Genomic DNA, 72,089 nt, shown 5'->3' on the forward strand with positions numbered 1-72,089 from the left:
TGTTGTTTGTCTATTTCTTCCAAAAATGAGGATGGAAAAAGTAGAAGACAGCCCGAATATTGTGATGAACCCTCGAGATGCACTGCTTAGATGGACATCCATTTGCTGAGGCTTAAGATCTGTGGCATCTCATTCGTACAGCCCTCAGGTAGCCGAGAGCTGCTGTAATCAGTCAGATTCCTTTCCATCCATTTGTGTAAATAACAGCAAGGGCCTTTCTTGAAGATCATAAAGAATGAAAAAATAGCTGCTTTTCAAAGCTTTGGGAAAATGATAGGAACGGGTCCTGAAAAAGGTAGGAAATGAAAGCTGCTTCCCATTCATTTCCTGCCTTTGACTCTGAAGCCATTAAAATGTAAATCAAACTTTGGAACACACGGTGAAACAGAAATGAGGAAACACAGAACAAAGAGTGCTTGAGAAAAGAGAAACAACTACAGTTTTAGGAGGGATGTGAGGTAAGGGTGGGGGTATTTCCCCCAGGAAACAATATCGCTTTCATCAAAGAGAGGGAGAGAGAGAGAGAGAGAGAGAGAGAGAGAGAGAGAGAGAGAGAGAGAGAGAGAGAGAGAGAGAGAAGCAAATATGAATTCTCTGGCTTCCGATGTCCCCGGGCTGAGTTTAATTATGGCAAGAATGGCATTGAGAAATGATAACTACAGCTGAGGCCAGATCTGTGAGATGCTGCCCTGGAGACCAGAGAGGCACTCAGGACTGGTGATCATCATTACATGAGGGATGAGGCACATCAAGGAGGGAGGATGTCATGTGGATAGTATAATGAAGCACCAGATGGGGGTGATAGCAACATCCAAACACCTCTTACAGGACTAGAATGACGATGCAGGAAGCATGCTTGAGCACAGGTTCTCTGAGGTTAGACAAAATAGATCTTTGATGTGTTCTTCTTTATTAGCTGGGGAATGGGGATAGAACAGGTGGTACCAAGGCAATGCCCTTGGCCAAGAGCTACTTAAGTTTCCCTGGGGAAGATGAATGGGGAACACTGAGTGAGGAAGTATTATTCATAGGCTAAAGACCATATTTTGGATGGTCTTGAGGCAAAGTACACATGGATAGAAATATAACTAGAGTAGTAAGAATTCTTGGGGCAGGGCAAGGGAGATGGTTCTGTGCTTGCTATTCAAGTATGAGAACTAAGTTTAGATCTATAGAATATCTGTGAAAAGCTGGATGGGTGTGGTGGCTTGCTTGTAATTCCTGTGTTTTGAGAGGTAGAGTCTGGATCTCAGGAAAAAGCTAGCTACGATGGTGTATGAGCTCTGGGTTCAGGGAGAGAGCCTGCCTTAGTGAATAAAATGGAGACTGGGGAGGGAAGAGATCAAACTTCAACATCTGGTCTATACACACACACACACACACACACACACACACGGGCACACACTCACAAAGTGCATGCATGGACACATATTCATGCACACCTGAACGTGTATGCATACACATGCAATGCCCCACGTGCATGCAAATATAAAAATGTCTGGAGCACATGGCAGGCCATAGAAGGTAAACTTGTTTGTCCTTTGGTGTCCGGAGGACTTTGGTGAATGGTCATAGCTTCTCTATTAGTCATAGGGCTACATCTAGATGAGTTATCATAGGAAGTACTTCAACATGACCTGGCAACCAGGCAATGAAATGTTTAAAAAATTAAAAACCTATTATTGAGCTGGGGAGAGGGTTTAGTGATTGAAAGTGCTTGCCATCAAAGCATAGGAATCCAAGTTCAAATCTCCAGCACCCATGTGCAAAGCCAGGAAGTACATGCATCTGTAACTTCAACTCTGTGGGTGGCAAGAGACTGGAGGATTTATGCAGCTTGATGGTCCTCAGGCTAGCCTCAGGTCCATGGAGAGGCCCCATCTCAAGAAAGGCCGACAATGATAGAGTAGGCTACCTGATATTGTTCCTCTGGCCTCACTGGACCTGAACACATATGGAAACATACCACATGTGCATAGGCACATAACACACCATATTGTGATGAAACATGTCTGCCTGATCCTGTCCTGCAACTGTCCTGGTCTCTCTCTCTTTTTCCTCCTCCTCCCCCTCTTTTTCTCTTGTTAACTTGATATAAATCAGTGTTTACTGGTAAGAGAGGACTTCCGTTAGATTGCCTTTAGGCATGTCTATAGGGCATTTTCTTAATTTGTGATTGATGTGGGAGGGCCCAGTTTATTCTGAGTGGTGCCATTTCTGGGTAGGTGGTCCTGGGTTGTATAAGAAAGCAGGTGATATAGCTTTAATGAACTTTTAAAATCTTGAGCTGAAAGTGCTCCCCCCAAGAGCCCAAGACCACCTTACAACAAACCAATTCCAGACATGAGAAGCCATTTTGTGAGTTGTTCGATAGGATTCCCAAGAGATGCCTGATGTTGCTCTGGGTTGCCACTGAGAGATGGAAGGTAAACCCCCATTGTTGAAGATATCCTGAACATAAAAAAGCAGCCCAGAGACCCCTTAGATGGAACTTACCAGAATGCTTTCTCCCTTGGGACTATTTTTCATGGTTCAAGAAGGCATCATGCAAACTTCCAAAGGAGGGAGGTAACAAATATTCTTACTCAGTGACAATATCTAGAAAAGATAGCAATGACCATCATGGCATGATAACCCCAAGGATATATAGTGACATGCATACTCGGACAGCTCCGGCTTTCTGATTGGACTTAAGGCCCACTTCAACAAGAGAGATATCATGCCTGGTACTAGAAACCTAGCTAACTATTCAGTCCTAGTGAAGTCATGATTTTTGAAAGAGAATCTATAACCTTTAATCTACTAAACCAGCATAAACCATAATAAAAGTCAATAAATATTTGTCTTTATATCCACAGGTCAGTGTAGTCTTCATTCCCAATCATGGAAAACTTCTTTTTTGCAACAGCCAGAAACCATTACAGAAAACCACAATCAATCAATATGCAGAATGGGGGGAACCTAGTCCCAGTAAACACATGTACACAATGCTTCTTTACCCAAGGAAAATGTTTTTGGAAAGAGGAAGGAAGACTGTAAGAACCAGAGGATCAGGGAGTCTGCTAAGAGAAACTGAACCTCTGAAGTCTCACTAACAGTGCCACAGAAGCCATTGTCAGATAAGCATGTCTGAAAAGGTGATACAGGACTCTGTGGCTAGATATCTTCAAGGCTGCAGCTTCTGGTTCCTTAAAGTGACAACTTCTGTAAGGTCTATAGCCTGTTTTGAATAAGGACGACCACTGTGGACAGGCCAAAGTGGATGTGAACAAACCTACAATGAATGCCTCAAGCCTCAACTCTGCATGAAGAAGTATAGGCAACTAAGGAAGGCTGAAAGTGGGAGAGGTGGTTTTTCCAGGGAAAAGCACACTAGTGCCAAATGGGCAGTCTCCAAAACATACATATGAGTAACATGAGGAAAGCAACCACAAAGGCTGAAGAAAATCTTACAGTAAGCATCCTGGCTTCATCAAGGGTTTGTAACTAAACAAAAACAAATGAAACAAAAGAGAAAAACCTTGCATTTGATAATAGAAGGAACTCAAGGTGGAATAAAGCAAGGGGTGTGGAGATGAGGGATGTCCTAAAGGTCCAGGATTATTGAATTAGAACAAGGAACAATCACTGTTATTCCATCTTTGTTGGTTTGAATAGCTTTAGCCCTAACAGACTTATGTGTTTGAATGCTTCGCCCATAGGTAGTGGCATTATTAGTAGGTATGGCCTTGTTAGAGTGGTGAACTTGTTGGAGGAAGTCTATCACTGTAGGGGTGGTCTTTGAGATCTCCTATGCTCAAGTGCTGTGCAATATAGACTCCAGTTTCCTTCTGCTGCCTGCAGATCAAGATGTACAACTCTCAGCTCCATGGTCCAGCACCATGTCTGCCTGGATGCTTCCCACCATGATGATAATGGACTAAATCTCTGAAACTGTAAACCAGCTCTAGTGAAATGTGTCCCGCGCAACCGTCTCGCCTGCAAGAACGACGCGGCACACGAAATAGAATCCTTCTGCGGTAAACTTTATTATCCTCGAGAACCAGTACTTGCTCCACGTGACGAAAAAGACGGAGAAAACCAAGAAATTCAAGAAGACGAACAAGACGAACAAGATCCACGAGACGGACGAAACCAATGAGAGAGGAAGAGACGGAATTATCTAGCCCGTCCCCTTATAAAGGGATCAGTCCTTGCCTTGGATGCGGAGCCCCCTGATTGGTTGAAACTCATCAGGCCCTATGACGCCACGGAAGAGGCAGAGCTCAAGAAGTGGAAAGTTACCCAGCACGTGCGCACATGGCTTGTTTACTGCTAACTCCAGCCGGATATCAGGGCAATCTTGTAATGGAGAATGTGTGGGAATGTGTGGGCGGCGCCCCACAGAAATGATTTCCTTTATAAGAGTTGTCATGGTCATAGTGTCTCTTCCCAACAATGAAACTCTTAACTAAGACACTGGCTTAGTTTGTCCTTCCTTCCATATAGTTACCCTTTACTTACCTGGGATGGTTAATATTGTCAATTTGACAGGATGAAGAATCACTTGGAGGAGGAACCTCTGGGCATGTCTCTGACTGAGTTTCTAGAGTATGTGCATTGAAGGGAGAAGATTCATGCATCCCGAATGTGGGTGGCATCACCTCATGGGCTGGGGTCCTAGACTAAATAAAAAGGAGAAGGTGTCATTGACGCACCTCTGCTTCCTGATTGTTGATTGGATGTGAGCAGCTGCCTCATACTATTGGCCTCATGCTTCTCCCTCCATGATGGACTGTGACCTCCAAACTGTGAGCCAAAACCAAGCCCTTCCTTTCTTAAGTGACATTTGCCAGGTGTTTTATCACAGAAGTGAGAAATGTAACAAATAGCGCATCTTCACAACAATTGCTGCCTGATTTTTGCTTGCTTGTAAGAGTAAGGACGTAATCAAGTGAGTTCAGGACACATCCGAGGACTCTGGTTGGTGCTGAAGAGTCTTAGCAGCACCAACCCCTCAGTTCTGAGATCTGACAGTTACTGAAGCAAGTTAGAGAAACTGGTTTAAAAGCTCTATCAGACCTTCTTTAGCATGCCCTATGGTTCTGTGTGAGCTTGAATATGCCCTGGGGAGAGGTGGAAGTGAACACTGACTGAGTCAAAAGGTCCAAGCTGTTGCAGAATGAACCTGAGAATGATGGGAGAGAGAACAAAGACAGATACCCAGAAGATGTAGGGCCAAGCTTTCCCTCTTGAGTACAACAAGAAGGGAAGTGTACAGTTTTGGCTTATTTTTAATTACTTTCTCGTCATCCATTCTGTGTGTGAGTATTTTGTTGCTTCTTGTGAGTTTTAATGGGTGTGGGATGCTATGACAACAACGTATAGCATGCTGCTGCTCTGGTAGGGAGCTGTGCATTTGTCTATGTGTGCCTGTGTATGCACATAAACGGGAATTTTACAAAAGCGTTCTTGGGCTGGGGAGATGGCTTAGTGTGTGAAAGAATTTACTTTATAAGCATGAGGAGCTGACTTTGAATCCAGCAACCAAAGCCGTAGGCACATCTCCAACCTAAGAACTGTTGGGGCTTGAAATGAGAAATTCTTGGGCTTCCTGGCTACTAGATTCTGGCTCAATAAGAGACCCTATGTCAAGTGAATAAGGAACAGACTGATGGGGCAGGACATCTGACATTCTCCCCGGCTCCCCCTGTATACGCATGGGTACATATACTAGCACATATATGTGTACATATGACATACATTTAATACAACACATGTATACAAACACACACACACACACACACACACACACACACACACACACACACACACAGGTCTCTAAAGTCAAATGTTGGTAAAATTCTTAGAGAGCCTCCTTCTGGGTTTCCATGGAAACAGCAGAGGCCAGCTCTGAAACAAATGGCAGGAAACTGAAGAAAAGGGCAGACCGACTCATTAAGTAGCATTTTATAATCTGGCCATTCTAGTACATCTGTGAGGACAAGCAGGCTAAGGACTGATCAAAACAATCACAATTACTTTACATTTTTAGTAAAAGGAGGAGGGTGGCCACTCTGGTTTTGTTTTATATGGCTTTTGCACACAATAGCGGTTGCTCCTATGATTTTTCCCTTTGATTTCTTACTTTGCTCTGGTCTGTGTACCAACCAGTTCTTGTTAAATATTTATGGATAAGATTAAAGACTTTATAAAACTTAGCAGCTGGCAGCTGTCCTCGCCTAAAGGATAAAGCAGAGAGTTTTCATTTTAATTGGATAACCGTGTGACCGAAATATCCAACCTCAAGGGAAACACAAGAATTAAAATATGTAAAGTAATTTTAAATAGAGAAAGTGGCCTTTTATGTCTTGTTGACTTGATTTCCTTTGGTGGTTTCGTGTGAAGGTGAAATGACGTGAAATGACGGCGCTGTGTTCTACAGCTTCTATCGCCTGAATGCCTCCTTATAGCGTGGCCGCGGAGAGCACACTGCGCAGGCGCCCATCGTGTTGCGCTCTGCATCCCATTTCACTTCTAGGAAGCTTCATCACAGCAAACTCAGGACCAAGTACACTCAAATGTGTAGGAAGTAAGGATGTGATCAAATCTTGCTATCAGCACCGAATAGAATAAAAAAGTTGGAAAAAGTTTTCTTTTTGTCTCATCTTTTCCCCTATGCATGTCCTTCTTTGCCTCTTCTCTTCTCCTTTCCTCCTCACTCTCTTTACCTCCATCCCTCCTTCATGCTTCCCTCCCTCCATTCCATTCCGTGTTGATTTGACTGAGCGTGGTCCCTGTAGGCTCATATACTTGAAAGCTTGTTCCAAAGTTGGATTTTTTTTTCTGGGAAGAATAGAAGGTGTGGACTCATTGGAGGAGGTGTATCACTGGGGTTGAGCTTAGAGGTTTAAAAAGTCCATGTTATTCCCAGTTACTGCCTCTCCCTCTGTCTGTGGCTATTGTCTTAACATGTTAGCTGTCGGCTCCTACTCCAGTGCCATGCCTGACTGCCTGCTGCCAAGCTCCCATCATGATGGTCATGGACTCATACTCTGGAAATGTAAGCAAGCATCCAATTAAAAATGTTTTTTTTAAATAAATTTCTTTGTCACAGCGATAGAAAGTAACTTGCTGAGGTTTGGTCTTTTGCTGTGTGCAATGTTAAATACTGGACCCCAAGTCTTGGTTGCCGCCAGGAATGAAAGAATGTGCACTAAGACCCCAAGTGACATAGACCTAAGTGACACTATGTAATTGTCACCTTGTCTCCCAAGATATTCATGGTTGCTGAATAATAATGCTTACAGCTAATAACTGGGCAGAAGTGAAATGGGCAGAGATTTTTGATTCCTGGGCTTGGGGTCAGAGGCAGAGATCACAAGGCGGGTGGGGGGAGAGGAAGGAGAGGGAGAGGAGGAGGAGGAGGAGGAGAAAGGAGAAGAAGGAGAAAGAGGAGGAAAGGAGAAAAGGAGGAAGGGAGGAAAGGAGGAAGGGAGGAAGGGAGGAAAGGAGAAAAGGAGGAAAGAAAGAAAGACGGAAAGGAAGAAGGAAGGAAGAAGGAAGGAAGAAGGAAGGAAAGAAGGAAGGAAAGAAGGAAGAAGGAAGGAAGAAAGAAGGAAGAAGGAAGGAAGGAGGAAGGAAGGAAGGAGGAAGGAAGAAGGAGGGAAGGAAGAAGGAAGGAAGGAAGAAGGAAGGAAGGAAGAAGGAGGGAAGGAAGGAAGAAGGAAGGAAGGAAGAAGGGAGGAAGGAAGAAGGAAGGAAGAAGGAAGAAGGAAGGAAAGAAGAAGGAAGAAAGAAGAAAGGAGGAAGGAGGACGGAAGAGAAAGCAGAAGAAGGAAGAGGAAGCAGAAAGAAGAAGAGAGGAGACATCCCAAAAGCTGACCAATTGGGATTAAGAGCAGCCCAGTTGGAACATATCAAGTTATAATTTGGGGTTATTGATTGGGAAATAAATTCTAATAGCATTGGGAATAAATATCCACCAAGCTCTAATGTGTAAGACTTATTTTAAATATAAAAATTATGTGTCTTTATCTGATAACTAAATGATCAAAGGTTGGGTAGAAACCCCTGCCTGAGATTAAATAATTTCTACAATAGTAACCAAGTAACTTCTTTCCCTCACTCTCTTATGATAAGTGAACTTTCCTTTTGTTAGGTGCATTCCCCACCAGGGCTAGACAAGATAAATCCTGAGATTCTGTTAAAGCCCATGACTAGGTCAGGGCCAGCAAACAAGACACCACATCCAATAAATACCTATTCTGTGTAACTATGAGAACCCAGATTGCATTCTGCAAGCTTTTAAATGTGTGTTAGGGGTTCTCTCAAGACAGTATTGTCTGACATGTGCATTGTACAAGAGCCAGATGCCAGTATGTTACATTGCAGCACAGGCTGCCCCTTTGTTTAGATCTTATTTTAAATGGTTTTCATACTATGATGACTAAGTTGAGTACCTTTGACAGATTGTGCTCATAAATACTGTGACAGCTACTATATGGTACTTCACAGAAGATTGCCAATCTCTAAACAATCAAAATTTGACTGAAAGGAGCCCATAAGCATAATTTTTATTGTTCACCAGAATGGCCCCCTTTTTAATAACTCTGTATTTGGACAAAGTGCTTATTAAATCTTGAACTATTATTTGTTTATTGATGTCTGTATGTATCTGTGTACATACATTTGTGTGTGTGTGTGTGGGTGTGTGTGTGTGTGTGTGTGTGTATGTGTGTGTGAGTGCACAAGAACATGTGCATATTTGTGTATGTGTTTGTGGAGGCCAGAGGTCAATCTTGGGTATCATTCCTCAGCTGCCCCCCCCCCCACTTCATTTTGGGATAGGGTCTCTCACTGGACCAAAACTTACTGATTTGACTAGATTGTCAGGCCAGCGAGGCTCAGGAATTCACTTGTTTCTGTTTCCCCAGAGCTGGGATCACAGATTTGTGTCATCACATGGGTTCTGGGGATAAAACTCAGATCTTTGTGCTTTTAAAGCAAGAACTACGTCACCTCCTCAGTCCCAATTTTTGCATTATTATTTAAAAAATGTGATCCCCTGCTCCCCCAAGTATACAAGACAGCTGCTTGGCCACTTTCTCTGGGTAATTTTTCTTCTCTTAGCTTAACATGCCTTGTTATCTACAGTTCTGGAGGAATGTGGTAGGTGGAGTAAATGGGTAGATCAAAGATTCCAGGTTTATTTCCTCTTCTTGAATTGGGCTATGATTTGAATGTATCGCTACAGTCTATGGTCTGGAAACTTAATTAGTCCTTAGAGCAAAGATGCTGAAGAGTGTGACACCTGAATGACAATTTACCCCTGAAAAGACCTCAGTGGCTTAGTTCTCTTAGCTCAGGACTGAGGCTATTGCCATGGGTACAGGTTCCTCTTCTTCTCTCTTCTGCACCCTCTGTTACCTCTTTCCTTCCATTTACAGGGTGATGATCAAGGAGGCCTTCACCGAAGACAGACCCTTGACTTCGGGCGGTCCATTCACCAAATCTATAATAGTAAATCTCTATTTTTTTTAAAAATAAAACTGCACCATCTCAGGCATTGTTTAAATAGCACAAAACAGACAGACATGTTGAGATGAGCTCTCAAATATTTATAGATCTCCAAACCAGGTATTGGGGGAAACTCTTGACTGTCTTGACATGCAAACAAAATTATTGGCAAAACAGTGGAAGAACTAAGAATTATTGATCCCTCTGTTGTTAGTCCCATGAAAATTTATATATTCCTTTTGAAAACTAGAGATTTTATATTTATATAAAATCTATATAGGTATAGATATAGATGATATAGATATAGATATAGATATAGATATACATTCATGCAGGTGCATGTGTAACGTGTGAACATGTATGAAGGGATCAGAGGTCAATCCTGGGTGTCATTCCTCAAGAATCAGCTTCCTTGTTGTTTAACACAGGGTTTCTCACTGGTACCTTGGATTCTCTAAGCAGGATAGGCTGGCTGGCCAGTGAGCTCCAGAGATCCATGTGCCTACCCACATCTGGGATTAGAAGCATGTACTATCATATCCAGATTTTTTGCATGGGCTCTTAAGTTCTTATGCTTGCTCCTCAAGCATTTCACTGGCTGACCAAAGCTCCCATTTTAACAAAGACAATTTAATAGTCACAAGGAAAACTCTCTTTTCCAAGTAAGAAAGTCATCCTTCCGAATTTCTTAGCAAGGTCCAAAAAGGCCTGCCAGGCCGCTTGGCTGTGTTCCTCAGAGCACAGCCTGGAAGGTGTTTGCTCCACTTCTTCTGAGATCTGTTTTCAGACCTGGAGGTCTCCTCTATGAGTTTCCATGTGTTTTTTAACCTGCTATTGCTTCTCCCCAAGCACACCCTCTCCTGTCACTGTGTTGTCAGTGTCCAGATATCTGCAAGGCTCTTGTGTTGCAGAGAGGAGTCTGGAGTCCTTAACATCCTTCTTGGCCAACCAGATTTAGGATCCACCCCCTCCCCACATTATATCCGCTTCCAGGCCCCAGTGTTCCCTTGGTGTCTACATCAGTCTCTATTCTTCCATGGAGTCTTGTGGATTGTGCTCTTCTTCTTGTTTCTTCCCCTCTCCCTCTCCCCCTTTCTCCATTTTCCATGTATTCATGAGAGTGTGTAGGTCAGTCTGTATGCATGTATGTGGCCGTCCAGAGGGCATCCTCAGGTGTCACTGTTTCAGTGCCTGTCCACCTTCATTTCTGTGACTATCTCTCAGTGGCCTCACATGCGTAGGCTCCTTTGCCTAGCTAGCAGCACAAGGACCCACCTGTCTGTCTCCTAGAACTAGATTGAAAATGCTTGCTATCACACCAGGCCTTTTTATTCTTTACATAATTTCTAGGACTAGATTCAGTTCCTCTTGTTTGCAGGTACCTTCTTGTTTGAATCATCTCCACAGCCATGCTTCATGGTTCCTGAGATCAAGGATGGAGTCTCAGACCTTTATACTCTTAAGCACTACGTGTGGCTCCCTGTGAACACAAGGAGCTTTAGTTGAAAAAGGAGTATCTGGAAGGTAATTTTGTTCTAGCGATTCATCTCATAACCTACTCTGATAGTTAATCTTGCTTGTCAACTTGATTGGATCTGGAACTACCTCAGGGTCTATCACTGCGGAAGTAATAAGAGAGAAGACCCTTCCTTAGTGTGTGTGACACATCCCTGTGTATGGCTTACTAATTAAAGAGGTCCCAGGCAAATGCAATGCTGTGTTGCCTCCCTGCCTTCCCATCTTGCTGTGAGTACATGTAGCCTGTTGTTGCAGCTGCCTCCACTGCCATCCATCCCTGATATTCAAACTTAGCTTTTTAGGCCTTACAGCAGGACTAGTGGTTCTCCAGGGTTTCCAGTATCTAAGTGACATTCTTGACATATCCACTCTTGTGGACCGAGCCTCTACCGGGCTCTCAGTCTCTTCTCTTTGCAGGCAGTCATTGTTGAACTACCCAGCCTTTACTGTGAAGCCACTACAACTATTCCCTTGTTTTTATATATACATATACTATTTCATATAAAACATCAGTATAATACAATTAATAAGTATATTATTTATTGCATATTAAATGTAAATATATTAATATTACCAAGTCTGTTCCTCTAGAGAACCATGACTAATGGGGATATTTTCTAAGTGCCAAATCTGGTACAGCCTGCAAAATTAAGGTGAGTGAATGCTCAGACACTTTTGTTTGTCTTAGCAGAAAGGGACAAGTTTGAGCTCACATATGTGAGCTACTCATAGTAATTTTAAAGGAGTGTTTTAGTTTACTGGGGGGACAATTTCTCTGTGTTCCCTGGGTGGATCTTCTTATACACTCTATCCCTCAGAGCTCTAAGCCTTCTTTCAGGAGGTACTATACCAGTGATTCTCAAACTTCCGGTGCTGCGACCCTTCAGTACAGCTCCTTATGTTGTGGTGATGTCCAGCCGTAAGATTATTTCACTGGTACTTCATAACTACAATTTCGATACCGTTATAACTTGTAATGGAAATATCAGATATATAGGATATCTCATACATGATGCTCAAAGAAGTTGTGACCTACAGGTTGAATCAGGGCATTAGAATATTATTGCTTTATTTGCATTGTTCCAGTGAGATAACTTCAAAATTGGCTGTGACTGGACTGCAGTTTATATAGCCCCAGCCTCCCAAACTGTCTTTCCTGATGTCCAGGGAGGCTGAGGACATGGGTTTCTGCAGTGAGGTACATGTACTTGATAGATTTGTATTTCAACTTCCAGTTCTTCCATGTATAAGACAAGCAATGCCATACATGAACTTAAGTGTCCTGGAGCCCACTTTCTTCATTTGGAAGACAAGAGTAAGTTACTCAGAGATCTTGAGTATTATTAGATAGTGCTCTTGTGTTGTTTCTACTGTTGTGATAAAAGCAACACAGGAGAAGAAAGTATTTATTTGGCTTATAAGTGTATCATTTTGGAGACGTCAAACAGTAACTTGAGGACCTTGAAATTATCAAATACCCAGCCAAGAACAGAGGCATTAAACACATGGTTGCTTGATTGCTTGTTTGATAGCACTCAGCTAGCTTTCTTCACTCTTAATCACTCCAAGGCCCAGATTGTGAAACACTAGCATCCACAATAATGGTGGGTCTCCCCCATCAACACACTCACAGACTGACCTCTCTAGATAGTTCCCCAGTAGAAATTCTCTTCCCAGGTGATTTTAGGCTATGGAAAATTGATAGTTAAAAATCAGCATATGGTTTTATATTCATGGAAAAACACATCCACATGCATACTCAAGTATGTATACATGCACGTACATTAACTGTGATTGAAATCATTATGGAATCTAGAAAACAAGAAAGCTATTCGAAGTTGTTGTAGTTGTTATTTTGTGTGTTTGTGTCTAACTATGTAGCTCAGGCTGGTTTTAACTTAAAATCTTTCCACATTGGCAAGTTTTCAATCAATTAAATTTATTTTTTGACATTTCCCCATATGTATAAAATTTATCTGAGTTGCTTTCACTTCTTTCCCCTGTCGACTCTTTCTTCTACAAACCACCAGTCACTGACACAGCAATGCTGGGTGGATAAATCATATGGTAATGAACCTATTGAGAAGCAACCTTCGATGCCTGCACATGTACAATGTGGGTCAAGGTTGGACTAGGATATTTCATCTGAGCTGGAGGTATAGACTAATGACTCAAACTCTGTTGAGTGTTAGCTAGGTGACAGACACTGTCCCAAGTACTTTAGAGGAATTATCTCATTGGATTCTTGCAACCTTGTCTAATTTTGGGATATGTAAATAGGTATAAAAAAGTTGCATGACCTGTCAAGATAACAAAACTAGCAGAGAAAAGAACCTGAAAGCCCTTTGACACTGAGTCCTACTGAGACCAAGTTAAATGCTGGATGATTTTTTGTTGTTGTTGTTTCCAAGAATTCTTTCCAAAAAAAAAAAAAAAAAAAGAAGTCCAGGTTTTAATTATTTATTTTGACTTAGGCATTATGCTTTAGATGCTCACCTTTCTTTTGTTTATTTGCATGTGGTATACAAATACATTGATGAAGGTATGCATACATATGTATGCAAGCATATGTAGTGGCTATATGCCACAAGGGGGTGTCTTCTTTGATCACTCTTCCATGTTCCTTGTGAGACAAGATTTTTTTCCACTGAAACTAAAGCTCATTGATTTGCTAGCCAATTCAAGTCACAGATGTCCCTGACTTGACTTCCCCACCACTGAAATTACGGATATACACTGCCATGTATGGCTTTCATGTGTGTGCTGATGAGTTGAACTCAGGTCCTCAAGCTTGTTTGGGAGATACTGAACCAACTGACCCATGTTCCCAGCTTCAGCTTAATTTTCTTAGGGAGACCCAATCCAATTCAAGAAAAGATTATAATTAAAGTTATTTAAACACTAACTCAAGAGCTGTATAATTGTCCCTCGGGATTAGAACCCAGTCTCACTTTGAATTGGATGAACCTTTATTTGCTAGTGGAAGGTAAAGGAGGAGGTGGGAGGTTCAAAGTGAGAGGCAGATGAGCTGTGAAAAGAAGTAAATTTTCTGTGATGTCTAATCCACTAATTATGTCAAACAAAGTTGGCTTATGTTTGTAATTCCATTTTTAGGTATTTGCATTGAGAAAATGCTGTTGGTGAAGTTGTGAACAGGAGGAAAGAGGGGCACATTGCAAACTATGACTACTGTGAGGCCTCTGAGGGGTAGTTTCATTTGTATGGGATGGATGATCATGGTGTAGCACTTGGACTGCTCAGGTCAGTCAGGGCAGCAGTGGTAGTAATAACAAACATGGAAGCTGAAGATATTAGGGACACCACTGTGGCAAGATGTTTGATACGGTGTCATAACAACTACTCCGTGTTTGCCAACAGGATCAGGAGCTCTCTTCCACTGAGTTCATAGGACGCTGACCTTCAGATTTGCTCTAGTAATAGAAGTGTCAGGAAAGGAGTAAAGTCATTCCACTCTGTCAATATGCACACATTTTGTTTATCTATCCATCTGCTGATAGACATTTAGAATGACTGTGCTCTTTTGCTCTTATGAGAGATGCTATGTAAATGTTTGTGTACAAGTCTTTGTGTCTTGTGTGAAATCATTCCTGGGAAGACATGAACAAGCATTTACTTACCCCAAATAGGGCATTTGACCTTGACAACAGGCCACAGAAATTGTTGCCCCAAAGTTCCACTTGGTGAACCAATGAGATTTTTGCATTACTTACAGGAAAACAGGTGGAGAGTTACCTACAGGGGATTGGGTGACTCAAAGGTTGATATAAGGCATCTCTCTTCACCTTGCCTTTGAGACAGGGTTTTTCACTGATCCTGGAGTTGTCAGTTATACTGGATGGCTAGCAAGCCCCCAGGATCTTCTACTGCCTCTTCCCCAATGCTGGGATTACAGGCATGAACCATACATTCTGGGGCTTGGACTCAGGTCCTTATGCTTGAGTGGGGAGCATTTTCCCAACTGCACTGGATCCTAGTCCCTTAGCTCCATGCTTCCAGATGGGACTAATTCTAGGATAAACTGAAGCTACCTCCATTGTTCTATGTCCCTGCACTTCTTTATTAAGGATATGTTTCCCACCTCTGGGACATGAATCCTGATCTTAGGCCCCAGCAAAGCAAAGTGCCCACACTCAAGACTTCCCTCTGCTTTCAGTTAGAAAGCAGTCCTCTTTAAGATTTCTACACTCTCCCTGCTGAAATGAATCATGTTAATAATTAATTATAAATAAATTCACTGAGTCTATTTGTAGGCTAATGTGTTGCTCTTTCCCAATCATAGAAGCCTTACGTTCACTAAGCATTTATTTTATTTTGGGGACTTGCTTAAGTAGCAACACTAACAGGAAAATGCCAGTGTGAGTCTATGAGTGTGTCTGGTATTATCTGCAAGGAAGAGTGGGAAGGGACCCTTAGGGGGCCCTCAGCATCTGCTGTGTGTTAATTGCCATCTGCCACCTCACGTTGGAGAGCAGTCTCTAATGTGTGGAATTAAGAGGATGCAGAATTATCCCAACTATAGAAGTGGGGTTGTTAGGAGATGATGAGGGTGCATAAAGTTGTCTGAGAGGTGTAGCCATATAAAAAGAGGGAGGGCTTATTTGGCTTATAGATGCTGCAGTGGCTTGGTACTCTTTCCGAGTGAAGGTTATCCACAGAGGCATCTCTTAGCCAGAACAAACCAATCAGAACTCCATTCTTCACAACTTACCCAGTCTGTGATGTTTTCTTATATACATCAGAAAATAGACTAACAAATACAACATCTTTTGAATCCCCTTTTTTCTTACCATCCTTACCTACTGGGAAGCCAATTTCTTCCTCGTTGATATCTCCAGTTAACACATATCACGTCTTTCCCTGGGGAGACGCGAACAAACACCTGCTCCCCCACATAAGGCACTGATGGCAGACCAAAGAAATGAGTCCACACAAGGCTAGCTTAGTGAACCAATGAGTTTTCTTGAGTTATTTACACAAGTATAGTAAAATTTTTTCAAAACATTATTTTTATATTTATTTATTTTTTTACAGAAGCCTGGGTGATTCAAAGACACAGTAGCAAAAACCCATGTAGCCTGGAAGATGATTCAGGAAAGTCAAGGCCCCGGAGCTCCTTCCATGACTTGCAGGTAGCTCAGCATGTTTAGGAATCTCTTCTCTCCAGCAGTCATTACTGTTTATATAACTATAGGGCAGGGGTCTATTTACTTTTACTAAGTTTTAGAAGCTTCCTGAGACTTTAAGTTGTTTTTATTTCCTAAGTCTCAACAGAATATTTCAATTTGAAAAAATATCTACACAACAATACAACTGACTAGTATCTCTTTATCACATTGACCACACTGCATTCTGACTATTTGGCTCCCTGGCTGTCTTCTCCTACTGGCTACAAGTGTATAGATTCTTATTCATCTCTAAATCTTCAATGCCAATCAGAGTGTTGTATCACTAAGAGGAACACAAATAACATATTTGATGAAAGCATTAAACCTAGCTAGCTCTTCTATCCCATTTCTTCTCATAAGAGGCAGATCTGTGAATAACATTTGTCAAATTTAAGGTGTGACACAATGTCTAGATTATTAATCATTTGGGTTTGTTTGCAATATTCAAAAATTAAAAAAAAACTTCAGCTGAGAAAAAGCAAGCAGTGAGGGCAGGGATAAGAACTACAAAATGGTCAGTATTTGGGAGAGGATAGATTTGGGGGTGAGGTCAAGACATACTTGAGATAAACTTGTGGGATTCAAGGGCAAAGAAGACTGGCTACTTTTCCCTGGTAGGTCTTCTAGCAGGAGGCAAAATCCATAGGGCAGGGATCATAGATGCTCAATAGGGAATATTACCTGGAGATGTAGGGAGTCCCAGGGAACTAGGCATGCCTGCAGGCAATAGATATTTTCTAAATATACACAAGGTATCCAAGAAGTAGGATAAGGCATGGCAGCACATCTGAGCTTGTAGATTGAAGACCGATCAATTGGAATCAACATCGTTCTTTCTTTCTTTTATTATTTTTATGCTTTATTTATTTCTTCTGTTATGCGTATGGATGTTTTCCTGAATGTGTTTCTATGTTCACCATATGCATGCTTGTGCCTGCAGAGGCTAGAAGAGAGTGCCAGATCTCCTGGAACTGGACTTATAGAAAGTTGTAGGCAGGTTCTGGTAACCAAACCTGGATCCTCTTTAAGGTTCTCTAGCCTAACTGGTAAGCCATCTCTCCTGAAAGAGGAAAAACTCAACAATAGACTTGTTCGTCTAATTTTGTAGCATGAGGAGTCAAAATTGTAAAACTGGATTATATTTAAAAATACTTCAAATTACATTTGAGTACACAGATCGACTTCAGGCTAGAATATTATGCTTGTCAAAAGTGAAAACACAGGGTGGGGTGATGGCTCCATCAGCCAAGTGCTTGCTGCCCAAATATGAGGACCTAAGACTGCATCTCCTATACTCACCTAAAGAGTTGGACATGGTAGCGTGCATCTGTAATCTGGTCTTGTGGAGGCAGGAGGATTCCTGGAGCTTGATAGGAGTCAGCTGATCAGATTAGTGTATGCTATAAGATCCCATCTTAAGGTATAAGGTGGAGCTCTGGTGCCTTCAGGCTGCTTGGCATTAGGCATAGCTGTTCCGAGGGAGCCAAGGCAATGGCTAGAGACCTTGGCACCAGTGATGCCTACATTTACATTGGCTTCAAACTCACCTGGACTCACTAATATCCTTTGACCTCAACCTCCTTAGTGCTGAGATTTTGGCTGGGTGCATATGCTCAACTTCTGAACACACTGGAGACAAAGCCATGCCCTCCCTCCCATTAATCTCACTTTTTTTTTCTTTTATTGAACTTTTAATTTCCTATCCCATTCCCCCCTCCCTTGCTTCTATGAGGGTGTTACCCAACCCACCTACTCCCTCCCATTTCTCCACCCTGGCATTCCCCTACATTGGGGCATCAAGCCTTAACAGGAAGAAGGACCTCTCCTCCCATTGATGCCCAACAAGGCCATTCTCTGCTACATATGCGGCTGGAGCCATAGGTCGCTCCATGTGTACTCTTTGGATGGTGGTTTAGTTCCTGGGAGCTCTGGTTGGATGATATAGTTGTTCTTATGGGGTGTAAACCCCTTTAGCTCCTTCAGTACTTTCTCTAACTCCTCCATTGGGGTCCTATGCACACACTTCTACCATCCAGTGACAACCCAGACCTCTGTTGTGTTCTTTTCTGTTATTGAGCATTATGTTTCATTCTGATTTCCTTCTCTTAGCAATACAATGTTTTGTTTGTTTGTTTGTTTTAAGAGGTGGAGAGCAACTAAGGAAGACACACTCTCTGCTCTCCACATAGACACCGAAGGGATACTGGCCAGCCTGAGTGGCAGGCATGGCTCTGGCAGGGCTGCCCTTCTCCCCTATTCCCTCTGCTCTGCTTTACATTCCTAAAGCTAGTCACCAAGTTCTGTCACCTTACTTGGCCAACCTCCTGTGGCTGACTGCCAAGGTCCAGCTATCACAGTATTGAAGTCCAGCAATCAAAACTCCCTTTGGTTCACTTAATTAACATGCCCAATTAAAATTAAACACCTCCTTCTAAAAGGGTGTTTTCCCTTTTAGCTTTATAAACCACTATTTGCCTATGAGCCATGTCTGTCTCCCCTCTATCCAGAGATAGTCCTTTGTGCCACTCTGGGACAAATACCCTTCCTGCCACTCCCTTGTGTCCCTGTCCTCTATGTCCTGTCTTTGTCTCTTATTCCCTGCCCTCTGTTCCTCTGGGGCAAATAAATCTCCTTTGTACTGAGAACTTGGTCTTGGGCATCCTGAGATGATACCTATTCCTTACAGACATGCATTCCTCCCCTTAGCACTGGGAAACCCATCAAATGAAACTAGAATCAGCACTAAGAAAGGTGTCAGAAACTTAGGCAAATGGCAGGGATCTAGTGCACTCCAGGACCCAGGAGAGTCAGAGTCTACCTTGGTATTCCCTGTGGTGTATACTGAAAGCCAGTAAAGGCACTGAAACTGAGTGTGGTAGATGAGTTTGCCACCTGAGGTTTTCCAACCTCCAAACACATCTCCTAGCATGTTATATGCACAACAGCATAGACACAGACATTTTCAAGAACAGCCATCACACCAACAAAAGGCCTAAGCTGGTGCTGCCTTGGTAGGGATATTGAAATTACTGTTGCTGTAAAAACAAAAAATGGTGTGAAGCACTCACTTGCTTCGAGTCACACAGGCAGCTGGAAAACTTTGCTTGATAAATCTAATCATTAACTCTCCCCTGGGTACTCTTGGGCAGATTCAAGACTGTTTGGAGAAATGAATGCCAACATATACAGATAAACTCCTGGATACAGGCATAAACACAGAGAAAGTAATAGTCATGTGCAGACTTATATAGATGCTGCCAATAACAGAGTCCTCTCTCATCTATTACTTATTATATCTATCCATCTGTCTGTATCTGTCTGTCTGTCTCTATAGTATATTTAATCTATATCTATCTATCTATCTATCTATCTATCTATCTATCTATCTATCTATCTATCTATCATCTATTTATCTATCATCTATCTATCTATCTATCTATCTATTTATCTATCTATATCATCTATCATCCATCTCTATCATCTCTCTCTCCCTCTCTATCTCCCAATCATCAGTATACTATTTATTTGTTATTTATATCTACCTATCATCTATTCTTGTGTATATTTGTGATGCTCTGAGGACAGCACCCAGGACCCGACTAGCCCAGTGCTTATCGAGTTGTGCTTTCACAAGGACGGTGATGCTCTATTATCTACATAAAGAGAACTGAAGAAGAGGGTGGTTTAACAATGTGGGCATAATGTCTAGGAAGAGGTCATATTTCTATACAAGTGTGCTTAACAACACCTGCTCTTCCTTCCACAGACACTTATGGGGTGGATATATTCATGTGTCTATTGCCACTAGAACTTGTTCAGCTCTGTTGTGTGTGTGTGTGTGTGTGTGTGTGTGTGTGAGTGTGTGAGTATGTGAGTGCGCTTGTGTGCATGCGCATCCTGAGGTCAGTGTTAACTGTCTTCTTCAGTTGCTTCTGCACCTTATATTTTAGAGTAACAGTCTGTGACACTGAACCTGGAGTTTACCCATCCAAACACACTAGCTGACCAGTAAGCCCTAGAATCCTCTTGTTTCTGCTTCTTGCAGTGCTGAAGTTATGGGTTCATACTGCAACCACTTGTATGTATGCATGTATGTATTGTGTATATAGTATGTATATATGTATGTATGTATGTATTTCTTGTATCATGAACACCTGGGAGCCAAGCTCAGATCTTCATGCTTTCACTGCAAATGCCACATTGACTAAGTCATCTCCTCAGTCCCTTTCAAGTCATTAGCTTCATTATTAGAAAGAACTATAGGGTCAGTTCTTAACATGATTTTTCTGAACCAGAGAGGCAACTGACCAGCAGAGAGCCTTGTGCACATGTATGTACAAACTGGGCACATCCCTGCTTTCATATGCAGGTGTTCCCCTGTTTTAGAGAGAATGAAGTTGTTCTGTCTGTTATCCTGACATCAAAGATGTGGAAGCAGCTACTTAGGAAAAAAAGTGACCTTCTCGAGGATCTCTTAGCTAGGTGTTGAAGGACCCTGGTGTTTGTTTCTGCCTGGGAGAGGTAACTTCTCTCAGTGGCCTAGCCTGGGGCTTCCTGGAGGAGTGGGCAGAAAACTGCAACTCAATAACTCTTCCCCAGTCAGCTCTAAATCTGGGATGTTGGCAGCAGCATGACTTCTAAGAGTTCCAGAACCCTGCCTTAAAGTGAGGGCATAGATGTATTTACCTAAGCCAAATTGAAATGGATTTTGGATTATCTCTCATTGTCTAGGAGGGTCCCCCTGTGTCACTTTCTTTGACCTCTCCCACTCTCTCAAAAGCCAAAGTCACCTCTGTGTGTGAGGATGCTTTTAAAGCCTTCCCTCCTTGACCAAACAAATTCATAATACACTGCACCAAACACCCATTTCTCTTGCCCTTTGTCTGGCCCCCAAGGTACAAGCAAGTTACCCTGCCATCAAAGGATGAAATCTATAGGCATTCATTATATGTTTTTATTTTGTAAAAATGGAAGAATTAAAGACATTACAAATTATACCTATTTACCTATGTCCAGATGATGATGCTGATTGTGAGTTTTGTTTTTTGAGACATAATCTCACCATGTTGTATTGTGGTATCTTGTTACCATTTCGTAACTACTTCACATTCCTTAATATCCAAATACACATAAAATGCAACATTGAAAGACAATAATTTATTATGTATGAGTTTAATGTAATATTTAGCATAAATGTGTTTATATTTTGTTTATATTAAAGTTTAAAATTACACATTACCTCCTCCATTGTTGGTGGAATTGCAAGCTGGAACAACCACTCTGGAAATCAGTCTGGAGGTTCCTCAGAAAATTGGACATAGTACTACCCGAGGACCCAACTATACCACTCCTGGGCATATACCCAAAAGAAGCTCCAACATATAACAAGAAAACACACTCCACTATGTTTATAGCAGTCTTATTTATAATAGTCAGAAGTTGGAAAGAACCCAGGTGTTCTTCAACAGAGGAATGGATACGGATAGTGTGGTACATTTACACAATGGAGAACTACTCAGCTATTAAAACAATGACTTCATGAAATTTTTAGGCAAATGGATAGAACTAGAAAATATCATCCTGAGTGAGGTAACCCAGTCACAAAAATGCACTCATGGTATGTGCTCACTGATAAGTAGATAATAGCCCAAAAGCTCAGATTGCCCAAGATACAATTCACAGACCATATAAAGCTCAAGCAGAAGCAAGACAAAAGGGTAGATGTTTCCAGTCCTTCTCAGATGGGGAAATAAAAATATTCTCAGGAAGAAATAAGGAGACAAAGTTTTAAGCAGAGACTGAAGCAAATGCCATCCAGATTCTGCCTCACTTGGAGATCCAGCCCATACACAGCCACCAACCCAAGCAATACTGCTGATGTCAAGAAATACATGCTGACAGGAGCCTGATATAGCTGTCTCCTGAGATGCTCTGCCAGATCATGACAAATATATAGGCGAATGCTCACAGCCAACCACTGAACTGAGAAAGGGGTCCCCAATGGAGAAAGGACTGAAGGAGCTGAAGAAGTTTGCAACCCATAAGAACAGCAATCACATCCAACAAGAGCTCTCAGAGATTAAACCACTATCAAAAGAGTACATGTGGACCCATGGCTCTAGCTGTACATGTAGCAGAGGACGACCTTGTTGGGCATCAATGGGAAGAGAAGTCCTTGGTCCTGCCAAAGCTCGATGCCCCATTATAGGGGAATGTCAGGGCTGGGAGGCAGGAGGTGGTGGTGGGGGACACCTTCATAGTAGCAGGGGGAGATGGGATGGGATAGGGGATTTATGGAGGGGAAACCTGGAAAAGGGATAACATTTGAAATGTAAATAAAATATATCCAAAAATAAATGAAAATAAATAGGTTAAAAATTAAAAAATAAAGATGTATGCATGAAATAACAGTTAATAAAAAATGAGGCCCATGAATTTGAAGGGGAGCAGGGGAGAATACATGCAGGGGTTTGAAGGGGGAAAGAATAGGGGGAGGAGAATGTTTAATTATATTACAAAAAATACCTTAAAAATAAAGAGTGGTGATCAAAGACATGTCCTAGTGGTTCCAAGCACTGGTTGATTTTTTAGAAATAAATAAACGTTACAGTTAACTTAATCAAAATTAAATGTTTATATAAATTTAAACCAACATTTCTATACTTGCAATATAAAAACACAATGCACACATATATTACAATTTGTGCCATATATAATGTGTACTCTTATTATCATGGTATAACTTTCCTTTGCTTTAATCTCATTGAATTAGGTTTGCTTAATGCTATGACAGAATATTGGATGAGAAGCAACTCAAGGAAGAAGGTTTGGCTTTGGCTCACAGTTTGAGGGTACTATTTGTAATTGGGGAAGACATAGTAGCAGAACCATGAGGCAGCTGTCACAGGTGACCACAGTAGGACACAGAGGGGAATGCTGGTGGTCATTTTATTTTCCTTTCCATTGAGTCCAGGACCCCCGCATCATTGAATGGTGCTATCTACAGTAAAGGAGGGCCTTCCCATCTAACCTAACCTAATCTACACAATCCCTCACCCTCACCCTCAGACTTGCCCGCAGGTCAATCTGATCTGGCTGATCTCTCAATGAGAATTCTTTCTCAGGTAACTCTGATCTGTCTTAAATGGGCAGTTAACGCTAAGACATGTCTCTTCAGTGATCCTAGATCCTGTCCATTTGACAGTCAACATTAACAGTCACAGTCACATCTTTTTTGTTCAGGTTTCTATTCACTCTGGTGCCTGGCGAATCTCTTCATTCATTTGAATTGCTCTGGGGTCTTCCATTGCAGGTATATAGCATCAGTTTATGACTCTCTGTGGCTTGCATAGGATAGATGTTAGAGAGTTCTCATAACTGCTGACAGAGCCGCCACATTTCTTCCTATGGAAGCCTCTCATGGTCACGTATGAAAGATTTTGGGATAGACACCTAGAGGTGGATATTTCTCTTCTAACCAAGGGCTGTCAAACGTTTCTCCAAGAGGCTCTGCTTGAATGCCCTGCAGACTGGCAGAGAGTGCAGCTTCTGTATTTCTGTGTCCCCGCTGGCACTGAATCTTGTCTATCTTTAAGTTCATTGCCAGCTGGGTGGATGTGAAATGTCATTGCACTGGTGGCTTGTCTTTCTTCCTGACTATTCATAAAGTCAACAATCTTTCATGTTTATTGGCCCTCTGGGTTTCCTTCTCTATGTGATGCATTTTTCTAACTTTTGTCTATGTTTCTTTTCCTTGGGTTATTTATCCTTTCCATATTAATTTGTGGTAGATTTTTACTACTTTGTTTTTAAGAACTCACAATGCCCCCCTGGTGTTACTTGTCTTTGAGATGGTTCATAATGCTTTACTTTGTAGATTTAAAAGACTTTTTTGAAAATGTCATATATGTATGCAATGAAATATGATGATGCACACTCTCCAATTCCTACCCCTCACTGCCCCTGGTCACCTTCTCACAAGTGTGAATCTCATTTCTTATGTGCCTGCTGCCCATAGAGGCCAAAAGAAGGTGGGAGATTCCCCAGAGGTGGATTCATAGGTGAACATCAGTGAACCATTCAGTGTGGGTACAGGAACTGAACTTGTATCCTCTGGAAGAGCAACAAGTGTACTTAATTGCTGATCTCTCCTTCTTCCACTTGTAAAATGACTTACCAAGTCCACTTAATTCTGCCATTTGTATGTGAGTATGTGGCTATATACTGGACACTGTACAATCTACTAGTAGCAAGCTACTAGCAATCTTTTAATTAATTAATTAATTAATGTATGTTTACATGCATGTGTGTTGTGACTCATGAATAGAGGTCAGAGGACAACCTGTGAAACTTGGTTCTTCCCTTCCAGTGCGTTGGTCCCAGGGATTGAACTCAGGCTAGGTGACATTTCCTACTGTGTTCTCTCCCTAGCCCTGTAGTTGGATTTCTGTGGTATCCTTATGTTATTTGCACTGTGTATTCTACTGAAGGAGTCTTCTACCTGCACATGCACAGGAGCCACATACATGAGCCACATACAGGAACCACATACATATGCTCCCCCACATCCCCAAGAACCATTCACTGTCATTCTGTTCTCAATGAACACAGGCTCTCTCTCTCTCTCTCTCTCTCTCTCTCTCTCTCTCTCTCTCTCTCTCTCTGTCTCATGTGTGTGTCAGAATCTGATGCAGGATCTATTTAAGAAGAAGAAGTTGCTTCCACCCTTATAAGAAATTTAGCATAGGGAATTGGGAGCCATTACAATTCTGGGAAGGGCGAGAGAACTGGTCATCAGGAAGGGTCCCTATAACAAGGTAGACACGAAAGCTTGATGCCAGCATTGGTACAGCCATAGCAAGGGACGGGAATTTCAAGAAGTACCAACCTCAGACCATATCACCTAACTGCTGTGACACAGCTGTCCTAAACCAGTAGTTCTCAGCCTTCCTAAAGATGCAACCCCCCAATACAGTTCCTCATGTTGTGGTGACCCCAACCATAAAATCATTTTGATTCTACTTCATAGCTGTACTTTTGCTACTGTGATGAATCATAATGTAAATACCTGATATGCAAGGTTCATGGTGTACAGGTTGAAAACTACTGTTCTAATCTTATATGTCAAGGGCTCTGTATACAATGAAAATCTCCTTAGCTGTCCATCTTTCTAATATCACACAAATTTCTAGCACAAATCACACACACACACACACACACACACACATACTCACACACATACACACATTTGTGTTTGGGTTGGGTGGTACAGATCTGTATGAGGACAGTCTTATACCTTCTGTTTTAGGTCAGATCACTCACTGGCATGGAATATCCCCATATAGACTAAGCTAGCAAGCTAATGAGCTTCCAGGGCCCTCCCTGTCTTGGCCTCACATCTCTAGGTGAGAACAACCAAGGCATTATTGGCATGTACTTGATGTTTTTATGTGGGCTGTAGGGATTTGAACTCAGGTGTTTATGCTTCTACGGTAAACAGTTCACCATCTGAGCCATCTTTCTAGCTTTGGAAATTTTCTTTAACTTATTAAGGTAGGACTTCGAGAGCAGAAGCGTGAAAAATGGATGTCTGTATTCTGGAGAAGGCAAAGGAAGCAGACTGATATGATTTGGAAATGCAAGCTTTGTGGATTTCACAACCCTTCCATTGTTCCAACTGGAAACTAGGTATGGGTTTCTCTGAGAAAAAGCTTTCAGTTAGACAGCAAGAGAACTGTCTTCACAGAACAAACAAGGAAGACTGAAAACTAGGATCTATAAATAAGAAATTAAAGCACTAAATATATGCATGCTCTTGAGAAATAACAAGCATGAGCATTCTACCCCCATCCCAGCTTTAATGCTAGCACTATACTTCAGCAGGTCCTCATGATATAATTACTTGATAAGTAAGGAATACCTGTGCATGTGAGGTACCAAGTGACATCCCTGGCCTTTGCCCACTGGATAGTAGGAGCATTCCTTCATCCTCCAAAAATGTTGTAAAAACCAGCATTGCCAGATAAGGTGTAGATGTGATCAGTCATGCATGAGAATAATTGATGTAGTCAATACACATGGATAATATTTCTTTATGTATAAGAATATTTTAATAGATATTTTTGGGTGCATTGATCTGTCTTCTAATTGTGTTCTGTGGGTCATGGTTCTGAGATAAGACCTCCTCGGGGTCTTACAACAATATGACATAAAGAGATATGTACCTATTTCATGTATCTACAAAAATCTAGGATTTATACGTTAGCAATTTAATCATATAGCATTTGATTCTCAGAGTCTGTCTTAGTCTACTTAATATGATGATTTCCTGTTAGTCATCTATATTATATATTCAAAATATATGACATAAACAGACATGTACCTATAATATGTATCTACAAAATCTAGGATCTATAAATAAGAAATTAAAGCAGACACCATTTGTCTTTCGGAGTCTCTCTTAGTCCACTTAGTATGGTGATTTCCCATTGTGTCTATTTCCCTGGTAACAGCATAATTTCATCCTTTTTGTAACTGGATAAAATTCTATTGTGTACATCTGCCACATTAAAAAATCTATTCTTGTGTTGATAGTCACCTAGGGTGGTTCCATCATGTAGCTACTGTCAATAGTGCAGCAATAAACATCGACGTTCAGGCATTTCTGTGCTATGTTGATTGAGTCTTGCAGATATATTTTCTTTCCATTCCCTGTTTCTCTGATAAAATAACCAGACAAGAGTGACATAAAGGAGACAGGGCTATTTGGCTCATGGTTCCAGGTTACAGTCCATCATTGAACGGAAGCCAAACCAGGAACTTAGAGAAACTGGCCACACCACATCCACAGTCAGAAGCAGAAAGCAATGCATGAGTACTTACAGATTCAAGCTGCCTTCTCCATTTTTAGAGTTTAGGATTCCCTGTCTAGGGAATGGGCCACTCACAGTAGCTGGATCCTCCTACTTCAATGACTATAATTAGAATAATCTCCCAGAAACACCCAAGGACTACCTGATCTAGACAGTTTCTCATTAAGACTTTCCCCAGGTCATTCTCCATTGTGTCAGGTCAACACTAACCATCATAAAGAATACACTCGGCAGATTAAATACACAAGCCCTTTGCCACCTGAACCAGCAGAGATCCAGGGACACAGGCCTGGTGAGATTGTGCTGTGAGTAACCAAAGCACAGAGAGGGCTTGGCAGTGCTTGTGGTAAATGGTCCCCCTCTGGCCCACAGTAAGGGCTAGGCCTCTGGCAGAGGGACTCAGGATCCACCAAAGAAAGGCACTGCTTAAAGATCAGCTCCACAGGCCCTCTTACACCTGGACACAGACATAATTCTACCTCTAACCGCAAAATAGCAGGATACAGCAATCACTATTAATATCTGTTAACATAAATGGACTCATTTCCTCAATAAAGAGACATAGACTATGAGACTAGATATATAAACAGAATCCAGCATTTTGCTGCATACAGGAAACTCACCTCAGAGACAAAGACAGACACTATCTCAGAGTAAAAGTTGGGGGAAAAACCTTCCAAGCAAATGGCCCCAAGAAACAAGCTGGAGTAGCCATTCTAATATTGAATGAAGTAGATTTTCAACCAAAAGTTATCAAAAAAGATAAGGAAGGACACTTTGTACTCATTACAGGGAAAATTTATCAGGAGGAATTCTCAATCCTTAACATATATGCTCCAAATACAAGAGCACCCATATTCATAAAAGAAACCCTATTAAAGCTCAAAACATATATTGCACCCCACACAATAATAACGGGAGACTTCAACACCCCACTCTCATCAATAGACAGATCATGGAAGCAGAAACTGAATAAGGACACAGTGAAACTAGCAGAGGTTATGAACCAATTAGAATTAACAGACATCTACAGAACATTTCATCCTAAAACAAAAGAATATATTTTTTTCTCAGTACCTCACGGCCCCTTTTCCAAAACTGACCATACAGTTGGTCACAAAACAAGCCTCAATAGATATAAGAAGATTGATATACTCCAATGCAGCCTATCAGATCACCATGGATTAAGGGTGGTCTTTAATAATAACAAAGACAACAGAAAGTCCACATACACATGGAAGCTGAACAATGCTCAAGCATGGTCAAAGAAGAAATAAAGAAAGTAGGGATTTTCTAGAATTCAGTGAAAATGAAAACATGACATACCCAAACCTATGGGATGCAATGAAAGCAGTACTGAGAGGAAAACTCATAGCTATGAGTGCCTTCACAAAGAAACTGGAGAGAGCACACACTAGCAACCTGACAGCACAGTTGAAAGCTCTAAAACAAAAAGAAGCAGATACAAACAAGAGAAGTAAATGGCAGGAAATAATCAAACTCAGAGCAGAAATTAACCATGTAGAAACAAAAAGATCCATTCAAAGAATCAACAAAACAAGAGCTGGTTCTTTGAGGAAATTAACAAAATTGATAAACCCTAAGCCAGACTAAGTAGAGGGCAAAGAGAGAGTATCTAAATTAACAAAATCAGAAATGAAAGTGGAGACATAACAACTGGAACTGAGGAAATTCAAGAAACAATCAGATTTTAGTATAAAAGACTATACTCAACAAAACTGGATACATTCCTAGAGAGATACCAGATAACAAAGTTGAACCAGGACCAGATATACCATCTAAATAATCCCATAACACCTAAAGAAATAGAAGCAGTCATCAAAAGCCTCCTAAAAAAAAGCCCAGGACTAGATGGGTCCAGTACAGAATTCTATCGGATATTTACTGATGACCTAATACCAATACTCTCCAAACTATTCCACAAAATAGAATCAGATGGAACACTACCCAACTCATTTTTTGATGACATAATAACGTTCATTTTTAAACCACACAAAGACCCCACAAGGAAGGAGAACTTCAGACCAATCTCACTTATGAACATTGATGCAAAAATACTCAACAAAATCCTTGCTAACCAAACCCAAGAACACATCAAAATGATCATTCACCATGAACAGGTAGGCTTCATCCCTGGGATAAAGAGATTGTTTAATGTACAGAAATCCATCAACTTAATCCACCATATAAACAAACTCAAAGAAAAAAACTACATGGTCATCTAACTAGATGCTGAGAAAGTATTTGACAAAATTAAATACACCTGCATGTTAAAAGTCTCGGAAAAAAACAGGACCCCAAGGCCCATACCTAAACATAATAAAACCAATATACAGTAAACCAATAGCCAACATCAAACTAAATGGTGGGCAACTTGAAGCAATCCCATTAAAATCAGGGACTAGACAAGGCTGCCTACTCTCCCCTACCTATTCAACATAGTACTGGAATCCTGACCAGAGCAATTACACAACAAAAGGAAATCAAAGGGATATAAAATTGGAAAGGAAGAAGTAAAAATATCACTATTAGCAGATGACATGATATTATACTTAAGTGACCCCAAAAATTTCACCAAAGAACTTTTACAGCTGATCAACAACTTCAGCAAAGTGACTGGATATAAAATTAACGTAAACAAATCAGTAGCCTTACTCTACTCAAAGGACAAACATGCTTAGAAAGAAATTAGGAAAAAGATACCCTTTATAATAGTCACAAAGAATATGAAATATCTTGTTGTGACTCTAACTAAGCAAGTGAAGGACCTGTATGGCAAGAACTTCAAATCTCTGAAGAAGGAAATTGAAGAAAATCTCAGAAGATAGAAAGACCTCCCATGCTCATGAACTGGAAGGATCAACATTATTAAAATGACCATCTTACCAAAAGCAATCTACAGATTCAATGCAATCTCCATCAAAATTCCAACTCAATTCTTCATAGAGTTTGAAAGAGCAATTTGCAAATCCATCTGGAATAACATATAAACCTAGAATATTGCAATCTATTCTCAACAATAAGAAAACATCTGCAGGAATCACCATCCCAGACTTCAAGCTTTATTACAAGGCAATTGTGTTAGAAACTGCATAGTACTGGTACACAGATAGGCAGGTAGATCACTGGAACAGAACAGATCAAACAATGAAGTCTCACAATATGGTCACTTTATTTTTGACAAAGGAGCTGAAAACATTCAATGTAAAAAGAACAGCCTCTTCAACAAATGGTGTTGGCTCAACTGGCAGTCAGCAAGCAGAAGAATGAAAATAGATCCTTTCTTATCTCCTTGTACAAAGCTTAAGTGCAAGTGGATCAACCAGGTACATTGAGACTATTAGAAGAGAAAGTGGGGAAAACCTTAGAACACATAGGCACAGGGGAAATTTTTCTGAACAGAACCCCAATGGCCTGTGCTCTAAGATCAAGAATCAATAAATGAGACTTAATGAGATTGCAAAGTTTCTGTAAGACTAAGGACACTGTCAAGAAAACAAAATAGCAGCCAACAGATTGGGAAGAGATCTTTACCAGTCCCACATCTGATAGAGATCTAATATCAAATATATACAAAGAACTCAAGAAGTTAGACTCCAGAGAATCGAACAATCCTATTAAAAATGGGGTACAGAGCTAAACAAAGAATTCTTAATTGAGGAATATTGAATGGCTGAGAAGCACCCAAGGAAGTGCTAAGGATGCTAAGCTCCTAAGGATGACATTCCTAGTTATCAGGGAAATGCAAATCAAAACAACCCTGAGATTCCACCTCACACCTGTCAGAATGGCTTGGATAAAATCTCATTGAGGGGTAATGGCTGAGCCAGGGGGAACGGATCACTTGGAAGCTTTGGTCAGAAGCAGGTTCCTGCCTGTGACATGGACAGATGTAGTGTGTCTCCAGGCCTGTTAAGACCACTGTTCCCTTTGGTCTGAAACAAGTCTTGGTGTCTGAGCAGATTCCTTCTCAGAACCTACAATCAGGTAGCAGTGGTCAGGTTCAGAGGGTCTTGTGTTTTTCCAACTCTCAGCATATCCCTCCACAAGCACAGAAATTCGTCACGCGTCAGAAGCCGGTGCTAAAGCAGTTGCCAGCTGCTAGTGTTCCTCAACCTGTGTCCCAGCTGAGTGACCCTCAGAAGAGTGAGCAACCACAGCCCGCAGCCTCAGGAAATAATTCTGAGAAGGAGCAGGCATCCATTCAGAAACCTGAAGACTGAAGAAAAAGGCAGTGGACTTAGGAAGATTTTTGACATTGGCCGCCAACTAGGAAAGGGGAAGTTTGTAAATGTCGATTTGGCAAGGCAGAAGCAAAGCAAGTTCATCCTGGCTCTAAAGGTGCTGTTTAAAATCCAGCTGGAGAAGGTGCGTGTAGAGCACCAGCTTCGGAGAGAAGTAGAGATCCAGTCTCACTTGAGGCACCCCAACATCCTCAGGCTGCATGGCTATTTCCACGACACCACCAGAGTTTATCTGATTCTAGAATATGTGCCCCTTGGAACAGTCTATAGAGAGCTTCAAAAACTCTCCAAGTTTGATGTGAAGAGAATGGCTACTTACTTCACTGAGCTGGCAAACGCTCTGTGTTACTGTCATTCAAAGAGAGTCATCCACAGAGACATTAAACCAGAGAATTGGTTGCTTGGGTCAAATGGGGAGTTGAAGATCGCAGACTCAGATAGTCTGTGCATGCTCCATCTTCCAGGAGAACCACACTGTGTGGCACCCTGGACTATCTGCCCCAGAGATGATTGAAGGTCGGATGTATGATGAGAAAGTGGACCTCTGGTGCCTAGGTGTTCTGTGCTATGAGTTTCTAGTGGGGATGCCTCCTTTCGAGGCACACACTTACCAGGAGACCTACAGAAGGATATCACAGGTTGAATTCACATTCCCTGACTTTGTGACGGAAGGAGCAAGGAACCTTATTTCAAGACTGTTAAAACACAAAGCAAGCCAAAGGCTAACACTAGCCAAAGTCCTTGATCACACTTGGATCAAAGCTAATTCCTCAAAATCTCCAACTGGCCACAGTGGCAAAGAACCAACTAGCAAATAATTTTAGGGAATCTGGAGCCGTGTGTGCTGTGCAACTGCGAGAAACACCCCATTGAGGCCACCTGGACCATCATCGCTGCCCTCAGGGGCCTTGCTGAGCAACGAGTTCTTGGCCTTGCAGCCTATTGCTCAGCCCCCAAGAACCATACTGCTTTTCCTGATTTAGTAATCTGGAGGGAAGGTTCCACTGCTGCTGTCCCCCAGCTGGTGCCCCAAGGTGTCCTTGTGGGGCTCTCACTGTGGGAAAGTTACCAGTGATCACTTCGTCATAGCTTTCAGGTGCCAGAGAGTGTGTGTAACTTACTAGGTCGCCAGGCCTGGGAAAACTGTTGGAATGAATATATCATCTTTTAACTGTCAAAATAAAGATTTGTATATATAAAGACTCAGATGGCAGCAGATGCTGGTGAGGATGTGGAGAAAGAGGAACACTTCTTTACTGTTGGTGGGGTTGTAAGTTGGTACAACCACTCTGGAAATCAGTCTGGTGGTTCCTCAGAAAATTGGACATAGTCCTACCTGAAGACCCAGTTATTCTACTTCTGGGCATATACCCCAAAGATGCTCCAACATACAGTAAAGACACATGCTCCACCATGTTCATAGCAGCTTTATTTATAATAGCCAGAAGCTGGAAAGAACCCAGATGTCCTTCAGTAGATGAATGGATACAAAAATTGTGGTGTATTTACACAATGCAGTATCACTCAGCTACTAGAAACAACAACTTTATGAAATTGCTAGGAAAATGGATTCATCTAGAGAATGTCATCCTGAGTGAGATAACCCAGCCACAAAAGACAGACATAATATGCAGTCACTGATAATTGGACACTAGCCCCAGAAAGCTCTGAATAACCAAGAAACAACTCATAGATCATATAAAGCTCAAAAGAAAAAAAAAAGAAAGACCAAAATGTGGAAGCCTCAGTTCTTCTTAGAAAAACAACAACAACACAACACAACAACAACAAGTGTATAGCACCCTCTCAGAGTGGGATACACCTAGACCTTAAATCATTAATAACTGAAGATCTAAGAAGATAGCCTTGTGGCAGGTTTTGGTATTTTAAAATCATTATGTTTAATCTATACACACCAAGAAAACTTTGACTATTTCCATGTTACGTTTTGTTTTACATGTACTTTATGATCATTGTAACTCATAAGATTTCAATGCATACTATCAAACCTTTAAAAAATGTAAGTACTGACAAAAATATATTCATATAGTTTTATGCCAAAATGCTATTAAAAATCTGTACAAGTATCTGTTTTTTTAAAATAAAGTTTTAAGAAAAAAAGAAAGATATAGTCTTGAGGACCTGCTGTGTATAGCACTCTAACATATAAATATATAATACAACATATATACAATAAGTTAAAGTGGAGTTAACTCTAATGGGGAAACAATGCCTTCACTAGACACCACAGATAGCAAGTAGAAACTCCATGGTCATTAAGTGATGACCTCTAATAGAGTTGCTGGCAAGTGAGGTCCCATAGAACTTCAAATACTGTAGGCGACTGTCATTGTTCTGATTGCCTTCCAGAAAGCGATGGTAAGAAACTATTGCTGGAAACACTACGCACTGGAGTCATAGAATAGGGATAGAGCAAGCTGGTTCTATACTGGACACTTTATTCCTACTCCCGTCGTGCTAAAGTAGGTTCCCGGAGGAGAGAAGTAATATGAATTTTATCCAGCTGTGAACTCTGAAAGCTCCTGTAACTGGCCGCCTGATACACCTCCTGGGCAACGGTGGCACGGACATCATGGGAGCTAGCAACTACTTTACTTGAGGCTGTTCTACAAGGTAGAACCCATTTCTAGAGTGATTATTTGAAACCCAAAGCCTATGGTTAGACAAGCTCTGGGTCCTCAGCAAGAAGGTACTATTATTACTCTGCTAAATGGACTAATATTAAATTAACTCCTAGTGGCTGTTGCATTGATTAGCTCTTCTCCCAAAGACCATCAGAGAAACAGCTTCTTCTTCTTCTTCTTCTTCTTCTTCTTCTTCTTCTTCTTCTTCTTCTTCTTCTTCTTCTTCTTCTTCTTCTTCTTCTTCTTCTTCTTCTTCTTTTTTTCAGTAGATGATGCTTAACATCAACTGGCCAAGGTCCTGAACATGAGAGAGTTTGGAATGCTCATCCCTAAATTAGACATCGTATAATACCCCTTTCTTCTAAGGCTCATGGATTATTGTGGAAGATGGGGCAGAAAGATCATTAAGAGGAGGGGTGGTGGATGACTACAATAACATGCTGTCTTCTAGACATAACAAGGCAGCTGTGTATATGAGTCCTAAGCAGTTGTGACAGCACGCATAAGATTTATGAGAAATCTAGATAGACAAAAATCTCAGACTGAAGGGGAGATGTGGACAGAATCCCATCCTTAGCTAAGGAGCTATTAAAAATTGATAGTTGCCAGGCAAGCAAGAGTTAGTTCTCTTTAACACTGTCTATTCTAGTAGGTTGACTATTCCCCAACAAATAGCTAAAGGTAGATTGGCAGCACAAGGTTGATAGTTTTTCTTTAAAAGGATATAGAGTTGTGGGAGTTGAATATGGGGTAAATACAGAAGGAATAGGGGAAGGGGACCATATGATAAAAATTGTAATGTATGAAATTGTCAAAGAATTAAAAGAGATGTTAAAAATAAAAATGAATGTTCTAAGATTCAAAAAAATAAAAAAAACGAAGTATACACTCAGTGCAGAGGAGTTTACTTACATGAAGAGCCTCTATACTAATTTCCTTAACGAGTGAATTAATTTACATCCCCACCAGCGATGTTTATTCCCTCCCCTGAATCCTCCCCACCCAGCATCCTTTCTTTTTTTGTTTCTAATGGGAACAGGAATGCATTCCAGTCCAGAGAATATAGATCAACACTGTAACCATGGTAATTTCTGAATATCAGCCCTACCAGGGTTTGCTCTTTATTTTTTTTTTACACATCCAATTTAATACAATAAACCTGTGTATTAAATAAATGCCCATGTGATAATTGAAAAATTGCTGTGGCCACTGGGGAAAGAGTGGAAGTGAATTACATTTCTAATACACCTGCTCTCCCCTGGCAGGGTACCACATAGCTCTCATTCCCATGCTTCCTTACCCCCCTGAATACCCTGTGATAGCACTCAATAGACCATTCGGTGCTAGCAGACTGGAGTCAGTCTTGGCTCCAGGGCCTGACTGGCTTGGGTGAATTATTTAATCTCTGTAAATTTATGTTTTCCTACCCTTGCAAAGCAGAGCTAACCTTTCAGCTCAGCTGCGAGGGCCAATGGGGTGATCGACGGCACCTCTGACATGATTAGTCTGTAGTGCTTGGGCCTTGGTTGGGGCAGCCCCTTCTTTTCTTCCCCTAAGACATCAGTTCTAGCTTGCTTGTGGCGATGACCCTGCTGCTGCCCCTCTGTTCTGTCTTCCTTAGGAAGGAACATTAGAGCAGAAGGAAAGGACAATGCCTCCAAGCACCAGGGAGACGGTGAGTGATGCTGAAGGCCCTGTGCTTCTGAGTAGCTGGCTTTTCTTTCTTCCTTGACAGGGTTCCTGACAGGCCCTTTAGCGGTACAGAGGCTAATTACTCGCCAGGAGTGAAAGAAAATGTGCTGTTTGGTTGTTCTGGAGTTTCCCAGTGCAATAAATCACAGCCATGGTCTCTGGCTTCCTTTGATTTAATAAAGATTTTCAAAAGAGAGAAAAAAAAGTTTTTCTTGGTTTTATTGAAAACTGCTGGTCATTTGTGCTTCCCATTTCATCAAAAGCTTGCTTTCTCCCTCCCTCCCTCCCTCCCTCCGTCCTTCTTCCTCTCCCTCCCTCTCTCCCCCCTCTCTTTCTCTCTCTCTCAGTACATGATCATGCACTCACAGGGAAATGGAAAACACCAGGTGTCCTGCTCTGACCCTCTCTTCCTTGTTATCTCTTCCTTGTTATGTGAAGTCCCAGCAATTTCCTGTCTCTGTCCCTACCCTTAGTCCTGGGTTCACAGGCACCTGAGTATAACCTTGTTCTATCTGTTAAGTGGGTGCTGGGGACTGAAGGTCAGGTCTTTGTTGTCTTATATCCATCTGTCCCTTCATTGCTAATGACTCTGAATTGCATGGAAACTACTCTCACGGCAAGTGACACCTGGTAATTCAGAGATCCATTTTTCATGGTCACACTCATGTTTTCATTCCACAGTGGACACGGGAACACTTGTTTCCTTATCTGGAATTCCCAGTGTCTCTGTGACAACCACTGCTCTGCTTCCCTAGGTGGTTAATTCTTTTTTATTGGATATATTTTATTTATTTATTGAAATAAAATATATAAAATATTATATATTTTATTTCAAATGTTCTACTCCTTCCCAGATTCCCCTTCATATCTCCCATTACATAATCCCTCCCCATGCTTCTACGAAGTTATTTAGCCACTCACCCACTCCCTCCTGCCTCCCCACCCTGACATTCTCCTACACTGCAGCTTCAAGCCTTGGTAGGACCAAGAGCTTCTCCTCCCATTGATGCCCAACAAGTCCATCCTCTGCAATATGTGAAGCTGGAGACATGGGTCCATCCATGTGTACTCTTTGGATAATGGAGCTCTGGTGGTTGGTGTTGTTGTTCTTATGGGGTTGCAAACCCCTTCAACTCCTCCACTGGGTACCCTGTTCTCAGCTAAGGGGTTGGCTGTGAGTATCTACCTCTGTATTTGTTATGTTCTGGCAAAGCCTCTCAGGAGACAGCTATATCAGACTCCTGTCAGAATATATTTCTTGGTATCAGCAATATTGTTTGGATTTGGTGGCTCAATACAGGCTGGATCTCTAGGTGGAGCAGTCTCTGGATGGCATTTGCTTCAGTCTCTGCTTCAAACTTTTTCTTCATACTTCTTCCTGAGAATATTTTTGTTACCCCTTCTAAAAAGGACTGAAGCATCCACACTTTGGTCTTGCTTCTATATGAGCTTCATATGGTCTGTGAATTTTATCTTGGGTAATCAGAGCTTTTGGGCTATTATCCACTTATCAGTGAGTGTATACCATGGGTGTATTTTGTGATTGGGTTAACTCACTCAGGATGATATTTTCTAGTTCCATCCATTTGCCTAAGAATTTCAAGAAGTCATAATTTTTAATAGCTGAGTAGTACTCCATCGTGTAAATGTATCACATTTTCTGTATCTATTCGTCTGTTGATGGACATCTGGGTTCTTTCCAGCTTCTGGGTATTATAAATAAAGCTGCTATAAGCATGTTGGAGCATGTGTCTTTGTTATATGTTGGAGCATCTTTGGGATATATGCCCAGGAGTGGAATAGCTGGGTTTTCAGGTAGTACTATGTCCAATTTTCTGAGGAACCACCAGACTAATTTTCAGAGTGGTTGTACCAGCTTATAACTCCACCAACAGTGGAGGAGTGTTCCTCTTTTCCCACATCCTCGTCAGCATCTGCTGTCACCCGAGTTTTTTTAATCTTAGCCATTCTAACTGGTGTGAGTTGTTTTGATTTGCATTTCCCCGATGACTAGGGATGCTGAACATTTCTTTAGGTGCTTCTCAGCCACTCAGTATTTTTCAGTTGAGAATTCTTTTTTAGCTCTGTACCCCATTTTTAATAGGGTTATTTGATTCTCTAGAGTCAACTTCTTGAATTCTTTGTATATATTGGATACCAGCCCTCTATCAGATGTAGAATTGGTAAATGTCTTTTCCCAAATGTCTATTGGTTGTTGTTATGTCCTAATGATAGTGTCCTTTGCCATACAGAAGTCTTGCAATTTTATGAGGCTCCATTTGTTGATTCTTGATCTTAGATCATAAGCCACTGGTGTTCTGTTCAAGAAAATCTCCCCAGTGCTGATGTGTTCAAGGCTCTTCCCCACTTTTTCTTCTATTAATTTGAGTGTATCTGGTTTTATCTGGAGATCCTTGATGCATTTGGACTTGTTGGGTCTTTGTGTGGTTGGCAATTAATTATTTTGGCCATTTGGAGTGGTGGCTTGTCTGTGACCTCATCACTGTCTTCTAAATACCCTGTAGTTGTTGTTGAGTCCCTGTATATACCTTGGTGGGGAGCTTCAGAGATTTGTAATACAATGACAATTCAGAATTGAGATGGTTGAATCTTTGAAGTGCTTTTTGTTTATTATAAAACCCCAGAGCTTCTAGTTAAGACCGTCCAAGCAAGTAGGGTTTAACGTTCTCTCTCTGTCTCTCTGTCTCTGTCTCTGTCTCTGTCTCTGTCTCTGTCTCTCTCTCTCTCTCTCTCTCTCTCTCTCTCTCTCTCTCTCTCTCTCTTTCTCTCTCTCTCTCTCTCTCTCTGGATGATATTAAGAGCTTTGGCTCCTTTAAGAAATCCACAACAGAGAATTCCTAAAAGTAGATCCTTGATGTCCTATGACTGTGGGATGTTTAGCTTTTTTTCTCCTTATTTTTTCCTCCCTCCCTTCCTTCTCCTGATCTGTATTTTATGTGCCACAATGTGATATCTTGACACATAATTATTTTGTCAGGATATTCACTCCTTTTGTTATCATTGTTTCTGAGGGTAGACTTCCTGACTTTCTTGCCAAGTGGAGGTTTATCTCCCTATTCCCAGTTACTGAGTATAATCGTTAAATAAAAATTGAGTACGTATTTAAAGAATAGAACCTTATATTTTGTGTACATTTAGAAATGATTTCTGGGCTGGGTTGGAGAGATTGCTCAGTGGTTAAGAGCACTGACTGCTCTTCCAGAGGTCCTGAGTTCAAATCCCAGCAACAACATGGTGGCTCACAACCATCTGTAATAAGATCTGATGATAATTTTCTCTCTTACTTTCCCCCTACCCCAGTTTCTTCCTTTTTTTTCTTCTTTATCTTCACTAAGATCTGCGTTACTGGTAAATATCAAGCTACAGTATCACATTTGTTACCATGGTCATATGCAAGTTAGATTCCTAGGGCCCACTTACCCTACATACCTGTAACTTTTTCCTTTTCTATTGACACAACCCTCATCCCTGCAGCTTCTGCAACTCCTGTTCTTTTCTCTGCTTCTGTCATTATTTTCAAATCTGAGTGAGATCATATGTCACTTGTCTTTTTCTTTTAGGGGCAGTGATGGAGCCTGGATCCTGGGTCTTGACAAGTTAGATGAGAACTTTCCTACTTCCTTACTCTTCCTTCCCAGTCTATTCTACTTTATTTGAGACAGCTGGGTTGCTAGGGCTGAGTTACTAGGGCTAGCCTTGATCATACCTTTCTTCCTCCTAGGAATTTGGACTTGAAGTATTAGTCACCTTTAGATTTCTTTATAATAGTGATGCTTAAAGATTTCAGTTTTTTTTATGAGATTGGAAGTGGATAGCTAGCAGATTCCCCTTTTAGCCTGGGAGATGAGACAGCAGTTCCTAATAGAAAATGGATATAAGGCAAGTATGAGTACGGATAATAAGCCTGAATATCTATAAGTCCTTCATGCTCTACCTAGTCCTAGTACTTCACCCCTAACCATTTGTCTTCTGTGTCCAGTAGTGTTCTGAGGTTCTCTGTTCATGCTACCTGGCAAGGTTCAAGATCATCTCATAAATCAATTCATTCTACTGACCTCTAATAGCATATTATCATCAAATTCATCATTATCTTTGTCTTTGCTTTTCATCATTTTTTTTTTTTTACTTTTGCTAGGTACTTATACCAACAGAGGGACATATAGAACAAATATAATATACCAATATTGTCTAATTTAATTGGTCCCGGAAAGTCTAGGGGAAATTAGTTTCACAGAAGTTCATCAGTTGATTCTAAAGTACTGACATTGCTAGAAATGTTGGTGTAAAGATGAAGGATAACATCTCCAAGGATGCTAGTCCTCTATGGCTTCCAGAGAGACTTGGTGAAGTGGCTGCTTCAATCCCATCCTAAGACAGAAAGGCATTACATGGTTTCCCTTCCTCTGCATCTCTGTGTGGTTTCTCTGTGTAGAGTCTGAGATGAAATGAAATGCAGTTACAAACAATGACTCCATCAAGGACTTTTTCAAAGGGTCTAATTCTTTAGGATACATTTCCATTTAACCCTGCTCCCCCTTCCCCGGGCAATAAAACTGGAGCCCTTAAGCTGATAGTACACAAGGCATTCCTCATACACACAGATCTGTCTGCAGTCTGAGGAAATGGCTCAGTAAGGAATGTGTTTGTCTTACTAGCACAAGGACCTGAGTTCAATTCACAGAACCACTGGTAATGAAGAAAATAAAAAAGAAAAGCCATATGTTATGGTCCATGATTGTATTTCCAGCTTTGCGGAGGCAGAGAGATGTCTATTCCTAAAGCTCACTAGCCAGCTAGCCTAGCCAAGTTCCATCCAGAGCCAGTGAGAAACAGGATGATGGCTTCTGAGGAACATCTGCATTTGACCTCTGGCTTACACCCCCCCACACACACCTGCATCCACCAGCATACCTACCTCATGTCAGCCTGTGTATGTACAAACATGCACCCCCTAGATGAGTAATGGACAAAAGCAAAAACCATGTGAGTCAAAACTGAGGCAACAGCTATAAAATGGTTCTTATCTTTCCACTGGGGAGCTTCTGCTCGGCTCTCTTGATGGTCACTTCTGCTGCAGCCACATGCAGGCCACTTCTGCTGCAGCCACATGCAGGTCACTTCTGGAGCCACATGCAGGCCACTTCTCCTGCAGCCACATGCAGGCCACTTCTCCTGCAGCCACATGCAGGCCACTTCTGGAGCCACATGCAGGTCACTTCTGCTGCAGCCACATGCAGGTCACTTCTGGAGCCACATGCAGGCCACTTCTGCTGGAGCCACATGCAGGTCACTTCTGCTGCAGCTACATGCAGGTCACTTCTGGAGCCACATGCAGGCCACTTCTGCTGGAGCCACATGCAGGTCACTTCTGCTGGAGTCACATACAGGCCACTTCTGGAGCCACACGCAGGTCACTTCTGCTGGAGCCATATGCAGGTCACTTCTTCTGGAGCCATATGCAGGTCACTTCTGGAGCCACATGCAGGCCACTTCTGGAGCCACATGCAGGCCATTTCTGGAGCCACATGCAGGCCACTTCTGCTGGAGCCACATGCAGGTCACTTCTGCTGGAGTCACATGCAGGTTGCTTCGTTTTTGATGAACATCAATCATTCGTGTGCATCACGGTCTGCACATTGCTCTGCCTGTGCTATGACTAGGCTGCAGTGATGTTAGCGGCTGCCACAGAAGGCCCGTTTACTCTGCCTTGTGCTTTTGGTCTATGCCCGGTTTTGAGAATTTTCTCCAGGGAGGGATGAGACAACATCTACTCTCCTTCTTCTAAGGTCTCAAATGGCAAACCAAAGTTTCATTGCACTGAGTTACCCTGACAAAAACCAATGGTTTATTGATCTTAATTACAGAGTATAGGTGGTGGCTTACAGACAGTAGTGTGGATGTTCCCATCTTCTACCATGGACGATAGATTTCCCATAGACACATATATGGGTCACAAAAAGAAAGATATTGGGTTAGGATCCCCAAGACTGTGTTCTCAGACCAAGTTTTCAACATAGAGGAGATTTATTTATCCCACAGGGGACAGAGGACAGGGAATAAGAGACAAACATAGAAGATAGAGGATGAAGGAGAAGGGGAAGGTAAAAGGGAGATTAGAGTAGGGATATTTGTTCTGGAGTGGGATGGAGGACTTCCTCTGGATAGAGAGGAGAAAGGTGTGGCCACTTGTAAAGGTACAAGGGAGAAGCCTTGTGTTAGAATGAGGTGGTTAATTTCAATTGGACATGTTAATTAGGTGAACCAATTGAGGCTTCTGATTGCTGGACTTCAATATGTTGGTAGTTGGATCTTGGTAGTTAACACCAGGAAAAGGGATTGGCTAAATATGGGAATATATCTTAGGGGCTAGCTTTAGGAATACAATATAATGGTTTGCAGCAAGGCAGGGGGATTCAGGAGAAGGGTCAGGCCAGCCAGAGCCATGCTTGCTATGCTCTAGCTAGCCAGAGCCCCTTCAGAGCTCTCTTTCCCCTCTCGCTTCCACTGCCTTGATCATCTACTAGGCATTTCAGCGTGTCCACAAGCCTTTTTTGGCAGTCTTTCCAGCTTGCTGAGGAGAGAATCTGGTCAGTTTCAGGGACTTCCTGAAGCTGTATTTGAGCTATTCTGAGCTCAAGGTGCTTCCTTGCAGGATGGGTCACTTCCCGTTAGAACATCCTGTTGTTTTATCTCCCTGTAAATAATTCCTCTCCCTCTCTCTCTCCTTCCCTACCTTTCTCCTTTCCTTCCTTTTCTCCTTCCCTCTTTCCCTCTTTCTCTCTTTCTCTTTATCTCACACATTTGTTCATTTGTTTATTATTTATTTTACTTCCTCCTCTCTTTCCAGTCCCACCCTTACAATCCCTGCTCCCATTGCCCCCTCTCCTTGGGCACCAACTATCCCTGGGGCATCTAGCCCAACTAGTACTAGGTACATCTTTTCCTACTAAGGCCCAACCAGGCAGAGGTAGCTGAAAGGAGATCCAATAGCAGGAAATAAAGACTGAGACAGCCCTCACTTGGCTTGTTAGGGCACCCACATGAGGACCAAGATAAATATTTGTTACAAATGTGTAGGGGTGTGTATCTAGGTCCAGCTTCTGAATGTTCCTGGATTGATGACCTAGGCTCTGTGAGACAATGGTTCCAGGTTAGTTGACTCTGTAGGTCTTCTTGTCATGTCCTAGACCCCTTCCAACTTGCTCTCTTCTGTCTCCCACTCTTCTACAAAATTTCCCAGTCTCTGCCTGATGTTTGTATGTCTCTGCATCTGCCTCTATCTGCTACTGTATGAAGCCTCTCAGGAGACAGTTAAGCTAGGTTCTTGTCTGTAAGCATAACAGAATGTCATTAGTTAACAGTGTCAGGGGTAGGGTCTCTCACATGAGATGGATCTAAAGTTGGGGCAGTCATTGTCTGTTCCCTCTGTTTCTGTTCCATCTTGATCCTTGCACATCTTATAGGAAGGACAAACTTTTATTTGAAAGTTTTGTGGGTCAGTTGATGTCCCCTTCTTTCCTCAGGAAGTCCTGCCTGACCATAGGAGATGGGCAGTTCAGTCTCTGTATCCCCCCTGTGGTAGGAATCTAAGCTAGGGTCACCCTCATAGACTCCCTCATATTCTCCCATTCCAGGCCTCTAGCTAGACATCAGAGAGGTGGGGTAGCAGAGGGATGGAAATGAGAATGGACATCCTGTGTCTTAATTAGCTCCCATTTACGATGAACAGCTACAGAATACTAACTCAAACTACTTTTATTAAGTAAATGGAAGAGAGCAGGAGATAGCTCAGCTGGTAAACTGCTTGCTGTATACACCTTAATTGCTCTTTCAAGTTCATGTTGTTGTTGTTGTTTTAATGTAGGCATGATGGTATTGTGGAGAAAAGCAGGTTCTGGAGGCATACTAGCTGGCCAGACTGGGCAGATTAGTATACTCTAAGGTAGTGGCAATCCCTGTCTCAGAAAGATGAGCCAGGGGCTGGAGGAAAGCTCAGTTGTTAAGAGTAGTTGCATTTCCTATAGAGGACCTGACTTTATCCTTAGCAGCCATGTGGATGCTCACAACCATTAAAATTCCAGATCCAGGATATTCAGAGCCTGCTTCTGATCTGTGCAGGTACTCATGTGATACACAGATAGATACGAGAGCAAAACCCTCACACACCTAAAATAAATTAAATAAATCTAAAAATTAAAACAGGAAGAGAAAACAACGTGGACAGCACCTAAGGAGTTATACCAAAGGTCAGCATGAGTACACATGCACACACACACACACACACACACACACACACACTATACACACCCTCACACTCATACATACAGACTCATATACACACATATTCGCACAGTCACACATGTACTCTCAAAAGCATACTCACGTGGAAAACTATTACCCACAAACTGAATGTTATGCTATATCTCAGCTCATACAAAAGGCATTTTATGTTTGGTTTTATTTACTCTACACAATAGCCCACTTTATCCACATTCTTTTTTCTGAAATAGTTTCTGAGAAGCTGAGAAAACTGCTTAAAGCCACATAGTTACTAGATAATAAGCCCGTGTTCCAGTAATGATCAGTTAATTGCTTTTGATAAGTTTATTACAGCTAAAAAGTTTGAAAATAATATAAATTCAGCAGAATTAAAGAAGACCACCCCCTACTTCCTATAGATTGTATACTATAGTGTACTCTCTTCTGGTTTGTTTTGCACGTGTTATGTATGAAGTATGCCTGCTTCAAAAATATTTAGTAATTAGAGCTGGGGAGGCAGCTCGAACAAACGTGAGACTGCGAGTTTCCATCCCCAGCAACCTGAATAAAAGCAGCAGTGCGCATCTACAAGCACAGTGCTCTGGAATATGGGGCTCAAATGGGGAGATCCCAAGGGCGTCAGGACCACCCAGTGCAGCAGAAACGGGGCGCTCCTGGTTAAGTGAGAGACTATCTCAAAAAATAACACACAGAGCAACTGATGTTGACCTCTGGCCTCCACACACACACGGATAGTTGAGCACAACCCCAAACATGTATTCATGCTTTCATGTGCCACGCATCGTTTTCAATTTTCATAGCTGAAAAACTCATAAATTTTGGACATGCCACATTGAGAGCCTACTTAAAAGAAAAATTTAGTGGGCTGCAAAATAAATTCAGTTCGTGCTAGGCAGTAAGGTTTAAAATAAATGTGTGATCATGAATAGGCGTGCAAGATATACAATCACAAAATTTGGATGCAGCGTGGTGAACTTTTTTAATAACAATTAGTCCTTGGAGATTTGGAGATCATGGGAGATATGGAGCGAGGGGAGTGAGTGATACATAAGACACAATTCCCTGGACCAAGTACCGTCTGAGCTGAGTATTGCAGTAAATGAAATAACCTGGAGGGAGAAGGGGGGAGGGGGGAGGAGGCAGGAGGAGGCAGGAGGAGGCAGGAGGAGGCAGGAGGAGGCAGGAGGAGACAGGAGGAGGCAGGAGGAGGTAGGAGGAGGTAGGAGGAGGCAGGAGGAGACAGGAGGAGGCAGGAGGAGGCAGGAGGAGACAGGAGGAGGCAGGAGGAGGCAGGAATGATCATCCCAAGTAGGATTACACATGCACAATAAGCTTCTAAGGACCAGGAAGATTATTTTAGCATGCAGCATCTGACACCGTCCCAACCGCCGAGAAATTCCACACTGGATATATGATCTGTTGCCTCAGTAGAAGATACAAGTTAGGGACTCATCAGTAGTTTTCGCTTCTACCTATTCCACAGAGTCACTTAGGATTCTAGGCTCATGCTTCTGGGAGAAAGATACACAGCCTTCGATGTATCCAGTGGGAAATATATTTTTTACCCATGGCAGAAAATCTGTTTAATCATTTGCACATAATAGACCATATGCTAGCGTGGGGCTGCAAGGTGACATGATAGAGGCAGAGAAAATGACTTGCCACAGGGATGGGTGATGAATGTATCAGACAGGTCTTTGCCTGGGGAAGGAGTGGAGTTTCAAGGGTGCTCAGGTATAGAAAAAATCTTCCCCATCTGGAGGGCCACAGCCATAACTACAGAGGTTGTGTTGGGCAGGTATCGCTCTTGCTTAATAAAACATTGAAAAGGGCAATGTCTCTGCCCTAGTCTCCTCTAAGGATGAGATGAGAAAGAACCAAAGTTATCTTTGTCTGACCAGATCAGTTAAAAAAATCATGAGCCTGTAAAAAAAAATCTCTTTGGCATATAGAAATTTCATGTTCTACATGCATCCATACATCTCCCCACTTTTGATCCAGCCCCATTGCTCCCTATGCCTACCAGACTGCTTGCTAAAAACTTGTGTTTGAATGAGTAATTAATGACGTCAGTAGGAGACCTCCAAGGACAACTTCTTGTGTGCTTCTGTGCAAGAGCAAGCTGCAGAGCAGGGTCACAGGACAGACAGCTGGGAGAGGCTAAGGAACTCGAAGAAGGTCACAGCCAGTAAGTAGAACTGGGATTTGAACCCATGTCTCTTTGACTTTAGACTGCAATAGTTTCCTCTGCTAAGCGACAAGAATCTAGGGTGGAATTGTTGATTCGGGGCTGTGGGTATATGTGTGCATGTGCATGTGGAAGCCAGAGGGTTATGGAAAGTGTCTTCCTTCATCATTCTCTACCTTATTACTCTTTGCTTTAGAGAAGATGTCTCTTACTGAACCGGGAGCTCAGTGATTGGTTGGATTAGTTGGCCACTGTGCTCTTATACCTGTGGTTCTCAACCTTCCTAATGCTGAGATGCCTCAGGTTATGGTGACGCCCAACTACGAAATTATTCTTGTCCCTACTTCATAATTGTACTTTTTCTACTGTTATGAATAGTAATTCAAATATTTTTGGAGATGGAGGTTTTCCAGTGGGTTGAGACCCACAGGTTGAGGATCACTGTCCTGAATCTTCTCATCTCCCTTCTTTCACTGCTGAGATTATAGGCGCTGTCATTGCAACTAACTTTAGTTTATTTTTTTAAACATAGGTGCTGAGGATGTGAATTTAGGTCTGCATGTCTCCCCAATCACTTTATTTTCTTTTACTGGGAAGAAAAAAAAAAAAGAGGAAATCAGTAGTGGAATGCTTGATCAGTGTGTGCCTGTCTCAGTGTTGAAATGGCTCTACACTTGTATCAGCTTCCTGCCTTTTCTCTTTGAGATGTACAGTCTAACTCTGCTTCCCAAATCACACCAGAGATCCTCTTCTTACTTTTCAACTCAACTCCAAGGTTAAACTGCTTTCCTCCATCTTTCCCCCATCTTCATCCATGCCAGCTCTATCAGGTTTTCACATGATTCAGGATGGGGCTTTGCTAGTTGTTTTGCCCATACCTGGAGAACAGAGGCAGTTAGATTAAGGAAACCTATCCAGAATCCAATCACCTCTCATCCCCTCAGCAGCTATTCCCACCCTGTGTCCCAACATCCCCTCCTGCTTGGTTTGTGAGATAGCTCCTGAAGGTTGTCCCTGTTTTAACTATGGGCTACTTAGCTCATTCTCTACCCAATAGCCAGCACAAAGTTTTTAGAATGGAGGGAAGGTCATGTGCTCTTTCTGTTCAGAATTCTCAGATTTCTTTCTATGTGATATCTGAGTCCTTGTCATGAGTCTTCTATGTCCTTCTAAATCCAATCTGTCTATCTATGATCTATTTTTCCTCTATCTATCTATCTATCTATCTATCTATCTATCTATCTATCTATCTATCTATTCATCCACCCATCTATCATCTATCTATCTATCTATCTATCTATCTATCTATCTATCTATCTATCTATCTATCTATCTATTCATCCACCATCTATCATCTATCTATCATCTATCTATCTATCCACCTATCTATCTATCTATCTATCTATCTATCTATCTATCTATCTATCTATCCATCCACCCATCTATCATCTATCTGTCTGTCTGTCTGTCTGTCTTTCTGTCTGTCTGTCTATCATTCATATGTTTGTGCATGCATGCATTCTTGAGGCCAGAGGACAATCTCCATTTGTCATTTCTGAGGAGCTGTCCTTGTCTGTGGCCATACCACTCAGAATGCACTACAAAGAGCTGAGGATGGCTCCCTAGCCTTCTGTCATCAACTATTCTACTGGTATTACAAGCCTGTGCTAGCACTTAGGCTTTATATGGTGCTGAGGATTGATCTCTGGGCCATGCACATTCTAGGCAAGTGCATTATCAACTGAGCCACATCCCAGTCCCTGATTTACTTTTCTTCTAATGATTTTTGTATTTAAATTAATTTAGTGAAGAAAAACATTAGATTGTCTTATTAAAAAATCAGAGTGAGAAAGTGTTCATATCTAATTGAGACTTTTAGGTTATTTAAAAAAGATTTTTCCCTTTCCCCCATTTCCTCCTTTTTTTTTTTTTTTTTAGGTAAAACAATCTAAGAGAATACACACAGATCACACAGATTTGATTGAGAGAAATCCCTCCAGCCCTGGAGGAAATCACTCAAATCTAAACCCTATATGATATGTAAAGTAGCACTTTGAATATTCATGTTGTGATTTAAAATCAGATCCCCAGAACCATGAGTTCCCCGGAGTGAATGGCAATGAAGACAGCAGTGTGAATGTCACCCCTCTAGGGGACCCTGCCATAGCTTTGCCCAACATCCTTCCTCCCCCTTAGATTGGCCACTAGAGAAAAGTCATTCTTACGGACACAACAAACATGCCTTCATCCTCATTATATGGGGCACTTCAGACAGAAGACACATTTTAGCACAGCTTTCTGAGTGAAGTTTAATCCTGTAATGTAATGTTATTATTCTTACTGTTCTGGCTTAGCTAGCCTTTTGCAACATCAGCAATTCATTTGTTTCTCCTTATCCCCAGCCAGGCTGAAATAACCTCTGAAATGTATTGGGTGTTTACTTACAACCTACACATTCACAGTTCTGTCTCTAAAGCTTCAGCTATTATGCCAAATCCTTCTCTCTCTGCTTTCATTCATCTGGTTAGTAGCCCTCTCAACAGATTTGCCTCAGACCAATTGAAATGATCTTCAGTTTCTTTTAGTAGAGAGAGAGAGAGGAAAAAATTGGATTGCTTTACAACATGCATCTTGCCCTACTTTAATGAATGCATTTTATATTCTTATTCTGGCACACCTACTAAGTCCATTTCAGCATTATTCATCTTTATTTACACTGTAAATGGATTTTTTCGATTGCAAATTATTTACAAAACCTGTACCAGGACACTTTTTACAGATCAATGAATGGGTTCATATGTCCATAATACTCAATCAGCCTTTGGCTTATATCAACAAGTTTCCCCCTAAAAGAAGCTAGTTAATAGGGAGGCCCAGGGGAGTGGTTGTTAATCCTGATTCTTGAATATTCTTTTGTGGATATGGCTGGACTTTTTCACTTGCCTCAAGTTCTAATGTTCTTACTGAAGGAGACAGCAGTTTATGAGTTCAACTGGTAGAGTGCTTGCCTCGTATGCAGGAAATTCTGAGTTAGATGACATCACTGCATAAAACTAGGCATGGTGCATACACTTAAGAAGATAAGATGGTTGAAGATGCAGGGATAAAAGGCACTGCACAGGTACATAAAAGGAAGCATAGGTAGACAGCTCTGGGGCTAGTATAGAGAAGACCTGACTAAAACATTCTAATACCTAGAAGATATGAGAAGGTGTGAGGCTGCCCTGAGATTATTGAGGATGAATATTTCCTCCTGAGGTATATGAAGTAGAGCTCCGTATGGGTCAGCTGGTTTGTCTATGATAGTTCCCTGGTTGGTACTTTTGCTGCCTTTAAGAATGGCCTTGAAAGGGAGAGTCTATCTTAGCTGTAAGGGATTTTCAAAGATGTCAGAAGGTGACAGTGACATTGCACAGGATATCTATAGTCACTACGAGGCAGCCTCTCAACTCCCACTGTGTCCCATGGTGTTCTGTTATTGGAATGTCTCTCCGAAATGGGGACGTTTTCAAATCTTCAGAGACAGTTGAGATGGCTCAGTGGGGAAGAGGGCTTGTTGCTAAGGCTGAGGACTTGAGTTGATCCCCAGGACCCACTCAGAGGGAAAGAAACAATTCCTTCAGGTTGTCTTCTAATCTCCATACCTGCACAATGGCACACACCCAACCCATCTATCCTCACAAAAAGTAAGTAAATGTGCAGAAACAAAACAAAACCAAACAAAAACAAATAAACACCAGAGATGACCACAGTTAAATGGATATTGATTCAAACTTTACTTCATGTCATATAACTTAACTTTATCCATGAAAGTGTTTCTGATGCTCTTAAGTTCTCTCTTATTCTTCCTTGGACCTACTCAATGTAAAGTTTTGATATCCAATATGATCTGAATCACTTTTTGAGCCATTAATGGCCACAAATCCCAACTTTCCCCCATGAACTTGTATGGAATTTCACTGTCAGAATTATACTACTATTGTCGAGAGTTATGAGTAATGCTTTGAGGGTTGAGGTCCAGAAGCCATCTCACAAATCACATGAACACCAGTCTTAATCAGACAGGGATAGTATATTGAACATTCACCCTAGAACTGATTGATCAGGGCCGAAGACCAGACTTAGAGCTGATTTTGAACCTGTTCCAGAATCTTACAAAGCATCTAAGCCTGAAATCTAAATACATCTGTGCCAAGCTATTCTACCAATCAGAATTTAGGGATAGGGGACTTTCTTAGTAACATGTCTTTGCTGTACACTTACCTTGTTCCATTGGAAAAAGAGTTATTCAACTATTGGGGAGAGGGCAACTTGACTTGCCTATCATTCATGTCCCAACTTGCCAGCCAGGATCTCAATTATCCACATCCACGTCACTTTCTGCCAAGTAGGATGTCAATTCCCAGGGGGATCCTGGAAACTTAAACTTTGACTGCTATCTAACGTGGAAGTTTTATTCCAAACAGCTTCTTATATTGATACAGGTGTTTCTCTGATTTTTGGGTCCATCCCAGGGGCAGTTTATGAAGGCAAAACCCAATAAAAGTTCATATATAGGTTCAAGAAGTGCTGCCAGGTGGTTGGTTCAGGTCCAAGCTTATTGTGGCTAAGTATATAAAGTAGTTCTAACTGATCTCTACTGTGGCTGTTTTCCAGGAACACCAAAGCACAGAACATAACAGAATTTGCAATCAACTCGGGCCTGAGGAAGTTCCTAGTAACAGTACCTGAGGAAATTTCCTTGTAACATTAGTAACAGCACATGAAAAAGTTTTCACATAACATTAGTAATAGCATAAAATGTTGGGCTAGATAGGTAGCAGTGACCCAGGCCTTACCACGAGAAAGTGAAAACCTGGAGTTGACTCATCACTGTGAGGGCATGGGGAGAGGAAGCTGTCCTTGGCAGCTTAAGAAGTGGTTGCAGCTGGAGAGTGAATTGGGGATCAGGCCTGGTAGAGAACTCCAGAGAAGGTTGAACAGTAAGCCCCAGCTCATTCCCCATCTTAGCTGGGGTCTCAGCTTGAACTGAGAGGCTGTGAGAGTTAATCTTAGTTGGCAATTTGACTGCATCTGGAAGTAAATTACAGAAAGCTTCTGGGCAAGTCTGTGAGGGAATTTCTATATATTGAGAATTAGCTATATATTGAAGCCCCTCCCCAGTGTGGTGAGCACCTTCTAGGGGTGGCCCAGATGTAGAGGTCTGAGGAGCAGAGGTCTCTGTGCTTGCCCATCTGTCTCCACTTCTTGCTGGCAAGTGTGTCTTAACCTGTCTCCGTTGCTGTGATCCTCCACTGTCAGTCAGAGCCTGCTTCTTCAGCCTTCTAATACAGACTGAAGACCAGCAGCCCTGCAGAATGCTGCAGGACCCTGTAGGCATCCAGTATCAGATCAGCACTGCTGAGGTACCCAGCCTCATGGGCTGAGCAGTTACCTGAGCCTTCATGTTCCCACTATGCAGACAGTGCCATTGTTAGACAACCTGGGAATTTTCATAGAAGCCAGTCTGATAAATTCCCACTTAGTATGTATTCATTCCTTATTGATTGTTTTCTTCTAAAGAAACATGAGCAATGTGGTGGGATTATGACTACACACACACACACACACACACACACACACACACACACATACACACACACACACACACACGTGCACTCGATGCTTGAAGTCTGTCTTTCACCATTGCCCTTTATACTGTAAGATTATGTTCCCTCCCTGTCTAAAAGGCAACACAGAGGACACTTCCTAAAACAACAAAATAGTATATTTAGGTGTCATGGCGTTTGCTTTGATCCAACACAGCTCAAACACCAAATCAGTGACGAAATAACTTTATTGTTATTAAGTTACTACTGATTGATCAGGATCACAGAACATACTCAGGAACCGAACTGTGACATTCTATATATAGAATGATATAGGGTTTTTAAGCACAAAAATCACAAAAGCCTTAATCACCTATGTCAAGTTATAGTTACATTTTATACCAGTCAGGATTCAGGGATAGGAGACTTTCCTAGAAACACTTCTTTGTGGTACACTTACCCTGTTCTGATTGGTTGGCTTGCTCAAGTCTGGTGGGGGAACTTTTCTAGCATTCATGTCTTAACTTGCAACCAGGATGTATCTTATCCAGGTATGCCTTGAGAACTTGTACTTTGTTTGACCCCTATTTAAAATATAAGTTTTATTTTAAAATAGCTTCAGCTTGGTTCCTTCTTATACAGGTTTCAAGGTGAAGCTCTGCTATCTCTCTTGTATAAACAGAACATGGAGGACTTGGGAGAAGGTACAGAGTGCTTACTGTGTAAGCCTGAACATCTGAGATTAAATGCTAGGCATGTTGGCTCATGCTTGTAATCAAGGCACAGTGAGATCTAGAGACAGAAGGTTTTCTGGAAACTCACTGACCAGTTAGTTGAACTGATGAGTCTGAGACCAGAGAGAACTTGTCTAGAAGGAGATAGACAGCCTTCCTGAGGGTGGCACCTGAGGTTGTCCTCTGACTCCCATGTACAAACATATACATGCATGAACACACACACACACACACACACACACACACACACACACACACACACACACACACACCGGTGAGGAAACATCAGGTTGGTGGAAGGATGAAAGAAACTAAAAGGAACTCTAGTTTGAAAGTGGGAGCTGCGGGAGCAAGTCAGCTCTGACCAACCCAGAGCAATGGGATGGGATGCATACATATGGTTGTATCCTGTGTCTACTGACTCAAAGGGGATAAAACACAATGCCGGATAAAAAGAACTGATCAAAATGAGAGCGCTGTCTCCACACTGGATTGAACTCTTCCACGATGTGGAAAAACACCTCAGGGTACTGTGCTAATGAGATGTGGGGTGACATGTGGAAGCTTAGTGAATGCAGTGGGAAGTAAAGATCCCTGATCTGTGTCAGACAGTAGAAGAAAGGACCAACTGGCCCAGCAGTGGGATGTGTTAGAGTAGGTGGCTGTGACAAGCAGAGGAGCTCACTTGGTTACTTAGGAGAGCCTGTAGGACATAAGGCACCGAATGGAATGTGGACAGGACAGTCAGCAACCCAGAGCACTGGTGGCTGCCCTTTATAGTCAGGGCTGATGAGAGCAGATGCTGTGATGGAGCCAAGCTGTCTGATTGCAGTGGGGATGATCAAATCCCAAAATAATAGAGATTGGGAAATGGCACTTAATCAGAAGCAAGTGGCTAAAATTATGGTAATGAGAGGCAAGGTTGAGATGACAGTGAAGGGGCAGGACTTGGAGAATGCCATTGAGATGATTGACAGCCAGCCAGTACAGTCCTCAGAAAAAAGAAGTGGGAAGCCGAGAAGCAACTTCTTAATCTTTGTGGTATAAGTATAGGTAAATGTGTGTGTGTGTGTGTGTGTGTGTGTGTGTGTGTGTGTACATGTGCATGTTGGTGTTTGTTCCTGTGCGTGAGTGTGGTGAAGCTGGAGTTATATCTTGGTTGTCTTCTGTCTCAGTCCACTTATTTTTTGTGGCAGAGTGTGGTGATGGTTAACATTGTCAACACGACACAACTTAGAGTCACTTGGGAAGGAGGAAGTTTAACTAAAGAATTGGCTCAGTTAGATGGAGACATCTGGGACCTGTCTGTGAGTCACTGTCTTGATTGAGGATTTGTGTGGTAGGGCACAGACCACCATGAGAGGCAGCATTGTTGGGCAGGCTGGATCTGGGCTATCCAAGAAAGCTAGCTGAGCAGATAACCCTGGGAGTGAGACAATATTAAGTGCTTTTCCAAAGTTCTTACTTGAGTTCCTGCCTCGGTTTCCCTATGATGGACTATCAAATGCCTCAAGTTGCTTTTGGTCTGTGTGTTTTATCACAGGAACAGGAAGCAAAGCAGAATGTAGGTTTTCAGTGAACCTGGACCCCAACAGCTCAGTAAGACTCACCAGCCAAAAAGTCACAGTGCTGAGGGTATGGCGACCCCTGAACCATGCTAGGGTTTTGCTTGGGTTCTAAGGATTTGAGCCCAGTTTCTCATGCTTGTGTGATGAGTGCTGTGGTGGCTCCAATAAAATGTCCCCCATAGATCCATAGGGAGTGGCACTATTAGCCAATGTGGCCTTGTTGGAGTAGACATAGCTTTGTTGGAGGAAGTACATCCACAGGGGGTGGACTTTGAGATCTCAGAATCTAAAATTAGGCCTAGTGGCTCATAGTCTCTTCCTGCTATCTGCTCCTTCTGCAGCGCCATGTCTGCCAATATGTTGCCATGCTTCCTGCCATGATGATAACGGACTCTGAAACTCTAAGCCAGAACCCATTGGATAGTATCCTTTGTAAGAGTTGCTGTGGTCATGGCGTCTCTTCACAGCACTAGAACTCTAAGACAAGTATTTTACCCCACAGGGCCATTTTCCCAGCCCAGGTGGTTACATGTCTTAACCTCATCCATTGTGTCATCATTTCTAGTAAAGAAGCAAAAGCTTAGAATGATTCAACATTACACTGACATTATTTTCAAATGGCACTTAAGTTATATGTGTTTATGCTGAAATATTGAATTAACACACTCGTCTCTTTACATAATTATGCCTTTCACGGTGACAACACGTACAGCCTACTTTCTGGGCACTTTTCATGAATATGACATACAAATGAGTGACTGTCCTCACTATTTTGTGACATCTATTAAAATTGTTCTCCTTAAGTTTTTAGTTTTTACATATAAAAACTTATGTTTTTATGTGTCATTATATTAAATATGATATAATGTGTGTGCATGTGCACATGTGTATTTGTGTACGCATGTGCAGAAACCAGAGGGAAATTCCTCTCAGAATGTCATTCACCTTGTTGTTTTTGAGACAGAGTCTCTCACTAAACCTGGAGTTTAGGCTGGCTGGCTAGTTAGCCCCAGGGATCCTCCTGCCCATGCCTCTCCAGTACAAGGATTACAAGCGTCTGCCACTGTCTGCCACCATGCTTGGGTTTTTAAAATATAGTTTCCAGGGATCAAACTCAGGCCATCACACTTGTAAAACAAGCACTTTCCAGAATTGTGTCCTCAAGTCTGTCCATCTTGCCTGATTCTGGTTTCAGACACTTTGGCGAACACCACCAGCTGATTCTGCTTTTAACCAGCCTGGCTTTTGATAACCTGCAGTCTACTTTCTCCATTTATGGACCCAGATCCTCAGTCTTCTCTTCATTTTGTACACACTCAGCAGCCACACACTGGACTAAAGGCATTAGAAGAGACACACAACAGCATATGAGCTAAGCTTAGCACAGACCATACCTAAAGTACCTTAGGAGTGGTCATTTTGTTGTCATGGTTGCCCCAATCAAAGAGATGGATAGAGGGTCTTGGGGCTGCAGCTGTTTGTCTGATCATTTAACCTCTGGAAGCCGATTTTATTAAAGTGTTCCTGTTGCCGAAAATGAATTACAAAGCTTTCCCTTCTTCTGGAGGAAATAAGAGTGCCCAGATGAGATTACACGGCTTCCTATGATATCTAAATAAGATTAGTTTGCTGAAGATCACATTAAAATCCCATTAAAGAGACAGTTCCGCTCCAGCCCCCCTCCTCTCCTCAGGCAAGTTCTGAGAGAGTTGATGAAAATTGCTCAGGGATGACACACAGGCTTTGGGTACCCTGTGGAGACCCAGGAGAGGGGGTGGGAATATTACCCTAGCCACACTCATTGCAGGAGCAGGATCTGTGTGCATGGCCCATTACTTACAGATGACAGTTCCTGACTCTAAGGAGGAAAGACTTTAGGGAAGAATTGGTAATAAGATGAACAGAACACAGGAAGGAGCCACCGAGGTCAGTCCCAGAGAACATCCAGGAAATCATTAATTCATTTTTTTCAAGTGACAAGGATAACAACATTAATGTTTAAGTATTTATAGTCTCCCCTCAAGCTTGCTTCTAAGAAAGAGACTATTTGCTCTCAAGAGGTTGCCAAGCTTGGACAGACCTTGCATGCGGAATGTAGACGAGATTATCTCCTCCACCCCATCTCTGTGCATGCCAGTTGGTGTGTGGAATGTGGGGAAGAGCAGCTCTTCCACCCCCTCTATGTGCAGGTTGATTAATGTGTACATGCCCACGTACCATGCACATGCATGCGGAATGCAAAACACAGCGTCTTCTGTTTTTCCTCTGGCATAACCCACTTTGTATTTTTGAGACAGTTTCTAACTGGCCTGGAGCTTACCAAGTAGGCTGGATGGCCACATAGTGAAACCCGGGACCCACCTGTCTCTATCACCTCAGTGCTGGGATTACAGATGCTGATGTCCTTCTCTAGCATCCACAGGCTTGTGGTGCACAGACATACATGCCGGCAGACACTCACTCATACACATAAAAATAACGTCACCATGCTTCGGGATATCAAACTCAACAGGACATACCTCATTACCACTTGTATTTTTATTAAAACAAGCAAGCAAGCAAACAAACAAACAGTTGTTTTAGAAGAGCAGAAGAGACTAGCTAGTTCATCCTGTAAAAGCCCAGGCTACTCTTCCAGAGGACCCAGGTTTGAGTCCCAGCATCTTCTTACATGGAAACTCTCTTTTGTTTTTAGCTCCAGTCCTTAAGGATCTGGAGTTTTGGGTATCAAACTCAAGCAGAATGAATATTGAGCCCAGTTACGTTGATCTTACCTAGGAAGGGAATGGACTTGGTCCCCTAGGACCAAGCAGGACCAATGGGGTGGCTGGAGCCTGAGTAGGGGAAGGTGAAGCCTGGTGAAGAGCCAAGAGCTTTGAAGGGTCTGTGACAGCAGATGGTCAGACATTGGGGAAAGTCAGACAGGTGAGGGAATCTGCAAGAGACTCACGTGGTATATCCATCAATGCTTCTTTGAAGACCCAATGTGCTTTTCAGTGATTGCATACAATTTGTCACTTTTAAACTTTTATAATACAGCCTTGACATACCAAAATGTTATTTGATGCTGATCCTGATTGATCCACACAGGGACGACACTGCGACCACCATGTTTCGAGTTACTTTCACACAACGTTCGAGATAAAGAACCCATCAAAGGAAGCTCACATTGGCTTCTGGTTCCAGAGGCTTTGGTCCATGGGCATTGGCTTCTTGCTTTTGGTTCTGTGGTAAGACAAAAAAGCCTGGTGATGGGTGTGTGGGAGAGCATAGCTGCTCACTTTGTGGAAGCCAGGATAAGCTGGGGCACTGACCAAGGCCATATTCCTTAAAGAGCACATGATCAGTGGCCCTAGTTCCTCTTACCAGCTCTCTCTTTACAGTATCTTTGATTTATTCCTTGACAGTTTTGTGGTGTACACAGTGTACCTTGGTAATATCCACTCCTGACTTAATCCTTACTTACAGCTGGATCTATAGTGCTGTTGAATGGTATTTGTGGTTTGAGGGACACATGACAGGCAGATAAGATCACAAACTTCATCTCACTTTATGCTTATCAAAGATGTGGGCCTTGAGGAGAGCACACATCAGGCATCTTGTTTTCACCAGCATCTCACAGCTTTTACTAGGTTAATTTGTTTCATTTTGGTTTTAAGGGCTTTTTTTAAATTAGTTGATGACGGTGTGTGTATGTGTGTGTCCCAGGTGTCTGTTTTTGAAGGCCAGAGAGGGCATTGGATGTCCTGAATCTGGAGTTACAGGCAGTTGTGAGCCACTTTATGTGAGTGCTATAGGAGATATTAGGCCCTGAGCCACTTCTCCAGCTGCTTTTGTTACCTTCTGCTGTTCCTAGCACCTCATAGTTGATTAGAAATTGATTGACTTGTTCAGTTTTATTAACTCTGTGTATTAGCCAGGGTTCTCTAGAGTCACAGAACTTATGGAATTTCTCTCTATATTAAAGGCACTTATTGTAATGACTTACAGTCTGTAGTCCAACTAACCCAACAATGGGCTATGCAGAGACACCAAGACCAAGGCAACTCTTATAAGGACAACATTTAATTGAGGCTGGTGGGCAGGTTCAGAGGTTCAGTCCCATCATCAGGATGGGAACACGGCAGCATCCAGGTAGGTATGGCACAGGAGAAGCTGAGAGTTTTATATATTCACCTGAAGGCATACAGGAGAAGACTGGCTGTAGGCAGCTAGAATGAGGGTCCTAAACCCCACCCTCACAGTGACACACCTACCCTAACAAAGCCACACCTATTCCAAAAGACCACACCTCCCAATAGTGCCACTGCCTGGGCCAGGCATGTTCAAACCACCACAGTGTGCTTCTAGCTTTGGTCTCACATTTCACCTCTTCTGTGTTAAAATAGGCAAACAGAATTTTTTTTTCTGTTACTTGTTTTAAATATAAAAATGAATCTTACCTACAAGTAAATACAAGTATCTTTAGCTACCTGGGATACTTTCAATGACAGTGCTAAATATAAAAACAAAACATTTCTAAGGATAAATGAATGAGAAACACTTAGAATAATCAAAATACGATATGAACAAGTTTGGGGGAGATTACTGAATGAGATTGAGAAACATCGGCTTCCTTCACAAGCTTATTTTCTGAGGAGGCCTCTCTAGGTGTCACTGTTGAGACACCATCGGGAGAAGAATACTATTCAGATTTAAAACTAGGAAGGGCTGCTGGGATAGATTTTGGGTGTTTTTGAGCACACACGTGCGCGCGCACACACACACACGCACACACACAGACACGTGGGGGGCGGTGGTATTGTGATGAGGGAACCTCTGGTTGGGTGGATGATGACACGGGATTAGGTGGAGTAACACAGAGAACTTACCTCTGACATTTTCCCTCCGCATACTTGGATTGGTAATTTGGAGAAACAGCATTTCCCTGTCTTCCTTTATTTTATTTTCAATGGCCGATTCAAGCCATAGAAAGGCTTCCGATTGTGCAAAGCCTTCTGTGTGTGGATTTGTAGTGAGGTGGTCAGTCCTGTTCATAAGAACTCAGGAACCAAAAGAACAGCTTGCAGGCCTGATTTCTAAATGAGCCTCCAAGTTAGTGCCGGGTTACATTTCAAGATTAGAGTCCTGAAACTCTGATTTTGCAAGAATTCCTCTTGTATCCTTCCCGCCCCCCCTTTTTGTTTATTTAGTGCTCTAGGAAAGCTCTTAGGAGGGCTAATTTGTCTAATATGTTTGATTGTACTTCTAAATTTCTTTTTGTAAAAATTCCTTTCACTAATATTTTAATACATTAACTTAATAACATGTTAAATTAATCCATTTTATTAAGTACATTTCATTTGCTAGATTTCAAAGACTGCCCTTGTCTTTGAGTCTCACTGTGTAATAGCAATGGGAGAGCATTGTGTGAACTGTGGCAATATCTTTAAATGACTTTTATAAACAGATGACTAAGATTAGGATTCCCACACTTGCCCAGGGGTCATGGCATAATTTAGGGACAAATTTGTCTATCCAAGTTCAAAAGTATTTACCCTAAGGCCAAGGTTTATAGAGTGATCCATTTTGAGCATATGAGAAGTCATGTACAAAAAACAAACAAAAAACGCCAGAAGTGTCTGGGGTAGTGGGAAGCTAGGTATTCCTAACAACCAGAATGAGGTATTTCCATGATGACTCTTCTTTGATGCCCTCAGAACATTACCATGTTTCAGCCAAAAAACTGACCACAGACATTACTCACTCTATAAACATAGCTGTTCTTCTCTTTCTCTCTGTCTCTCTCTGTCTCTCTCATGAATGTGCATTTATGTGTGTGCACATGTTTGGGGGCACACACACATATGTGTGCACATGGCTGTGGAGGCTAGCAGTTGACATCTTCCATCAGTTTCCAACATCTCTCAGTGAATTTGAAGTCCAATGATTCACCTAAGTGGGTGAGTCCTAGGGCTATGGCCATTTGTATCTCTTGAGTGTTGGGATTACAGGCATCTGTTGTGTTCAGGTTTTACTCAAGTGCTCCTGACTGAGCACAGCAAACACTTCACTAACCGAGGTATCTCTGTACCCTTGTTCATCCCCTTTATATCAAAGTGGGGTGTCTAACGAGAAATAATCTAAGTTAGAGTTGACAAGGATCATTTTTTTGTTGTTGTTAGACAGTGATTATTTTGATTACTTATGTTGTTAGACGATATTTATTTTGATGACTTATTGTTCTTGCCTGATGAGAAAGTCAAGCAGAAGGATTGTATGCGGGTTTTCTGGACTGAAGTGAGAAACACACCTCTGTCACAAATGGGTAATAGATGTTTGAGTTAATGGCTAACCATCAGCTAGCCTCTTGTGGTTGAAATGACACGGCCAGTACTTCTACAGTGCTGGCTCTCGGCCAGACACGCTTATAAATATTCTGCACATATTCATCCATTGCTTCCTGTCAGGTAGATAATGGTGCCATCCCAGTTTTATCACTCAATAAATGAGGCATGTTGTACTAGAAGATTCTGCTAATGTCCCATAGCTAACAAGAAACAGAGCTTGGATTTGAACTCTGGCTAGTTTGGTTGAGGTTACACATGATGAACTAATTGGATATTAAGTGTAAGTTAATTACACTCTATGACGATTTACATTTTATGAACTATAGAGATGAAAAACATGCATTCTTTCTGGGGTCTGGGGTCTGGGGTAGGAAGGAGTAGGCATCTCCGGAGGAGTATCTGAGGCTGACATGTTTCTAGCTAGAGGAAGTAGTGCTAGAAGTATTAGAACAATCTCATTAGTTCTGCAAGTCCTCCTGAGTGATGAGTAACTTTTTACTTTTATACTTCTGGAGAAGGCTACAGTGGCAAGAGAGAAAGGGAAAGCATGGTGGTGCTGACAGAGGGGAGGAGGGAGGAAGGGAGAGAGGAAGGAAGGGAGCAATGAATTGAGCTGGATGCTGTGTCACACACCTATGATTCCAGGGAGATAGAAGCTGATCAAGAGTTCAAGGCCAGACAAAGACAGATAGCAAGTTCAAAGCTAGACCATTCTATGTGGTAGTCTGTCTCAAAAAACAAACAAGGGGCTGGAGAGGTGACTCAGTGGTTAAGAGTACTGGTGCTTTTCCAGAGGACTTGGACTTAATTGCTAACATCTGTGTTGGGGTTTACAACTGTAACTCCAGTCTCAGGATCCAATGCCCCCTTCTGGCCTCTGTGAGTACTGCTTGTGCATGGCGCACTGACCTACATGTGGGCAGACACGCACATCAAACAATATTAAAAGGGCAAAAAGCTAAATAAAAAGCAAAGCAAAAGGAAGAAAAACAAAAGGAAGGGAAAGAACAGTGGATAAAGAATTGTCTGTCGTAGACATTACTTTCTAAGCCATTGCTAGGAATAACCCCAAATGTGTGGATCAACTTCAAGAGTTTGACAAAATGTACACAGAGACTGTAAATCTTGCTGTTTTGTTTCATGTGTGTGGAGCAGCAATGGTGTCCCGGGGCTGTTCAAATTCGAAACGACATCACTGCTGCCCTAAGGGTTGACAATGCAAACAGTCAGATTTGATTTTTTTTTAAGCCAGAACCAAATGTTACACATCACCGTCGTGTCTGCTTCTTTCCATTTTAAATTGCTGCTTATTCCAAGCGCACCGGCATGCACCCCACTGATTCCACTCAGTGCTTCAGTGAGCGGAAGTAGGATATGCCTAAAATATTTCTTTCTCTGCAGCAGTTGTATATAAGAAGTGACATTCCTCAACCGTTCTGCACAGGGCAGTCAGCTACTTCTATTAGCTTTTCCTGTCAAACAGAAACGTCAGAACTGGAGGGATGAGGAGGCTGGCAGGATGGCTCAGCAGGTAAATGTGCTGGCTGCCAAGCCTGATCACCTGAGTGTGAGAGGTTGATCCTCGGGCTCCACATGGGAGGAAAAATCCAGTTGCCACGGCTGTCCTCTGACATCCACATGTGCTCTCTCTCTCTCTCTCTCTCTCTCTCTCTGTCTGTCTCTGTGTGAGTGTGTGTGAGAGAGAACACTTTCATTTATAACAATATAATAATAATAATGATAATAATAATAATAATAATAAAATAACTGCAATAATAAAAACCAATACCAGGAACTTGTGGACAGCCCCCTCAGCATGAATACTGGAAGGCTACTGGTAACTTCCCCATCAAGCTAATGTCTTTTGTGTCAAGAAGTCTCCCAAATGTCCCCGTAGAGTCTGCACCCCATAGACTTGTGACCCAGGGTCCTTATGATGCTCTAGCTGGCCAGCCTACTGTTAAATAGGTGGCTTTCTGCTGGCAATATAGCTGTTAACCCCCATTCTTAGGGTGAAAAGGCAATAACTGGGCTTAAGTGATGACCACAGTGTATCTATGGAAGACTGCCTACTGTTGTAAGGCGGGGCAGCCTTCACTCTTGAAGACCAGCCCTCAGGTACACAGAGCTCACAGCGGAAACCCTGGCATGAATATGAGGCCCAGGACAGAGTTGGCTTGGATCCTGAAGTCCTAACAGCTTGCAGTGTGCTATAAACTCATTGTTGTTTCCTCCCGACAGATTCCAGAAAACACCATGGTCAGACAGCATGCTCGGTGCTGCTGCCCAAAATCAGGGTTTATCTGGCTCCATCCCGAAGAAATGCCAGGTGCACCCAGTGGATTTTATTTTATAGATTTATGCACTTATTCCTCTCAAATGGTCAGCGGGGATTTTAAAATCTCTGTAAGTGGAGATATTCAGGGAAGACTTCCAAGCCTCTCATTACATTAGTTTCTGGCAGAGGGCCAAGAGAGAGAGAGAAAAAAAGAAAAGTCTGGAGCATTGAGAGTAAAGCGGAGAAGCAGAATGAAAAAAAAATCATAATCATGTATTGGTGTGGGACAATCTAACAGCCGAGGCGTGGAGAGACAGACTTCTTTACAATGGGGAGATGTGTTGCCATTTCACCGAAAGTCAAGTGGCTGTTAACTGGTTGCATGAGCTACAAACTCGCTTAATATGTAGTCTATTGCTCGTGTTACCTGCGGTTTGACTGGACCAGGTATTTCTAGGTTCTTGGCATCTTGCTCAAAGAATCAAAGAACACAAAACTAGTCAGTCTTCAAGGGGGCATCATTCAGAAACAGGAGGAGGCAGGCTTCAAGAGAATCCTGGGCTCTGAGCAAGCACGCAGCTCAAGAGCTCCTGGTGACTCTTTGGGTATCCTTTTAAGGATTCAGGACGAAGAAGAGCAAATTGCTGCTAAGGGCAGATTATTAGCTTTTCTTAATTTTTGTAAAAGTATTTTTAATTACATGGAGGTGTGAAGGGGTATGCGCACCTGAGCATAGATGCCAGAGAAGGCCAGCAGAGGGCGCCAGATTCCCCAGCGCTGGAGATACAGTGGTTACGCAGGACATGCTGGGGATTTGACTCAAGGCCTCTGCAAGAGAAATAAGCATGGTCGTAAGAGCTGAGCTATCTTTCCAAACCCGGTGGCCTTCTGTTTTGATTAGTCTTGAGATATGTAAGCCATTATTCCCTGCACACATCCTATCTCATGATACATCTTGATTTTAATCATATGCATGCCCAATTATGCAGAGGCATTAGATGGTGAGTAGCGAATTTTATTAAAATGTTCATTCTGAGGATATAGGTCGCCTATTCTGAATGCATCTAAAGCCGCTCTGGGCTGGACTGGCTCACTGCCCCAGTGCCCCGATATTTTCCAGAGTGTATTTTGGTTAAAAATGGAGAACTACTAATTTTTATCCTGTGCTCAATATCTATCTTCCTCCTCTTACCTTATAAATGCACGTTATAGCAGCATTTGATGATTAAAAAAATTAAATAAATGTGTATGTGTGTGAGGGGGTGGAGGAGGGGAAGGGGGAGGGAGAGGGGAAAAAGGAGGAAAGGGGGAGGGAGAGGGAGAGAGAACATAATTGCAGTTCCTCCCTTTTTAGGTTTCACTATGTTTCCTTACCTGGCTGAGAACCTGAATGTAGATCAGGGTGGCCTCAAACAGAAAATTTCCTGCCTCTGTTTTCAGAGTACTGAGATTCAAGGCATAGAGCACCATGCCCAGTAGAATCTTCATGGTCTGCACTGTCTCTCCCCCAGCAACATTTCCGGCAGGTGTAATGATACTGATTTCATTGAGGTGTGGCTTTGGTTTTAGTTATAAAGGCCCAGTGCTAGGTGCAAAACAGCGATGAGTCATTGATGTGCCACTTTGATGGCAATTTTGACTGAGTTGTCAATTTGGGTGAGGGATCATTTAGTCTTTATTTCTTTCCCCCATGTGTCTCTGCCAAGACCCTGCTTCTCCCAGTTTCTTCTCAATGATACAAGCTCCCCTATTTTACCTTAGTCAATGGGTTCTGGCTCAGTGAAGCACCTGCTGCTAATGTTCTTTCTCCCTTTGTTCTCCCACGCAATATCCATTACTGCTGGCCTCTGCCCTTATGTCCCAGTTAATGTTGTCACCATGACATAGCCTAGAGTCACATGAGAGAAGAACTGCAAGTAAAAAATTGCCTCATAGCCTGTGATTTTGTCTGGGGGGGGGTGGTTTGTTGATTGTTAATTGATGTAGAAAGCCCAGAGTATTGTAGGTTTTGCAATGCATAGGCAGGCAGTATTAAACTGCATAAGAAAGGCAGATGTGTATAAGCTAACCTGTGAGACAGCTAGCAAGAAACATCTTTTATGGTTCCTGTGGTATTTCTTTGCTCATGATGTGAGTTTCTTGGTTGGAGATAATGCTATGAGAGTGTCTACGGAGAATAGGAGGCGGGTCTGCCTTTAAATTCCCGACTCCAGTTTCTTCCTTGACTTCCCTTAATGCTGGACTGGGATCTTGAATTTTAAGCCCCACAAACCCATCACCTTCCTGTGCTAGCTAGTTTTCTGTCAACTTGACACAAGCAAGAGACATTAGAGATGAAGGAGGACTCTCAATTAAGAAAATGCTTCCATAAGACCAAGCTGCAGGCAAACCTGTAGGACACTTTCTTAATTGGTGGTTGATAGGAGAGGGTCAGTGCATTGTGGGTGGTGCCATCTCTGAGATAGTGGTCCTGGAGTCTATAAGAAAGTAGGGTGAGACACCCATGATGGGCAAGCCAGTAAGCAGCACCTTTCCATGGCCTCTAGCATCTGTCTCCAGCTTCCTACCCTGACTAAATTCCTGTCCTCTTCTTTCAATGATTATCAGTGATATAAAAATGTAAGCCAAATTAAGCCTTTTCTCCCCAAGTTAATTTAGTCATGATGCAGTGAAACACCACAGCACTAGCAACCCTAAGATATTTCCCTATGTTTCTGTTGGTCAGAGAGCTTTATCACAGCAGCAGAAAGGAAACCAGAGCACCTTGTAGTTCACAAACATTCGCTGAAAGTCCAGCACTCTAGTGCACTGGTTCTCAACCTCCCTTACACTGTAACTCTTTGATTAAGTTCCTCATGCTACAGTGACCCACAACCACAAAATTATTTTGTCCCTACTTTATAATTGTAATTTTCTACGGTTATGAATCAAAATATAAATATCTGTGTTTTCCAATGTTTTCTGGGGATTACAACCCACAGCCTGAGAACTACAGTGCTTATAATGTAATCAGTGAGGGTCGTGTAGCCGACAGAATAAGAATGATTCTTATAACTGGCGAGAGAACACACGGCAGGTTGCCCATTGAGTATGAAAAAAAATGCCTTGTTGAATGGAGTCACCTGGCTCAAGGTCAAATCCAGTTTCTGAGTCATGAGAAGAGATTTATGAAGTGGTACATGGCTTAGTCTATAAAGTTCTTCTCTGGTACATATGAGGGCCTGAGTTCCTCCTTAGAACCCATGTAGAAAAATCTGTGTATGGTGGTATACCCTTGTGCTTCCAGTACCGGGGCCAAGAAGACAGGAGGTACCTTAGGATTTACCAGCCAACCAGCCCAGCTTCGCAGTCAGTGAGAGGCCTATGTCAGAAGGCAAGATGGACTTTTGATGAATGACACCTGGCTGTGGTCTGAGCACCACACTCATATGTATGTTTGCAGTCCACCTTCCTCACCAGAAAAGGAATCATCAGAAGAAGGTGCTTTGGGTTTGGGGTTAAGGCTGAGACTTCTGCAAAGGCCAACTAAGGAAAGAAGTGGTTTGTTGTCACTCTAGGAAATCATGGTCAATTTAGATAAGGATGGAGAGAGAATCATGGGAGAGGAAGTCCAGAGTAGTACGAAGGAAAGCGTCAGGGTCATAAGTCATCAGCCGACAGTGCAGGTGACACATCTGACAAAGGAGACATATTTCCATGTCACGTCCAACACAGCAGGGGCTTCTACTTCGGGTGGGCAGAATGCTGTAAAATGCTGTGCAGAGGACTCTCTTTGTCCAGGTTCATGTCTTTCTTTGAGGTGCTAGGGATTTGAACTCAGGTTTGTATGCTTTGGCTCTCTTACTCCCAGAGCCATTTCCTTCACCCCACTGTGGGCAATTTCAAGGCTGGAAACGTGGAAGTGCATGCGTGATTTTCTTCTGTGGCTAATTCTTTCTCTGTGCTCTCTGATATCCTTATTTTTTATTGTATCATTTTCATATTTATTAGACTTTTCCACATTCCTCTCCGTCTCCCTAAAACCTTTGTACTTTGACATGGCTTTTAGTGACCAATCTTGTGCATAAGGTTGTCTCTATCTGTGACCCTGTATTCCTGGATATATTCTTTCTGTGCCCATCCTGTCTCTGGATTCCAAGAGGACCTTCTTTCCATTGGTGACACTTATTTATAGTCCCAGTAGTCCCTCCTACAGAAAAAGTGAGCAATAAATGCCTCACAGTGACTGATGGAACATGGGGACTAAATATTTTATTGCTGACTATCCATCATTTCATGTGCTTATGTGGGACATGAAAGTGGAGGCATTCCTCTGCTAACAAAGGGGCATCTGCTTATATACCTTGTTGTGTTGCTTCTGGTTCCAGAAAGGATCAGGGAAGCTTGAAATGCAGCAAAATAACATGTACTAGAAATATGAAGAAAATGGCAAAACAAGGTTAGGGACAGAGTAAAACCCAAAACAAAACAAAATAAAACCGGGACCCAGAAATGAGGACATCAAAACGTTAGCATATAGGACAGTGCATCTGTTGCAAACCAAGCTTTTTAACTGTCCCTGCATTTTCCTCTCAATCTCTCTTCTCCCTTCCTTCTTGTGTACCCCCTCTTTCTTTGAGTGTGCATGTTCATGTTTGTGTGTCCACGTACATACACGTATGTATCAGAGATCAAAGTCAAATGTCCTTCCCTGTTGCTCACCACGCTGTTTTTTGAGACAGGGTCTCTCTCCCTTTACCCAAATCTCAATGATTGATTAGTCTAATTGGCAAACAGCCCCAGGGATCTTCCCTTCTCTGCCTCTTTGGAGCTTAGATTCTGTGCTTTTTAGTGTGGGTTCGGGGGATTGAACTCAGGCCTTCATGTTTGTGTCACAAGCACTTTATGACTGAGCTATCTCCCTTAGCCCTTAGTTTTCTTATCATAGTTTTGGGGAAATGATGGCTTTTAAGCCATCAAACATAAGTAACCCAAGATTCACTTCTCATACTGTTATGTAAAGGCCACTGTTCCTTCCTAGTTTTATTCTCTGTTTCTGGACTGACAAGAGAAGTGAAGGAAGCCTAGGATGCCTAGATTCTCAGAAAGATGGTTCTAGAACATGATGGCTTTTATCATTACAGACGGCACGGTAGCCATTGTTGTGGTTAAAAAGCATATCCCTGTCCATTCAAAGGTCCTGTGAGTTGAGAAGCATTGGGAAGAAGCCAGCTGAGTGGAGGCCTCTTGCTTTTTCAGAACTGTCAAAGAACAAAGAGAGAAGGCCTCTCTGACATATGTCATCTCCATTGTCAGCCAAATACTCCACTAAGGTGATGAGTACATACAGCGCTTAGAACTGCGTGTGGGTAACTATAAAAGGAACTCATTTGAATTATCTGAAGCACAGGGTGGGATCTATTAGAAAGATAATGCAGTATTTCAAGGCAAGTGTAGGGGCTGGGAAGGTGGCTCAGTTCCTTGAGGGCAAGCATGAACATCCTAATCAAGCATGTACAAGCATGTGGCATCAGACCCTGCCACCGGTGAGACAGACAGGAGGGTCCTGTTGGCTTTGATTGTTTTTCAAAACCTGCTTTTAATAAGGGTTCTTAGATGCCTTAACTTGCTTTCTAGCCTACCACCCACCCGAGCTAGTGGAAAAAATAATTATTAGGATATGGGAATATTGGACCTGTTTAGAAATTGTTCTTTGGAACAAATCCAGTCTGCGTTCTCAGGAAATCAGCAGTTCAATTCATAGGAATCTGAAGTGGCAGCTTCAACCACACACAAATACTTAAAAAAAATATACCCACCATCCAGTTTGGTAGTGTTGGGGTAGCAAAAACGAATCAGCAGTGGTGGCATAACCCAGCAGAAATAGCCAGGCCTCTGCCAAATCGGCAAGAGTCAGCAGGAGCAACCAGGACCTGCAGGGATACCCAGAGAAGTTCTTTGCTATGCCTTTCCCAACAAAGTGAAGATCAGTGACGATCTGAGACCAACAAAGCATTGCAAAGCCAGCTCTGCACCTCCCCTACCCCAATCACTGTCCATCGGGTCCTATTTATATTTCCTAATGTCATGTGTCTTCCCTTGGGTCTTGTCTAACAGTGTGAGTCTGTCTTAGCAAAACTCCATGTGAGTCTGTATCAGCTGACATCACTGCCAATCAAACTGAGTCTGAGGAAGTGGCAAGAAGATGCCAGAACACTACTAGAAGTTTTTTTGGTGTATTTCTTTTTATGAAGTCCTGACAAATGATAATCATTAAGGAATGGCAAGATGTACTAATACCATCCAGCATTGTCCACCATCTGTTGGGTCCTTCTCAACATCATTCATCCTTTTACAAGTTTGCTTTAGCAAACCATCGTTTCTCCTGCGTCTGCTTCAGTGAAATGTTCATTTACATGTCTGCCTTAGTTAAACATCCTCTTACCTGTGTCCGCTTTAGGAAAACATTCCTTCACATGTTTGTCCCAGCAAAACACAATCTAATACAACTGAATTTCCAAAGAAACCATAAGTTTCCATTTCAGGATCCCCTGGGCTTAATATTCATCTAGCATCAATCTATGGGTTCTAGGTTCGATGAGAGAGAGCCTCACTAAACAGTTATAGAAAATAGCAGCTAGCCTTTGATGCACATTGCACACACAGGCATCTGTATATTTATATGTATTCACCATCACAAACATGTGTATAACACACACACACACACACACACACACACACACACACAAACAGGGGAGAGAGAGACTGTGTAAAGACCCCAGAAATAGAAGCTAAAGATTGAGAGCTCTAGGAAGTCTTTACTGATCCTTACAATGTTTGTTCTCTCATTGCACGACCATTTCCTCTTTTGCCACAGGATGGAAAATGACCCTCCCTATGTCCCAAATGTACTCTCAAGAACCTCAGATTTTGTAGAAGTGGAAGAAGACAGGTTTCTGATTCTCATGTAAGTGATTGTAACCATCAACATGGGTTTGGGACTTTTTCATCAGCTCCCGAGTGGCTCAGAAATCCTGAGAGGCACTAAGAGTGCAGTATACTCAAAGTAACAAACTGACCCCACCAGGGTTTTTCTCTTCTAGGTACACACTGCTTTCTTCTCCTTTAAGATGGGACAACTTAAGAGATAGGGGGCTGAGCTAGCTGTCCTAGACCAGTGGTTCCCATCCTTCCTAATACTGCTACCTGTAAACATAGTTCCTAGTGTTGTGTGGTCCCAGCCATAAAATTAATTTATTGCTACTTCATAACTATGCTTTACTACTGTTATACATCAAAATGTCAATATGTGATATGCAGGTTATCTAATAGGCAACATCCAAAGGGCGCAAGACCTACAAGTTGAAAACCACTGCCCTAGATGACCATGTGTTTGAGAATTTCTATGTGGTTGCAGGGTTTAGAATACCCTGGAAACAGATTTCTGGGCATGCCTCTGAGGGAATTTCTAGATTAGGTTACCTGACATAGGAAGTTCTTTTTTCAATGTGGGCAGTACCATACTCCATGTGCTGGGGTCCTGGAGAAAGTGAGCTAAGCATCAGCATTCAGCTCTCTTCTGGTTCCTGACAGCAGATGTGACCAGTTGCTTCATGTACTATAAACTGTCATATGTTCCTATAAACTCTGAAGCAAAATCAAGCTTTTCTTTCTTAAGTTTCTATTGTTATTTATTTTACCACAACAAGTTGTAAAGTCACTTCCATGTACATGTTTCACGAGGTCTGTATGTTTATGTGGTATTTGCGATATATGTGCATGTATACATGACTGAACATGTATGAGGGCATGAGCAACAGCAATGCTTGTGTGAAGCAAAGACATAAAAGCATACTTCTGCTTTATAGTAAAGTAGTTTGAATAGTATCTGGGTCCAATGTAATAAAGCACCTTAATAAGCGTGTTGCTCCGATTACAGGGTAGGATTGTAGGAGTGTTGCAAGCAATGTCTTAAACAAGCATGAAGTGTAGGTATCTTTATAGAACAAGAGGCTAAAACTGAATTTCTTTTTCTCTAAAATAAGATGGACAGGAGTAGAGGTGGTGGAGTTGGAAGTGGAGTCTGTTTATTGCATTTTGAGTTGGAAAACCTTTTTAGTAGAGATTCTATCTTTGAAACCTGATCTTATATAGCTTAGGCTGGCCTTGAACTTGTAGCCGATGATGGCTTGGAATATCCCATTCTTCTACCTCTACCTCAAAGGTGGTGGGATCACATACTTCTCCTCCAGATAAGGTGCTGTGGTTCAAGTTCAGGACTTTGAATGTGCTAGGCAAGTGTTCTATCAGAGGATCTCTTACCTGAGAAACTTCTTAGGTGGTAACACTTATGAAGGTCATATGGATGGCAAGGCATATATGAACAGGGGTCTTCAACATTACTAGTGGTGTCACTCAACAGAATTAGAGGAGCATCCCCTTCTGTTATGCTATTTGCCTTGGTCTCAGATTGCCTATGTTGGGGCTAATAAAGGAGCTATCATCAAAGCATACTGAGTTTTAGTCTGAGCAGTGACCACGGTAGTGATATTGTCACTTGTATTGTTGCCTGGCGTTTATTAGTCACATTTTGTGTGTGAGGCACTAATCCAAAGACTATTTACTATTCTCGCCAGCCAAAAGGTAGGTAACATCTAGTCATATATTCCAGAAGAAACCCAGACTGAGGCATGCTGAGAGGACCAATACCATAATGATAACATGGACAGCAGTGAGGATTCATTAGAGTTCATGTTGGCTGGTCTCTTGCTGTTATGCACACTGCAGCTTTTACTGCTTCCTGGATGATGAGCCTGAGCTCAGGCTACTTCCATGTGCTTTCCCCTACATAGCAGGACTCTTTATTTCTATCTTGGCTGACATCATGCTTGTTCGTTAATTCAGAAAGCAGCAGAGGCACCAGCTTCACTTGCATGCCCTTTCAGAGGAAGAGAGTCTCAAAATTTAATAAGTGTCTCTTGGAGTTACTCAAGGAAGTAATTAACACTAGGGCGCAGAGGGCACCCTTAGCTTCCAATGTCTGGCTCCAGGAATGTCAAACTGTTCATCGTTAGCACATGATTAAGTAGTTTGTCGTGTGATGGCAATGCTATTTGGAGGGGTTTATTTGTACTTACCACAAGGTGGTTTTGACTTATTGTTTTCTCACAAGACTTGGAAAGCTAATGAAGGTCATTGGTCTTTATAGGGCTAGATAGGAAGTGATAAGGATTAGAAGGACAGTGTGGTTCATTGAGGATAGTGATGTGTTCATGTCTATTTTTATCCAAATGAAGTACACTGATCAGAGAGATTAAATGGTTTATCTAACGTTATGGAAGGAACATATGAAAGGAAAGAGTATGATTTTGCATTGGTTTCATTTGCAAACTTGAGCTTTTAAACTTTAAGCTGATATGTGACTTTCAGTTAAGTTGTAGCTGTGAGGA

General features: G+C 42.1%; 1 pseudogene across 1 annotated transcript; it reads left to right on the forward strand.

Moving 5' to 3' along the window:
- The first annotated feature begins 6,438 nt into the window (after positions 1 to 6,438).
- LOC308421713 (aurora kinase A-like) lies at positions 6,439 to 32,156 on the forward strand (annotated as a pseudogene). The gene is made up of 2 exons: positions 6,439 to 6,564; positions 30,991 to 32,156. The product of its transcript is annotated as an aurora kinase A-like (transcript).
- The last annotated feature ends 39,933 nt before the right edge of the window (positions 32,157 to 72,089 follow it).

This window comes from Micromys minutus, assembly GCF_963924665.1.
Source record: "Micromys minutus genome assembly, chromosome: 6".
In the NCBI taxonomy this organism is placed as follows: domain Eukaryota; kingdom Metazoa; phylum Chordata; class Mammalia; order Rodentia; family Muridae; genus Micromys; species Micromys minutus.